The 72,089-nt window shown below is 37.6% G+C and overlaps 1 long non-coding RNA gene across 1 annotated transcript; it reads left to right on the top strand.

Annotated features, from left to right (window-relative positions):
- Positions 1-28,218: 28,218 nt before the first annotated feature.
- LOC134490326 (uncharacterized) lies at positions 28,219-70,039 on the top strand. Its single transcript, XR_010067203.1, has 3 exons — positions 28,219-28,291; positions 62,642-62,768; positions 69,837-70,039. It is a non-coding gene; the product is annotated as an uncharacterized LOC134490326 (long non-coding RNA).
- Positions 70,040-72,089: the final 2,050 nt, after the last annotated feature.

The following is a 72,089-nucleotide window of genomic DNA, read 5'->3' as shown; positions in this document are numbered from 1 at the left end:
CCTGCCTCTCTATGACTAAAACTCAGAAATACAGAGGCAGAGCACAGAGAGTTGAATAAATTACCAAAAGTACATCTACAATGGTGGAAGCAGCATGAGACTTACTAAATTGAGAATGGCAAATCTCTATGACAAGGGACGGTCACAAGGGATTTGGTCTATTCAGGGCCCAAAGCTTAATTATCATTCTTAATGTAAAGGGGAAAGTATAAGGTAAGGTTGGCAAATGTTTTATAGCTAGTGAAGCCATTAGTGGACAGCTAGGACCACTGAATGGAGCAGAGCTTAACACAGTGAAAGATGTGCACAGAAAAAGAATATTATCTAAAATAGCTTTAATGAGCATGTTAGAGAAATATAGGTTATTGATCTTACACACTTAGCCCACCCAAGCATAAAGAATTACACACTTAGACAAAGTAGGTTCAAAAGTAAGTAAAACGAGTCTTACTGATTTTATTCTTGGTCCAGTTACATTTCCGTTCAGAAAATATGAAATCTTTGTTCTTCTTTTGTCCCTAAATTGAATTTGCCTTCAGCCCTCATTGCTGCTGAAGGCTGCATGGAGAAAGGGGCAAAATCCTGACTCTAGGCCTATTGCATGGCCCAAGATGGAAGAGGGTCCGGCTCCATGCTCCCTCTTGGATGGTGGAAGAAGGAAGAAGAGAAGTGGGAGGGACAACAAACAGCTTCCTCAAGAAGCACGGAGAATTGCAATCCTAGCGCAGACTCATTCACATGCTAATGAGGCATGCTGATTTGCTGAGATCTCCAAAAGCTAGGAGCTATACCTTAAAAGAAATGTTGGCAGTTCAGGTCCACATGAGTCATGGGACTAATGTAATAACATCACCAGAGGTGGTAAGGCCAGATTTTTTTTCTTTTCTTTTAATGGGGTGGGTTAGGAGGGATTACGTTTAATATCAAAAAGTGCTTTGAGCTAGTTGGAGGATGAATATATCTATTTCCTTTTTTTCCCGCTGTCTAAATGAGCTTCAGTTACATGCTTCAAGAGTTTTCAGCCAAATTTCAGTAGACCAATTTTGAAGGACATATGAGGTGTAAAAATAGGCCTCGGGATTCATTGAAACCCACAGGATACCCACTCTGGCTATGGAACACATATACTCTTTGCTTCTAGAGTTATATACTGTATAAGAACACTGCTGGGTTTGAAAGATACAGTACACTTGTATGCAGGAAATGTCTTCCTCAGCACAAATATTGTCACTCTTTGTTATGGATGCTAGGCCTCAAGTTATGGTACAGGCATCACAGGGAAGGGGTTCCAATGTCCACTCACCTGGTGATGTAATGTATGATTATATGATTGTAAAACTTGATTAAAGCAATCAAGTTTGCTTTGCAATGGACCCTAGGATAGAATTCTCCATTATAACCACTTCCCTATTCTTGAAATCAGTAACAGAGTTTGATACCTGAAAAATGTTTGTATTTCTCTCCCATTCCCCCAGATCCCCCCCTTCAAAATAAAACACAATAAAAAAGTCCTTTATCTGAATTAGGAAAAATGCAATTTGGAAACTTAGATTGACCTGTCATGCTCTAAAAGGCAGAGATGACCCAAGGGACATAAATAATGCTGTACAACAGGACTGGTTTGTGAAGGGAAAAAAAAATCTTTTACAGAAGTTAATGAGGGATAAAAAGTATTTTAAATTATATTCTCCTGGCATTAAGACAGCAATGTCCCCCCTCCACTCCATCACACATATCCCTTTTCTCTTGTCATTTCTTTTTTTCTTGTTAAGAAAGAAGGGATCAATGCATTGACATGACACTTCCATAATGAATCCTTCAGCCATGTCTGCTTTCCAATTGAAAGGATAAAGTTATTGCATTAATCCAAACAGAACATTTAAACACTTGCATGTTTTGCCTTTTTAAAACTGGGATTACTTGTACTGAAGAACTTTCATTTCCCCAAAATCTCTAGGTTATCTAAAAGTATGTTCTGACTCTATAGAGCCATATGTCTGGCATAAATACCCTATTATCAAATATCTGAATGTCTGAACATAATATTTTGAAAGTCCTATAGTGTCTTCTTTGAACTGTATGTAAAATTTGTATGCAGAATTATTTCTGGTTTTCAAAGTTGGAACTTAAGGGTTCACTAGCTATTGTATTCACTCACAGTAGAACTACCACCAGACTGATGGGAGCTAAGAAACAAGCTAGGAATATTCAGTTCCTTGTTAGTTGTTGCTCAGAAATTTGGCCTGCTTGCTAGATATAAATTACAACTTTGCCCAGACTGATAAAATTTTAGGTGAAGTAAAATGAGTATATCCTTGAATCACACTAAAATCCATGGACTAAGTTTTGATGTTTGCTGTGACTATATTTAGAATTCCACAAAGTAAAGTTTACTAGGTTAAAGTTTGGGTCCCTGATATCTTCCCGTTTTGAATGCAGGGATATAAAGACTATAAATGTTATAAATATTATTTGTAAATAAAGGGTTTGTCCATGGTTCTGGTGCCCAGAAAACTGAGGTTTCTGGTAGGTGTCAAGATAAATATTGCTTTGTATTTTAAGAATCATGAGAACAGCTGGCTAGATAAGATAGTCACAGCTGCTGTGCAGTTGTGATAAAGCAATCCTATCTTTTATGTTTTTACACAGTATCCTTAGTTATTTAGAATATGAACTCATATAGTGCACCTCCTGCTGGCCCATTTAATGTGACTGTAAAAGCAAGTAATAGTTTATAATTAAACTGATACATGAAATATACTTACTGAATTTAAGACACCTTACAGAGGCTTGGGGATCCAAATCTTAAACTACTTCAGCCTTAGAGTCAATAGAGGTTGAAATAATACTTTAAGAAGTGGGCTGTTGTTAAGCTATTTTAAGGATGCTACAATACGCCCCTTCAGTTTGGGGAAGGCCTGTTGCCTAGACAACTGCAGGAGCAATCGTAATTTGGATGGTGTCTATTTTAAAGCATGATAGGTAAGAACAGCTTCCTGTGTTAGTCATTACATGTTCAATTTTGTTTTGTTTTGTTTTGTTTAAGCAAACTAATGGTATTAAGGAATATGGTTATAGTAAAGTTTAACTTTGGGACAAATCCTTATAGCATTGGGTGGCTATTGCTTCCAGGAACTAGCTGGATTCATCAAAATCATCCAATGTCTTTATTCTTGATAGGTTTGTTACTGTAGTAAATTGTTTTCAGAGTTGATCTAGCTTTTAGATCATAATAGTCTGCAATCCTCTTACATTTTTATTCAGCAACCTGCTCAAGTATATCAGTGGAAGTAACTGGTAGCCTGCAATTAATTGGTGTTTAATTTAAATACATGTTAATTTTCTTCCCTTACCCTATATTTCTTGCCTTTTCTTGTAATCCATTTTTTTGCCTTATGTTTCTTACTGCCATTCATTCTGAGTTGTTCTTCAGCTCTCTTTTCTTTACACTTTCTACTTTTTAGCCATCTTCCATCCACTTTGAACCTTCAGCACAGGGTTTGCTGTCTATGTAAATCTGTTCATCTAGAAAAATAACAACTTCACCTCCTTCACAGAAACTGGGCAGTCACCAGCATTGTTTGCTGAGACTTGGGATCTAAAACCGTCATTTATGCCATTGCACCAACACAAAGAATCTGAGCACAAACCTTTATGCCTCCTATTGCAATATGCTAAAGAGAGAAAACAGTTGAATGACTTTAAAAAACTTCATGTCCTAAGCTTCTGAAAGCATTTCTTACTCAGAGAAATCCTTTACATTTTTTTGTCCAGAGTCTTGAATTATGAGGGTCCCATTATCTAACAATGATCTTTTATCATTTCCTTTATTGCTTAATTGAAACAGTTTATTTGTGCTTTAGACACTGAAGATTTCTCATAAAAGGCCATGATTTCAGTTTTTATTAACTTCTTTCCTTTAAATTGCTTCATAGGTGATTGACAAGCTACTTGTTATTAATTTAGGTCTTTTCTAGCTGCATTTCAATGAAAACTTAATTGCATACTCCAACCTGCCATCTTCACTCTGACAGAAAATTATGTCCTGGACATGAAAACAAGAGGCCATTAGGAACTGACAGTTTTTCTCTCCATGAGGTTTGAACTGGACAGTAAAGAAGGAGAGGAGGTTGTAGGTGATGAAAAGAATTCTTGGTGTATGTGCTTTGACAGTCAATATTGTACTGCAGTGACAGCAGTAAATTATAGGAAAGCCTATTAAAATTCAAGTCATGCACAATGGTTACTGGATGCCAAGTATTTTACACAGTATAAGAGTAGCAGACTGATGGGGAATGAGAAATTTCTACTTTATGGGGCAATGTCGGTGCATAATTTAATTTTCATAGCTGATGTGGAAGGAAAAATCCATTCCTATCTCCTTTGTGGACAGTCATTTTCTATAATCTTGCAATTGCCATCTTTTTGTGCCCTCTGACTGAGCTCTGACCTTAAACATTCAGATGTCAACATCTGGTTATTCACAGTACTGGAAGAAAAAAGCCATGGTGATGTTCTCATTAGTGATCCTGCTGTAAGAAGTTTCTTACAGGCAAGTCAGATTAAAATGGTGTGACATGCCCAATTTAGGAATAATTTCTTGGTGCATTATATTATATTTAATGATGGGACACTTTAAATGGTTGAAATGCAGTATATCCTCAGTCCCTAGGTTGTACAGGATGTAAGACAGCCTACTGAAATCTAGTGTTCTCCAGAAAATATTGGAATTGAAAATTTCTGAATTTCCAGCCAACCTAGACAATTGTAGATGGCAGAGGGAATGGTCTTGAGGGACAGGAGGAAGAGCTGCTACCAAGACAACAGTCAGAGAAAACAGAACTGAGTCCAAGGCAGGAAGGTAACCCAAGTAGATGTCTCAGATAAGACCCTCCCTAGTTCTCACAAAGATAAAGGGAGGGAGGGAAGAAGTTCATTCAGATGTACAAGAATCTGTTATTGTAGCTTTAAAGTAAAAGTACTGATCTATATGAGATTAGATTCCTAGTTTGATCTACCTTGAAGGGCTGAAACCAATGCTATGGCTAATGATTTGAGATGTTGCAGTCCCATCACATCAGGAGGTTGCTAGAGAAAGTTGTGGGAGTCTGCAGGAGACAAAGGAAGACAAATTATGACACATGTATGATGATGTGATTATTCAAATTCTGTGACTTATGTTCCTCATGTCAGCTGACCTGATACAAGTATGTAATCATTTCCATGATTATCTTATTGCATCTGTGTCACCATTTTGGTGTCATTGTAGTTTACTATGGAACAGATTGGTATGGGATGTAGAAGGCAAATCTAAGATTTCTATCTGAATCGTCACTATCCACAGGAAGATCTACAACATGTGGTGCTAATACAATCATATTGAAAAAGGTGTGAATGAATTGTTTGAATGGGATGTAATATGTAGTCATATATCCTGAATTCATCTTCAGGTTTGGTGAAAAACCCCAGGATGATCTCCATGAGAAGTATAACCCTATATCACTACTAAGGGCCTGTATTGCTTCTAAGGAACACTTGCTTCAGTGAAACTGTTATGTAACAACCCCATTGAATCAAAATTTCAAATCAAAGCCTTCTCCATTCCACACTTCTAAGCAGTGGAGCAATCTTGAAACATATGGCAATCTTGACACTTTCTTTGAAGCAAAGCTGCCAGTTGAAGTGGATTGTTGTCATGCCAATGCTATGCAACTTGATGCACATTGATTCCACTGTATAAAGTGAAGCCTCCAGCACAAAAAGTCCAGCACTGAAGCAGAGTTCAACTACTTTGCAACCCCACAACTCCACTGACATTAAAACTAGGTACTCTGCAGGGAAGATTACCATAGGACCCTGAAAACTGGAAAATAAATCCCATACTATTCATTAGAAAAGATATGAAGTTATGTTTTGTTTCATGCCGCTTCTTCAAGCGTGATAAAATGTCTGTAAAAGGAGGGAAAGATCTGATATCAGAATTTATTTATTTATTTATTTCTCATATCCCTGCACCGCCCATCTCACAAATGACTCTGGGCAGTTTACAATTCAGTTAAAATAGCATGAGATTAAAATCATAGAAACAAGTACATCATAAAAATATAAATATATAATATGGAAAGTATTTAGAATTTATATAAAATATAAATTCCTCGGGGCCACATCACTGTGCCAACTACTCCCATAATTGGCTATCCCCCCTCCCACACAAGCAAGATGGCAAAGCCAAATTTTCACTCCCTTTTGGAAGGCTAGGAGAGTGGGGGCCTGCCTCACATCTGGGAGTAATGTGTTCCACAGGGTGGGGGCCACGGCAAAGAAGGCCCTCTTCCTGGACCCTGCCAATCGACAATCTCTCATGGACAGGGTCCATAACATGCCCTTTCTGCCTAACCATGTGGGAAGGGTTAATGCAATGGGGCTGAGGCAGTCCCTCAGGTAACCTGGATCCATGCCATTCTTCTCTTGATCCCTGCTGAAACCTTATTAGTTGGTTCTAATATGTAAACATGTCTCTTGGTGGGGGGCAGGAGGATCCATAAGTAAAACTGTCTCTTGGTGGGGGGCAGGAGGATCCAATTTTTTTTCTTTCCCCTACCATGGTTCCAAAATGATGGATCTATGTTAGCCTTGCAGCTGTCATAGATTAATCAGCTTCCATTTCAGTCAGTTGGAGGAAACCTAGAAAAGAGTTGAAAAATAAGTATATGTATAAAAAAGAAAAATCAGCACAATTCCTCCTTCTTTTTTATCTTGCTGGCATGAACAGCACTGCTGGACTTCCACTTCACCTTCCTGAGTACTCAGAGGCTGCATTCAACTTATGATGGTAACTGAAGGTGAACAGAAGTGAAGGAAGTAGTAAGATGAAGTGGAAAAAGCCTGCAACCTTTACAGAGCTGGGATATAGAATCAAGATTTTACAAAGAGCTAAAAGCAGCAAGAATGTATACCAGTGATAGCCAATAGTGGAAGAAATTAGTGTACAGCTGTGGTAGGGAGGGTACCCAGCAAGTCTGATTCATACTTGGAATATGAGAAGTAAAATCTTGAATGTTTAAATGCATTGCTCTAGAGCATAAGTATTCCAAAGGATCAGATAGCCAGGAAGAAATAGACATGGGATAATTGAGACTGGGAATAAATAATATTGATGTCAAATATAAGATGGGAATATAGAATGTTAAGTAAATATCTCAAGAAACAATTGATGCATGATTCCAGCAGAAAAGGAGAACATTCTGATTAGATGTTGTCTCTGGAATACCCTGAACATTTTTTGCAGAGTCTGTTTAAGTTACCAGCTTGCTAGATTTGTAAATAAACAAAATTACTTTTATTATAATTCAGCAGCATGTGACATTTATTTCAGCAGTAGATCTCAAATGAGCTCAAAGAACAGCTTTAGGACTGAGCAGCGATGGTATAAATATAAAACTGAGAGAAACAGGCAGATTTCCTCACTATATCACAGAGGCACACATTTGTGCCTTTGCCAACAAAGAAAGCTTTATATATGCCAGTGGAATGTCCTTTTAAAATTGTGACCTTATGAGCCACTGCCGTTCTCAGTTCATTTGATGAACAGATGATCTCGCTCTGCATAGTACGGAACTCTGGATGACTAATCCCTTGACACACCCATTCTTTCAAGATGTCATTTGGCACTACAGTACGAGGGAAATCAAGTGTCTCATTCTAATCTAGTTAGTTTTAATGGGATGAAAGAATGCCTGCATTTGTTTGAATCCCAAGCATAAGTAAGTTCAACTGGCTGCAAGCAGAACTTACTATCACATAATTGCTGTGATTCAGAAGGATCTTAGGAGCACTTTATATAATAATCTGAATTATGCAGTAAAGCTTTTGGCTTTTACTCTGCAGGTCTGTGAGGACAGGCTTCCATGTTTAAATGTTCTCTGTTGGAATGCATCACAATGAAAATTCCAGGTACATAAAAAAAACTAGCATATTGGGGGGAAAAGCTCCTAGCAGGGGGAAAAGGGCTTATGACTTGATTTTCCTGATTGTACCTACTACCTCCCAGTATGTGTGCATAAAAGGATGCTTTGAATTGTTTGTGCTTCAGCAACTAAAAAGCTATTCTATTTCTCCTTAAAAAAAAAAGGATCTTATAAGCATAAGATATAGTTCAGTGCCTAGTTGGGAAAATGCTAGCGAGAACTGATATTGTATGTTTGTGGCAGCATAAAATCTAATAAAAATAAACTAACTAACTAATAAATAATACACAATATATGTTCAGCTCTCAGGACTGAAGTTAGCAGCCACTATCAGGCATTAGAGAAATATATTTTCTAATATAAAGGGTGGGCTAGTTTTGTGCTGCGTTGCAATTCATGTGTCGAAAATAGTAATCTAGGAAAAATCAGCAACTGCAAGCCCCACTAAAAGCATTAGGATGTTAGCCGTAATTAAGGGCACGTCCTCACTGCACTTTCAAACTGTTCCTCTCTTGTGCTTTTGGTAGTTTAAGTTCACTCCAGCTTAAGAAAAAAATTATTCAGACTGAGACAGTCTGGCAACATGTGTAAAAAGATTCAGTCTGAATTGCAGGCTACTATATTTTCTTATTAGACGATTCTCTTGCTTCTGGGCCCTCCCAACATTCTCACACCTGCACACATTCCATATATGTGTGTGTATATGTTTAACACACCAACATAAAGTATATATGTGCAAGTATAATATGTATGCAAAGTTAATTTTTTCATGCAATTACATACAATATTAAAGCATCAAAATGCACGTATATGCAGGCCCAACCACCAGCCTTAAAATAAAATCCCTTTTTGCTTCTTCAAAGTGTTTCTTCAAGAGTATTTTGCTGTCTCTGTTATGAGGTTATTACAGTTAAATCAAGATGTGCTGCTTCTGGCTGGAGAGTGGAATGCCAAAGTTGGGAATATCAAGGAGGAAAATTTACTTGGACCGGGAAACTGCCAGTCCAATGATTTCATTGTTGCTATCACATCTTCCAACAATCAAAACGATGCCGATATACATGGACATAATCAGAAATCAAATTATTGTTAGAAGAAGGTGGAACTGCTCAGTTATAACAGCAAAGATATGGTCAGGGATTGGTTAACAGATCATGAATTGCTCTATTTCAAGTTAAGCTAAACCAGAAGAAGAAAGCTAGCATTTCCATAATATACTTTTGAGGATATATATTCCATTTTCAAGGAGAACATCAGGAATCACTTTGAAGGCCTGAACCTCATTGATAGGGAATCAGAGGATCTGTGGAATGAACTTAAAGAAGTCATTAAGCATCAATATGAAAAGAGCTGCCAAAATGAAGAAAGAGAAGAAAGCAAACTGAATGTCAGAACAAACCATAGAAATTGCCAGGAAGAGAAAAGAAGCCAAAAAAGACAAAAATCTCATGCAGGAACTTAACAAAGAGCTTCATACAGCCATTAGAAGAGACAAGAAGCAATATTACAACAACTAGTAAAGACACTGAAAATGGAAACAGACATGGGAAAAGCAAGGATCTAAAATATCCCTGAACTCAGAAAGAGGTTTCAGTCTCAAACTGGTATAGTAGAAGATGCCAATGGACACATAGCAACTGATTCAAGAAAATCAAACAAAAATGGAAGGCGTATATTGAACTTCTATATAGTAAAGATGTCGACATCCAAGATACCTTATAAGATATTCCCTAGTTACAAAAATTGCCAGTACTAGAAGAAGAAGTATGATCATTACCAAGTCAGAAGACTATGGGATCTGATGGAATATCTCCAACACAGATTAGAGCCCTACATGGAAAAAACAGATGCTAGATGTTTAAACTGGCTTTAGAAAAGGACATGATTGTTGATGCACATTGGATAGTTGAGAAAACCAAAGAATGCCAAACAGAGGTCAGCATTTGCTTCATTGCTTATAGAAAGTCCTTCAATTGTTTTGATCATGGGAATGTCAAAACATCTCAAGGTCATCATGAAAAACCTGTATGCAGGTCAGAAGGTCACAGTATGGACAGAACATGGCAAAACAGATTGGCTACAGGTTGGCCAAGAAGTGAGACCAGGCTGTATCCTCTCCCATTATTTATTCAATCTATATGCTGAATGTTTATTAAGAAAACCTGGATAGGAAGAAGATGAGCATGGTTTTAAAATTGGAGGAAAAAGCACCAATAACCCATCTTATACTGATGACACTATTCTAATAGTGAGTAGGGTAGTAATACTATATTCCTTTGTAATATGTTAAGATCCTTTTTGTTCCAGGTCAGAGTTGAGTCCAGGCTAATCAATCCACCTCTTGCGCCATTGTCTTCTCATAAATGAACTACACCATAGTGGCAACAATTTATGATATCCAAAAGGACTGAGGAGCAGAAAATGAATTATTTATATATTTCTAAAAACTAGTGTATAGCGACATTTATGCACATTTGCCACAGAAAACTGTACTTAAAGAAAAAATACATAATAACCACCAGAACCTGCAACTGTAGTGCTTGCTAGATTCATCTTTCTTGCACCTCTACTTCACCTATTGTTAAGACAAATATGCCTCATGCTCACATTATAAATAGCAGATAAAGCACTCTCCTATTTCATTCTGGCAAAATGCAGACATCATTGTATGGCTCAGGACTTTTAGAAAGAGCAAGACCCTCAATTGCATTAATAGAGATTTGCTTAAATACTGTATACAGGAAATCTTTTTAGACTTTAAGATGTGTACATGGAGCCCAGAGTGTCCCTTTCCATTAATTCTCCAGATTGTCATAAAATGGAGACGTTTTACACTGAAATTTTGTTCACAGTCATGGGGGGAAAAAAAACTATCTGAATGGAATTTTGAACTGAATGGTAACCTGTTCACGTTTTAATCCTGAAAATGTAATAAGGTAGAAATTTGTCCCTCTTGGTTTTTCTTTCCTTCCTTCTTTGGACCGCCCCCTAACAATTTAATCATTATTGGCTGAGACAACCTGAGAATTGTGACATTTTTTTAAATTATGCAATTAAATATTAATGTTTAAATAAATACCGGTTCATGCTGATTTTGTTTGTTGTTTAAGAATGACTAAATAAACTGCTTAGCTAATGGAGAAGTAGGATGGCTTAAATACACATGAGAAAAAGTTGTACAGCTTGGACTGACTTGTCCATGCCTGGCTTAAAGAAGGGTGATAACTCTGTAGCGATATCAGTTTAGTTTGAAAAGCCTTTCCCATTCAGGTTTGTTGGAACTTTCATGATTCAATACACCAACCTCTTTATCTTCAGTCAGAAGGTTTTAAATGTGACAACTGACCACTATAAAAATATAGATAGTATTGATGCTGCTGTGGATGGCCTGCACAGACCATAATATATCGTCAGGTAATCATGAAGTCCTTAACTGAAGCGGGTAACTTCAAAGAAGCTAAGGGTTCCAGCTTCCACAAACAGAGCTGGCACCCTTGACAATGATGTATTTGTTATTGAATGTCAAAAAGCAATGATGAACAACAAAACCAATAGTCTAGAGCAGTGTTTCTCAATCTTGGCAAGTTTAAGATGTGTGGACTTCAACTCCCAGAATTCCCCAGCCAGCCATGAGTTGGGAGTTGAAGTCCACACATCTTAAACTTGCCAAGATTGAGAAACACTGCTCTAGAGAAAGAATGTTCTTCATGCCCTACAGAGCCTGTCAGATCACTATGCTCATCCTGGCTGAAGGCTCTTGAATGTTGTGCAACTGTCCTAGAAGTGATAACTCTTGAAAAGAAAAGGAGGACAAGTTCCTGCAGAAGCCTTGTTCATTGCATAAGATATAAAGATATAAGTCATATATAAGTCATAAGTTAAACTCTTCCATGTGTGTGTATCTGCATGTGTGTGTGTTTGTGTGCATCTGTGTATGTGACTATAGTATTGGTCATGGGGTCATTGGTCATGGGCAAAGGAGTTTCTTTGCTAAGCGGTATCATTTGCTTCAGCCTCCCAGCATGGAAATGGAATTTCACATCTCACGCATGCACTTCACTCCTAATACTCAAAGGCAGGGAAGGCAGCATTTCAGCTTGGTCTTTGTGATGGTACTGTGCAACACACTTGTTTCTGGCTTTCACCATTGGCTAGATCACACAGCCATCAGTGCTGACTGTGGTTTCCAAGGCTTCAGACAAAGGTATTTCTCACCCTATTTAACTTAGATTCATTTCACTATGGAAGCCTGCATATGAATCATTTTGATGGTGGGCAAAAGCACATGCACAAACAATATGATGGAATGTTACAGGGAACATTCCATTGCATTAAACTCTTCTCTGTCCAGCATGCTATTGATACTTGGACCATAAATAACTTGCAAGGCACTGAGAAGAAAGTTCAATTATCTGCTTCTCAGAATACAGATCCACAAGGGAGAATGAATGGGGATATAATATAAATATACTCTGGACTCCTATCGCTCCGTTATGTTGCTTGCCTAGGGGAAGATGGAAAAAAAACTTTATTGCTTTGTTCAAATTCCTCCATGTGCAGCTTCTCATTCTCTACTCACCAGTCCCTGACTTCCATTTCAAAGAAGAAAGAAATCACTATCTCTCCTACCATCCCCCAAATGTGATGCTAGGGAAGTGGTTGAATGAACATTTTTTTTATAGAGATAACTTGTTGATCCTAATCCACTATTGAAATAAAAAGGGGGAGGAAAAATTCCTAAGATATATATACCAAAAAGCAGAGTTCATAGTGAAGAGAGTTTTCAGGAAAACAACAACAGACAAGGTAACCTTCACCCTAAAGTTCTGAAGACTTCTAAAATATTGCTACTTGCAATAATGCCATTTGTCAAGGAAGAATGTTGTTATATTGTTCCTTTTTGTATTAATGAGAGATTACTAACAGATTTTAATCTAGGAGAAATATAAATAGGCTTGGGACAAATTTGCACTCACTAGACAGTCATTTATTTATTTATTTGATTTATATCACTGCCCATCTCATGTATGTGACTCTGGGAGGTTTACAGTAAAAATAGATAAAAGCAAAATAAAACATATAGAGTACAGTATTAAAAAAAAAAACTATCTGGAATCATACAACAAAAACATTAAGACAACCAGTAGATGGGCTCCAACACACTCTTGGGGCCCCAAGCTTGGGCACAAAACCAAATTTTGGGGCCAATCTGACCTGGGAGGGATGATACTCTAAAGGTGGGTGCCACAGCAGAAAAGGTGCTCCTTCTGGGCCCCACCAGTTGACAGTCCTTAGCCAACAGGACCCAGACCATACCCAGATCAGATGGGATGAATAGAAACAACTGAGAAAGGACAATCCCATAAGTAACCCAGTCCCATGAAGGACTTTAAAGGGACTACCAGCACCTTGAATTGCACCTAGAAGCAAACTGATAGCCAATGCAGCTCTAGGAACAATGGTGTCACATGCGCCGAATAACAGGCACCATTAACTGCTCACACCACCACATTCTGCATCAGCTGAAGCTTCCAAATACTCTTCAAGAATATTCAGGACAATGTAGTCTTATTGCAACTTTCTCCAACCCAGCTGTCTTGTGTTGGACCATGACACCCATGACAGCTTCCAGTGATTTAAACTATGCCAGCAGGAGATAAATGGGAATTGTAGCCCAATACACCTGGGGGGTCCCAAGTTAGGAAACTTCAATTTACATTCGGAGAATCCATATCTGTATCTATATCTATATATTCAGGACCAGCAAGTAGAAAAAGAGGGGGATGTAATATGTGTGGTCCTGACTATGCCATTAATAATGTGTCATGGACCCTTTTAAGATGAATAACCTGCCTTGAGTTCCAGTATTCTGTTCTCTTACTATTTGTGGTAGAAAATAATGTCCTACAAGGCAACACTTGGGCTGTTGAAGTGAGCTGAATATAGAACTGAATGTAATTACTGCATCACACAAATGTTAGAAGTTTTCCAATGTTTAACACTTTGGAGCGCAGTTTTGAAATGGCCCAGTGAATAGCCTTCGGGCTTTGCTGTTCCCTGGAGCTATCTAATATGGGATAACTTGAGTGGATCAAATAGCTTTTAACTAAACATGATTCTGGCACTCTGTAACAAGAGCTAAGGTAAAGATTCCTGGAGAATTCCCCTGCTGATTACCAAGGAAGAAGGCCCTTATTTCTAGATTACAGCCTAAACTGTCATACATTTTTCTATATATCCACTAAGGTTGAAGAAAAAAAAAAGTATCATAGTTAACTCCACACTTTTTAATGTTTTCTTTTTATTAACATTTAATTTGTGTTTTCCAATAAAGAATAATAGTATATTCTGAAAGCTTGTAATATTGTTTAATGCTGCTATAAAATTTTATGGACACACTTTTTCTTATGCTATTTTTGTTACTTTTTTTATTGCTACATTGTTGTTTTAGATTTACCTGTTGCTATTATTTGTGAGTAATATTTCTTGTAAAAAAATATTCCAGAAATGAAGACCCATAATGAAGAGTGGGGCATACATTTCAGAAATAAAAAAGTGCACAATTTTAATACATGTGTACATAATACCTCTATATGTGTTTCTTCATCAGTATATCTTATTGAGTTCAATATAATTTATTATGAAGAAATTAAGTATAGATTCACAACATGAGTAATCTGTAAATTCTAAAACAAAGAATGCAGAATACAGCAAGAATACATCTCGACAAAATTATGATGTTTAGTTGAGTCAGACTCTCCTGTTCCACAGTGTTGGCCATATATCATCTATTACCTACAATATTTTTGAAGAAGAAAATCATGTTGGAAATTTTTATCATGGAACTCCATGATAAAATAGTATTGTTAATTTAGCTCTTTTTCTGGCTTGGGTTTGGGTTTGGGTGTATATGTATGTATGTGTATGTATATGTATGTGTGTGTGTGTGTTTGTATTTGTTCTATATTTGATACATTTCTTATCTGTTTATCAAAAATGCAGTCTTCTGAGGCAGCTGACAGTATAAAAAATCCCACAGCAGTTCCACAGCAATTAGAAAAAAAAATGATCAATAAGTACATAAATTATTTTAAATAATTAATTGCCAACTAAAAAAGTCTACACATGATGTAACATACATAACTGACCATCATTAGCTGATCTTATGCTAATTCCCTAAAACATTAATATTGCTATCCATGCATATTAAAGCAGTGAACGCAGCATGCGTATTAAAAGCATCCATGCATATTGAAGCATTTCCTTTATTAGACAAATATAGTTCTTTTGTTCCTTTATTAGACAAATATAGTTCTTCAGACATTAATGGTGGCATTGGGGGGGAGCAAGTGGAGGAAAATGACAAAAGTGTCATCATGCTGTCATGATGCAAGCTCTACCCCTTTTGTATGTGTGTCATGATATCGAACCACTATACAAATGAGGTGGAGCTTGCATTGCAGCAGTGCAATGCTGCTTTTTTCATTTTGACAAAAGCCTTCAAACAGATTAATGCCTCTGCTTCAGTGGATTACTGGTACTCCAAGGATCATTTAGTTCCAAAAAGTAAGTGTGAATATGAAAAACCTTGAAAGTTCGATCCAAGCTTAGGCATAGTATCGATGCTTTGAACATACAAATCTGACTTGTAGTGGAGCAGACTAAAAATGCTTATAATCAAGCATTCTGTTCCCAGTCAGTTGTCTATGGGAACTCTGTAATAATATAAACCTACAACTATCCATCTAAGAGCAACTGAAGGTTTAATGCAATTTTGAAATTGAAGATGCCATTGATGCTTTATCTGTCACAAATAAAACTCCCACTGAATCCAATGACTCTACTTTAAGTACAGCTAAGTTTTGACCTTAAGGAAAATATGGGGGCCTGATAGAGAGATATGACATGCCTCATAGCTTGAAAAATAAAGACAGTTCTTTTCTTTCTCCCTCAGTCAGACAAGCATACAAACCCATCGTACTATTCTCTTTTGGAGCAGAGTTATGTAGAGCACAGTAAAGGAGTAAAAATAATAAGATAAACATATTAAAGGCATGAGATGAGAAAAAAATGGAAATATAGCTAATCTAGATTACATGAACACCATTCATTGTGCCCTTCCATATCTTTTCTTGAAAACGATCCTCGCTTCCACAATTATATACCACTTCATACACTGCTTTTTGTTCATTCAACTTCTCCCTTCTCTCATTTTGAGTTTCTCATAAAAGTGATTCAGTCATTACTTTCTTGGTCTTCTTCTTAACCTATTCATTCTTCCTTTATATTTTTGTTCTGTGGTTTGATCCTCATTAATTCTATCTATATGACCAAGCCACCTCAATGTACTTCTTTCACACTGATAATTCACCTTATTCAGTTTTATTAAATCAATATCCATTTATTCTTGACTCTGTCTCTTTTGTTTTACCACACATGTCTTAAGTGACCCATTCCCAACTGCATTTCAATTCACTTCTATATCTCTCTTGAAGTATTGGTTTCCATACAACAAAATGGCAGAAGCACACTCTTGTACATAGCAATCAAGAATGCTCATTTGAAGAACATTCCCTGCAACAGACCACTATCCTTCTATTAGCATTTGCACTCCATCCATCCACATTCTTTATTTAGCAACTGTTCTATCAAGATAAACAGTTTTATCTATTTTTATTATTATTTATAACTTGCAATTTTTCATTCCATACAACTACTTGTTCCTTGATACATTAACTTTCAGATTCATACTCCTTGCTGCTTCATGCAAACTGTGTAACATTGGCTGCAAACTGTTTGTGTTTTTAGCCAAAAACCTGACATCATCTGCACATAAAAGTACACACACATTCATGTCCCCAGTTAGCACACCTCTGTCACTTCAAACATCACTTGTACTTTTATTGAGAAATACTTTATACAATCAAGGGAACAGCACATCCTTGTCTTATTCCTTATGCATTATTGAACCATTCATTCACTAGATATTCCATTTATTCCTATGCATGGTTTATCTACTGTACATCTTATATCACTCTTATCACATTCATCAACCACACTTCAATTGCATAGTCACAGAAAATGTCCTATCACTGATATCTATTTGCTTTATCATATATACTTCATCTATCATACACCACAAGTATACAATAAACTATGTTCATATATTTCTCAAGGACTTGCTGAAGAACAAGGGTCTGGTCTATACATCCCCTGCCTGGTATAAAGCTATACTGCATTTTCCATTCTTCTCTCATAATATTCTTATCCTTAGAATTTACGGTAACCCACCAAAATCAAATGTTTAAGGATTAAATATTGCTCAATTGATGGAATTCATTGTTACAGAATGTAAAAGCACCATTTTAATAGCTTTAAAAGAAAATGTCAAATTCATAGAGAATAGAGCTATCCCCGGCAGTATATCTTACATACCAGTTATTGAAGAATAAAAGGATGAATGGCTCTCCTGTTTCATTTTTGTACTTCCTGGATGTATGTAGCTGGTTGGTTCAGTGACATCCATGTATGTGTATATGTGTGAGTATGTTAGAGTGCAAGAGAGAGAGAAGTAGGCTGGATAACAGAAGTGGTACCATGGTGCAGGCCCCAACTGTTTTGTACGTATCAATGCACATAAAAAAGTTATAGACCTTATATAGCAACACCATCTTGCCTATCACAACATTGGGTTGGCTACTAGGTGACCCAGAATATTTGAATAGGTGAACCTTTGGCTTCATCCAGCAAGGGTCCCTTCATATTTTTTTAGCTAAAAGCATGAGAAAACAACAAACCTGAATTTAAAAGATTTACCCATCAGAATTTTAAATAATACATTTTTTAAACTGCACTATAAAGCTGAAGTATGTTTGCAGATTTCAGACTAGTGGGTGGGAAAAATGAAAGTGGAATCATACATTAGGAGTAAAATAAATAAACAAACAAACAAACAGTAAAATAAATACTGTTACAGGCTTTCATTCATACTAACTTTTTAGCATGACACAGTTTAAAAACAAAGCAAAGAATCAGTTGTGGCCTTTTTTTTTTAACCTTTTCCCTTCACCAATATACATTGCCTGCCCCTGTGTATTAAGGGATATGTAGACTGTAGGTATATATATCTTACTATACAGGGACAAGCAATGTATATTAGTGAGGGGAGGGGAGATGAAAAAAAATGATTTTTTTTTAAAAAAGGGATTTTTTTTAAAGGGATATTAAGGGATAAGTAGATTGTAGGTGAGAGCCAGTTTGGTGTAGTGGTCAAGGCACCAGGCTAGAAACTGGGAGACCATGAGTTCTAGTCCCACCTTAGGCATGTATCCAGCTCAGGGACCTTGGAACAGTCACTCTCACTCAGCCCTAGGAAGGAGGCAATGGCAAACCACTTCTGAAAATCTTGCGAAGAAAACTGCAGGGACTTGTCCAGGCAGTCACCAGGAGCCAACACTGACTCAAAGGTGCATGTGCACATGCACACACACACACAGAGAGAGACTGTAGGTAATCCATTCCAATGTCTTCTTCTAGTCTAGCCTACCACCCTGGTAGTAGGGCACCTCCGCTTTGTCTCAGGGAGGTGCACTGCTTTGCTCAGGGAAGTCAAGTTGGGCCTGTCTGTCTTGACTACAGATCTACCTTGTGAACAGCAGCTTCTGTTCATGTGAAGAAGCCTCTGCTTTAGCTGGTTATCTAACATGAAATGCCCTTTTAAAAATCACCATAGCCCTAATGTGTCCCACAACTGTTATATCAGAAAAAATGTGCAAGAGAGAAAGAGAGAGGTGGAAAATAACATGCAAATCAATCTGAAGTAATGGAAAATCACTTGCAAAAAATGTGCACATTGAGCAGAACTACATACAAAATTATATTGCCTCACTCCTGACCAGCAAACAAGGATTCACCAACCAGCAATATGTACAATTTCTGATTTCCCACCTTAATCCTGAAATGATACACAAGGCAGCCAGGTTTTGCATGGCAGCATGCAAAATCAGGCAAAGGATAATTAAGAGCAACTGAACCTGCCTGAGTATAGAACCAGCCAGAAATGGTTCAGGCTCAGCATTAACCCTTGGTTATTTCCTAATTCCTTGAAGGTGTTTATGTCTTGGCAGTTATACTATATTCTTCACATATTTGACAGGGGTCTGTAAGAGAAGCTTATAACCCTCAAATCCCTTCTGGTTATTTTTATTGCTATATTTATCAATATTTATTTGAATTTTATGATATCAGTTTAAACTTTATACTACCCAGATTGCTCATCTTAATCCATTTTTCTTTTGTCACACGTGCAGTAGCCTGAGCAAGCATCTTAGCATTCTTTCCTAATATTGTTTTTTGTCACAACTTTTTGTCTGTACTGTATTTCTCCTAACTACCTTGATATTGTTAATTCAACTTTGGACATTTGCATATCATTTGGGTTGGTTAATCACTACAATAATTTTTTTCAGATTTGAAAATTGTATATTAGCAGGTATGTGCACAATAATGCATATGATTTTAATACATATGTGTTTGTTTTTAATTAAAAAATAATGTAAATAGAATCTACCTGACCTTGGCTGAACTTGAGCAAGCTAAGCAGGATTTGGACAGGGTTACTATTTGATTGGGAAGCTAGCAGAAATTTCCAGGGTGGTAGGCTAGACTGGAAGAAGACAATGGCAAAATATTTCATAATGTTGACAAGAAAACATCATGAAAAGATAAGAAACTCCCTAGCTTTTATTATTTTTTTAAAATAACTTTTATTGAAGAAATTTTTAACAAAGTAAAAACCATAAAAGAAAACAATGATAAAAAAAATAGTAAATAGTGAAAAAAGAAAATAGAAAAAGAAAAGAAAAAGTATAAAGAAGTGGCTTCTGATCTTCTTGACAGCAGTTATAAATATAGCAGTTGCCCTCTCTTTCTGTCAAGTTACATCATAATTTATTTCTTACCCATAAGTTACCCTAATCTTCAAACCCATAAACCACAAGTTCCTTTTTCTCTTTTTTCAGCAAAAAGTCCATAAGGGGTTTCCAGTCTCTGATAAATGTACTTGATATTTTTTCTCTAATCAAGTTAATTTGGCCATCTCAAAAAACTCCCTAGTTTTTAGAACATTTTATAAAATAAATATATAAAACATGCAATAATAGAATTGTACTGAAATGTGCTCCAAACAAAGTGCAAAGCTTATAGGTAACAGGAGTTTTTCCTTTAAAAGGATTTAAACTCTCTAATTGAATATCTCTGGACTTATTTACATCAAGTAAGCAGCTTTAAGTGCTTTGTCTGAGTTCCTTTTTTCTGGCTAATTTATAAGTAAATTACATAATGTCCTCCAAAAATTAGTACTGCTTTAAGAGTATTAAACCAAATGATATAAAACTGATGGCTTTTAGGTGCTGTTTTTTTGCAGAATTACAAGGAGTCATGCTTTTTATTTATCCTGCAAATAATGGTGTTTGAAGTAAACTTAATATATGGCATAAACTAATATCTCAATTGCTTCAGTGTAGTAGCTCTTCCACTGTTGCTAAATTAATGAACCTCTTAGTTCAAGCATTCATGAGTTCTTCTTTCTCACTGAGAATAATCAAGAAAGAAATATATAAAGGGGTTATTTATGCATAGGTGAAATAAATGAGATATATACCTTCCCCTTAAATAAACCAATTTGCATAAATATCATAGATTCTGTTTTTTATGGGTGGTTGCTAATTTGGGCATAGTTACGATAATTTAAATAGAAATTCCCTGCATTTTTAAAAGAAAGACTGATAACTGATGTAGAAAATATGCATCAATGTACTGCCACATCATGGTTGGATACAGAAGACATCCTGAAAGGTTAGAGTAACATGTCAAATGTCCAGTTCAGCATTTTGAAAGTTTCCCACACAAATCAATAAATATACTGCATATAGAAAACTAGTACACCAGAGGGAAAGAGTCCAGCTCAGCCATTATATTCTACTATACTTTGCTTTATTGAGATTGATTAAAAAGAAAAAAAAAAAAAAACATTGGGGAAATTAAGTTTTTCCCTCTACCTCTTTTGCCTGATTTTGCTAGATGTGCAGAACCAGCCTAAGAGAGTTACTAAATAGATAATACTAAGGGGGAAGATTTATCAGTGTGTATATAAAGTGTATCAGGAGATACACTGGAAAATCATTAAACTGCCTAGCATTGCATATTACAGATCATTAGACCTAAAGAATCTTTTTCTATGTAAGCCTTTTTGATAAAGCAGAAGTGTTGGGACGATTGGGGGTGGGGAGAACAGTCTGAGTTTAGTCTAGTTTTCCTATCAAAAATAGTCTGAAGGTTACCATAAAAATCTTGTTCATCAGCTATGTTTACCTTTCCTTCCTCACTCCATTCCTTCCTTGCATCCATTATTCCTCCTCCTCCTCCTCCTCCTCCTCCTCCTCCTCCTCCTCTTTCTTTAGTTCTTATCTAAATGGTCTTGTTTTGGGTATTAAAAACATATGGAATTTTCCTATTTCCAATTTGTGTCTGGTGTGTCATATTGTCCTGACTTGCATTAGATGGCCTAATAAGTAGATGCTGCATGTACTGGGTGGTAATGAGTTCATGTCATTTTACCCTGAAATTTTAATTGGTAGATAATTTTGAAATTAATCATCCTTAACAGTCCTTCATATTTTTCCAGTGAGTATGCCAGAATAAATATCACTCCAGGCTCATAGTGAAGGCCATTGCAAGTGAAGGTGTCTATAGGAAAGTTTCATAAAGTGTAGGATGATAATGTTGATGATGATTAGCCATATTCTACCTTCAATTTTCTATGTTAGACAAGTGTCATGTAGATTTCATCCATTTTTGCATTTTTTTTAAATTGCATGTTTCAACTGCCTTTCAAGATCTCATACCATATTGCTATAACAAGTGCATAACATCTAAAATCAATAATATTTTAAGAACACACCCATTAATATAAAAATCATCCATCGAATGGAGACATACTGTCCTAACAGCCAGGAACCACGCTGAGACAAGGAGCAGGTCTCTAGTGTTTTATTACTGCTACATAACAGAGAATCCTAACAAACTGAAGAAGCGTGGGAAAAACCCAGCCATATAAACCCCAAAGGCTAAGGCGGGGCCGATCTGTGTCTCTTGGAATGACTACCTAATTCCTCAGTGCTACACATGCGCTTTACAGCCTGGATGGGAGCCCCCTGCTCGCCATCCTTACTCATGACACATACCAATCATAGAATGAAATTTGGTAAGGCAAAACCACTGAGAATACTTGATCTTTACTATTTCCAGCTGTGTAGATCCATATGGTAGACCAGAGACTAAGGTTTCCAAACAAGTACCTTGACACAGAGATTAACTTCATAAATGAATAGATGGTAGTTCTCAGCTGGGGGCCATATGGCCCCCTGGGGACCCTAGGATATTTCAAGGTGGCCACAGATAAAAAACATGTAACAGAGGAGCCATGGCACATGCCGGGGGGGGGGGACTGAAAAGTAAAGTGTATTACACCACAAATACTGTCTTGTTGATGCCATAAAATGCACCAGTTCGTGTCCTGTGTCCGTATCCAGTAATAGGACTTGTACAGGGGGCGACAGGAGAAAAACAAGGTTGGAAGGCAGTCACAGGTGAAAAATATCATGCTGTCAGGGTCAACCAGTCCCCCTTTCTGCCTCTTAGAAGGCAGGCTCCTCTAACTCCTGGCCCAACACCAGGGAGAAGAGAAAATTTTCAGAAGACTAATATTGCTGGGGCCATTGGAATAGTTCCAATAAGGGTATAAACAGCTAGATTCTGCACTAAGATGATTTTCTGAATCATCTTGAAAGGCAGCTACAATAATCATTCTGGATGTAACAAATTCATGCATATCTGCAGAATTTCCTAGATGGAGTCAGAGGTGATGGACCATCCAAAGCTGATTAAAAAAAAAAGAGTAACTAACAAATATCCTGGCTGCTGCAACCATATATGCTTCTATGGGAATGTTAAAACCACCCCTAACCAGAAACTTGTTCTTTTCAGAGACAGTGCAATCTCATTGAAGAATGGCTCTGAGTTATTATCTAGATCAGCATTCTTTCTCCAACCACAATTCCTTAGTCTTACTTTGCATTATTTTTTAACTTGCTCCACTTCTAACCCATTATTTTCTCCAAATTCAGAGAAGTTTAATCAGAAGTTATTTCTTAAAAAAAAAAAAAAAAGTAATAAAACAATAATAGTAATAAAAAAGGAGAATATTCACATTTTGGGGACACCAATTCAAACCTTCCAGAAGCAGTCTATACTGATATTCAATAGTATGAGGGCAAAATGAAATTTTGCACAGGCCAAAAGATCAGAGGCAAACTAATTTTTTTTTTTTTCACTACCTGCAAGGTAAGATTGGAACTTCTTACCCTGTCCTTTCAACTCAGTCTGCTTAGTCTGAGTTGAAAGGGCAGGGTAAGCAGACCATCAAATTAAAAACTGATAAAATGTCTGCTAAAACAAACAGGGTTATATGTATGTGTCTCAGTCTTATTCATCTTCAGTTTTCATCACTTCCCTGTAGCCATTAGTTGAACAATATACCAAAAGTTACTGAAAAGTTCTGATAGTTAATTAGGTTTTGATTAATAATTAGGTACATACTATCTATATAATTGTTGACAATTAAGTAGATTTTTTCACCATTATTTTGTTTCCAGTTTCAGAATGGTAACATTTGTTGAATTTTTCCTCCCATTATGCTATGTGAAATATGTCTGTTTGATATCTAAATATAAAATATACAGTGTTTTCATTTTGTTGTTTATTCGTTCAGTCGCTTCTGACTCTTCGTGACTTCATGGACCAACCCATGCCAGAGCTTCTTGTCGGTCGTCAACACCCCCAGCTCCCCCAGGGATGAGTCCGTCACCTCTAGAATATCATCCATCCACCTTGCCCTTGGTCGGCCCCTCTTCCTTTTGCCTCCCACTCTCCCTAGCATCAGCATCTTTTCCAGGGTGTCCTGTCTTCTCATGATGTGGCCACAGTATTTCAGTTTTGCCTTTAATATCATTCCCTCAAGTGAGCAGTCTGGCTTTATTTCCTGGAGGATGGACTGGTTTGATCTTCTTGCAGTCCAAGGCACTCTCAGAATTTTCCTCCAACACCACAGTTCAAAAGCATCAATCTTCCTTCACTCAGCCTTCCTTATGGTCCAGCTCTCGCAGCCATATGTTACTATGGGGAACACCATTGCTTTAACTATGCGGACCTTTGTTGTCAGTGTGATGTCTCTGCTCTTAACTATTTTATCGAGATTGGTCATTGCTCTTCTCCCAAGGATTAAGCGTCTTCTGATTTCCTGACTGCAGTCAGCATCTGCAGTAATCTTCGCACCTAGAAATACAAAGTCTTTCACTGCTTCTACATTTTCTCCCTCTATTTGCTAGTTATCAATCAATCTGGTTGCCATAATCTTGGTTTTTTTTTTGAGGTTTAGCTGCAAGCCAGCTTTTGCACTTTCTTCTTTCACCTTCATCATAAGGCTCCTCAGTTCCTCTTCGCTTTCAGCCATCAAAGTGGTATCATCTGCATATCTGAGATTGTTAATGTTTCTTCCAGCGATTTTAACTCCAGCCTTGGATTCCTCAAGCCCAGCATGTCGCATGATGTGTTCTGCATACAAGTTGAATAGGTAGGGTGAGAGTATACAGCCCTGCCATACTCCTTTCCCAATCTTAAACCAGTCCGTTGTTCCGTGGTCTGTTCTTACTGTTGCTGCTTGGTCATTATACAGATTCTTCAGGAGGCAGACAAGATGACTTGGTAAGTGTTTTCATTAGTACTGGCTATTCCAATGTCTGGGGAGAAATTCCAAAGCCAAAATTCTATTTATTTCAGCATATATCTATAGGCAGTAACAACAAGCCAATGGATTTATAGGAAGCATAGAAAGCTGCCTTATAATAAATCAGACTGTTGATTCATCTAGATCAGGATGACTGGCAGGGGCTCTACACAGATCTTTCAGATCTTGGGAGCTTCTACATGTGCTAAATCACTGCTTCATAGCTGGGTTTCTTTCTTTTTCTTTCTTTTTTTTAGGCAGCCTTCCTGGCATCTTTGGCTGACTTGGCTAGGAATTCTGGGAGCTGGAAATATAACACAATGGGAAGATGTCAGCTTGCAGTAGTCTACCTTATGCAACTGTTAAGGAATTAAGCTTTAACTTTGCTGATTATAAGCCATCATACACTGCACTGGGTTACAAGACCTATATTCTGCACCCTTCATTCCAGTGTATTTAATAACACATAGTTCCACCATGCTCTTTTGGTTTCATATTCAATGATTCAGAGTAGAGACAATTTACAAGGGTTCATTAAAAATGTCATCAGGAATGACAGTAATGAGGAGCAGCAGCAGCTTTTGAAAAGCAAAGGCTGGTAAAAGTCATTATGTGGCTGAAAGTGGGAATGTGATGAAATATGGGGGGAAATCAGAGTACTTCTTACTCTTTGGAGTCATTTTAAATATGACTGGCAACTGGTTGATAGATTCATAGCATAATTCTAGATATCTATATAAGCACCTTTTTAACTGCATCTGATCTGGAAAAACAGTGCAGGATCAGATCTGGTTAGTACTCTGATGGAAACTGTCAGGGAATACAAGGGCTGTGGGAATTAGTGGGAAGTGAAATCAAATAGATAAATACTGTAACTCCTGAAAGGAGGCAACAGCAAACTATTGTTGTGCTATTGATAAGAAAATGACATAACATGTCCCTGAAGTCATGAGGAATTGAGCTGCACACAGAGAATATTTTAGCTTTAACTTACTTTGTTCCTCTCTAGTCAGATGTAAATCCATTTGAATACAGTAATTTTATTCCAGGTAAGTCAGTAAGATCATGCCCCCAAAACAGTATAATGTGGGACAGTATAATATGGCAAAAGTAATTCCTAAATGTTTTCCTTGGTGTATTCTTTCTAAGGCTTTTGTAACTGTTGAATGACTGTAAGTCCTGAATTCTATATGACTTCACAACCTTATTTAGCATTCTACTTCCAGTTTAAACAAAGGTAATTTCTGCCTGTAACGTAGTACATGTGATATATTCCTTCATCCTTCTGTGCATATAACACAAAAAGGTCTAAAAAGAGGGAGTTATGGAAAAAAAGAAGGGTTGCATAATTACACAATGATCAAAAGTTTTCCCATGAAACCCAAGCTTCCTGTTTTATGTTGATTAAAAATAGAATACCTATGATTGCTGCGAAAAACAAATGAGAGACAATGGCCCTTCAGAATTGTGAGAACCATTTTTAGTTGAAATCAGCCTTTTAAAATCAAGAATATAAATAAAACACATAAAAACAAGAATAGGCTTGATCGTCCATGGATGAGAAAAATAACTAAATAGCCATAATAAAGCAATACCTATTATGACCATACAAAATGGCACCAAAGTTCAATTTTCCAAAATCCTCTATCAGGCCACATGGGTTACAAGAAATCATTTTATACACAGAAATCAAGGACAAAGGAAAATGGCTGATTCTGCCCAGATGCAGCTTCACCAATGGCTAAAGAAAGTTTTGAGATTAGCAGCTCTTAGTTTTCAGAACCTGGGGAAGAATCCTTCCCCCCTCCCCCAATTTTTAGATGGAAACATAATCCTCAACTATCAGAGACGAATGCTTTCAGCCTAAAATTTGGGATTGACTTTTAACTGTGGTGTCATGGCTGAAAGATCTAACTTTGGGGTTTTCTAGCTTCACTTTCTCAATGTGCTGGAGAGCTGCAATGAACCATGGATTACCCACCACATAATAACAAGGTTGCCGTAAACTTGATGCTAGGTATTTTTCAAATGAAAAGAGTTTCACTGCCCCTTTCAACTGATTTAAAAATGATCATTGTGCAAATAATTAACAGATTTAAGGGACAACAGTAGAATGAGATTCTTTTCTTCAGAAGCTAAAATAATGCGACAAGGAAGCAGCTGAAAGCTAACAAAGGCTTGCACAGTGGGAGGTTTGTACCAGCAAACAGCAATTCACACCTGTTAATTACTGCAAACAGGCTTGCAGACTGAATTTCTCATGGCATTTATCTATTGTTTATAGGCAATCATGATCACCTAAGTTCTTCCCATAATGATCAGACCATCACAGGACTTCAGGAAAATTAGTTGTCTTGTACAAGTCAATAAATTCTGAATGGCATTTATGAGAAAAACAACTTTCATGGAACATCTCCTGCTTAGTGAAACAAGCTTTTGAGCACCCAATACCATAAATGCATGAGAGATGTGAACAGAGCCAATTGGCTGGCAGATAAATATTCTGCATCAGCACACACAAACTTGCAATGTCGTACAGCAAACAGTTATGTGAGAATGACAAGGAGGGAAGGAAATATTCCTCTGCTATTGCTGTTAGTGGTGTGCCACTAACAGCAATATTTGAACACCACTATTTTATTTATGTATTTATTTTTTTTCCCACAGAGATGAGAAAGATTTTGCTTTCAGGATAATTAAGTGGTCATTAAGACAGTCTTAGGAGTTTTTTTGTTTTTTTTTGTAAATAATCCATATTTACATAGCAAGACACTCCCTAGAAGCAACAGGGAATGAATATCATGTTTGCTTGTCTGAGCTATATCAAATTCTGAACCTGACACAAAGGATATTTCTTAAGGGGTGGAGAGAAAAAGCTCAGCACAGATACACATACATTTATTTTCTGCCTTAGTCCATTAAAAAAATGTACCTCTATTTTTAAAAGTTACACATTGTATAATGCAGTAACCTCCATTTTATAATGCTAAATGGTACTGGAAATCTAATGCTCAATAATCTGTATGAGGCCATGTGAATGTTAAATGAATCTCACTTGAATTTTCTTCAAAGTGATTAATTATGTCCCAGATAGTTTCCCCAGCTGCTACAAGTGGATTATATTTACCAGGGTTCTAAAGTGATATATGCAAACTGTTAACATAGATTTCATATCCCATGAATTATACCTTATCCATAGGCCTTTCTTAAGAAACATCCTCAAAGCAAAGTCCATTTGCTATTTCTTCCCCACACACACAAAAAAAAACCAAACTGGACTTTGGTTTTGTTTGTGGCATACTGGGCAAAAAGTGACAAAACTATATAGTATTACCCTTTCTGGTAGCAGGGAACACTACACATGACACAGTTATGACAAACACTGATAACCTAGTCTACACCTCATTAACTAAAAAAAAAAAATAAAAATATGAAAGACTCAATTGACCAAAGCCATGATAGGAAGCTGAGGACAACATCTGTAAGTATATCTGGTGATGATCATGGCATATGAAAGATTATGACTTGGAATGTAAAAGGGTTAAATGGTAAACAGTATAAAATAATGAAAGAAAAATAGATACAGTTTGTTGTTTATTTGTGAAATGAAATGAAAGGAGAAGAATATAACATAAGGATTCTGAATGAAGATGGTCTGGTCTTGTGATGTAGAGTCATTTCACTTTGCTGTTAAAAGAGAGGTTAGCAACTTTAAGGGGGTACTTGACTTCTTGAGTTCTCATCCAAACCAAAACACTTCTCTAAAGATTTGCCTGGCCCTTTTACTTGTCTGTGCAAGAAAAGTCAACAAAGTTTTCTACTGGTATTATAAAACTATTCAGTGGATTGTGGACAAACTTGGATTTCTTGGTACAATTGGATTGTGAAGTAGACTAGCAGAAGGGCGAAGCATCAAAAGAAGGATGAAATGAGGGAGTGCCCCCAATCTCTGCTTTACCCAGTAATGGTAGACAGGAATAAAGTGTTTTTTTACAACAAACACCCCCTCCCCCCAAATCTGCAAATGCACAGGAATAATGTTTTGAATTATGTATATTTACAAACATAAAATTGGACTAAACAAGCAGAAACCTGTGATTAATTAATAAAAAAAGGAAGTCCTTTTAGTATCTACTTCTGTTACTTGGTTTTGCCACATGCTTTTATTCTACCTACTGCAGATATGGTGGCATACTGTATGATGCACTCACTAAGCAGCAACTTCACGTTGAAAAACTACCAATATATGGCTCATGCATTTAAGGAGTTCCAGTATATATCCTGCCCTAGTTTGTTGGTGTACATACACTTACAACCCAGTTGGATCAAGGCAGTTAATAAGAGTCAAAACACATATTTGATTCTCTGATCCCTGATTAATTGTCATCTTTTGTTATTAGCTGGTATTGCTTATCTTGTTTCTGTATTTTGGTCCATGGATTATTGTACACTGCTCAGAGTTGTATTGTTTGAGTTGGGTAGCCATATAAATATTTTACATATATAAAAATAAACCAGTTAAATAAAACTGTCATGAAGCATTGTCCTTTCAAACCCCCTACCACCACCACAATTAATATATTTTTAAAAAAAATCTGCACATAAAACAATTTCCAAAAATAGAAAAGACAAAACCCAGAGTGACCAGACACCATTACTGTAGCAGCACCCTACCACTTCTTCAAAGAGAACTCTTTTTAGCATCTGAAAAGCCAAAAAGGTGGAGGCCACCAAACCTCAGAGGGGAAGTCCTTCTGTAACGTTAGAGCAATCAAAAAATCGCTTTGGTTCCTGGCAAACAATCCATGTAGAGTTGCTTACAAGCTCCCTCATAAGGTGTGGCCCTAAAGAGCCTGTCTCAGGAAGACCTCATAGGATGGGCTAATCCAGTTGGGAGACACTGACCTGCAGGTATGAGGGGGACTAAGCTCTTCAGTCTTTATAGGTACTATAGGTACCAGCAGTTTAAACTGGGTTTGGTAGCCAGTGCACTGTCCCTACCTCAGTGTTACACTGCTGAATTGTTTAGTACAGTAAGCAGCTCAACTGATGCATTCCAGACAAACTGTACTTTCTGAACTATCTGAAAAGGCAGTCCTATGTAGAGTGCATTGTGGTGGTCTAGACTTAGGGTGATAAGGTCATGAGTCACTGTTGTAAGGATTCCCAGTTAAAGAAGACCTGCAACTGGTCACCATCATTCAGAGCTGAAGTTGGAATTGAGAAAGAACCAGACTGATCAGCTACAAACAACATATCTAGAGCTCAGTTTGAGCTGCCTTTTCCTATCCAGTCCCTTGGTTCCAAACACTGCACTTCTAACCTCATTTGAAATAAGGATATATAATTGAGAATCATAAGTTTACTGATGATACCTCACCCATACCTCACCCATATTGATGAATGGCCTCTTCCAGAAGGGGAGAATACTGTAAATGTTTCAAGCAGTAGATGTTGAGTAACTGGAGGGGAGTGCCAAATTCTGCAGCATCCCACGCTGGAGCAACCACAGGTCATCTGTTACTTCCCTGTGACTGCCAAATGGAACCACCCAGTCAGGAAGGAGTGGGACAATGCTTAGCACTTCCAATCTTTGAAGGAGATACAGAAGGCGATCATAGTCAAGAGTATGACTATGCTGAGTGATCTAATAAGACCAGGAGGAGTATACTCCATCCATCCAGAGCAAAAGTCATCCACTAGAGTGACCAGTACAACTTAGATTCCATGCCTGGGTCTGAATCCTAACTACAAGGAATGCAGATAATCCCATTTCCTCTAGGATATGAATCCCAGCCACCTTTTTAAAAATCTTCCACAGAAGGGGAAACTTGGTAGATGATGTACACCACCACCTTCAAGCAAATAACACCACTCCCTCAACCAATGAGGCATTTATATCACACATACACACACACACACACATCTAAATTGAGTTGTAAGTACTTCCACTGCCATCTCAAAGGAACCATGCTGATTCCATCCCAAAGGTGATGGATCTTGTGGTACCAAGTACTCTATCCACTTGCTAGAATCCCATATGACCTCACAGGATGTCACCCAGTCATTTGCAAGACTGTTCATGTAGCATCACTTGATTTGTGAGACACCAACAGCCACTGAAATGAAAGCTGAGTAATATTTCTACTTAAATCAATTCCTGTTAAAACTGCTTCTCATGGTATATTTCTTCATTATACATGTAGACATTTCTCTTGTTTGGTCCCATGCAATTCTCCCCTATTTTATCTAGAGTTCTATTTCCATTAATTGTAAAAGTTACGCAAGGACAAAATTAATTAAAAAATATTTAAGGGGATTTTATTTATTTATTTATTTATTTTATTTATTGAATTTGTCCCTGCCCATCTCCTCCCACCAGAAGGACTCTGGGTGGATTAATAGCCTTTATGTTAGCTTAAAAAAAAATACTGCAGAAATCATCTTATTATTACTTTCAGTTAAAAAGTGTCCAGATTTGGTTTAGCTATACCTGTCCTTATGCTAGCAATGGATACTGTTCCCAAGCTAGAGAAGCTTTAAGTAGATTTCCCCTCCAACATCCTATTGACAAATCAAGATTGAAATATTTGTGTCACTTACACAAAGCAAACATACCAGAACAGCCCAGTGGAATATTGAATAACATGACGTGCCTCTGGCACAGATGCTTGAAAGAAATGCAAATCCCCCATGTACCTTGTGCTTCAATTCCCCAGCAAGGGGCAGAAAAGAGAAGCACCTTCCTGATCCAAATTGATGACCAGTTTCTGCCTTATAGTATGAAGACAGATGACTTGTCATTTTATCCAAGATGCTGTCAAATTCCTTCTCATTTAAATGTCAAATTCCAATTTCACATCTTCATTTTCTACCTGGCACTAATTTCCATCTATCTAAGAAAATCTATGTCATTTGACTTATATGCATGAAATCATGATGCCAGACGCTGCTTATTAACTTTTCTGACCATGCATTTTGAACTCAGCTGTGGAAGGCAACTTTTCTAATAACCTCCTCAGTTCCATGCACTCAAATTCAACTTTGTAGGCTGGCATTCACCCATGTGTCTATTTATAAACATGTACTGCATCAAAGTACTATATTAGCTTTGTTGACCACTAATGCAGTGTAGTGCAATAAGTTTCAGTTTTTACTTTGTGATCCTAAAGTATATCATGCTTTAACCTAAGACCAATACTGTGTCATTATTTAGGGATAAGGAAGGAAGGAAGGAAGGAAGGAAGGAAGGAAGGAAGGAAGGAAGGAAGGAAGGAAGGAAGGAAGGAAGGAAGGAAGGAAGGCAGGCAGGCAGGCAGGCAGGCAGGCAGGCAGGCAGGCAGGCAGGCAGGCAGTAGGAGGACTCAAAGGGATCAAACATTACAAAAGTAAACTCATGCACACTTGCCTGGGAATAAATCCCATTTTACACAGTGGAATCTTCTTCCACATAAATATTTATAGGAAAAAAAATCACAAATGCACTCTGTGTTTGGAGCAGGCTTGCAGATCTGAGTAGTATACTGAATAGAATGCTAGATCTGGACCAGAAAGATCTGGTTCAGGACCTTCTTTACAGTGGTGCCTGCCCTGTGGCTTTTGGAAAGCATTTAAGACCTATCTCTTCTACCAGGCATTAGGCCAGGATGGAAGCTGAACCCAGCACATGTATACCTGGGATAGGAATGTCATGGCACCTTGATTGTGTGAAATGGTTTAATTTTTTGTGTTATTTTTGTATGTTGTTGTGAGCTGCCCAGGTTATGTTGTATAAGATGAGCAGCCATTTATTTATTTGTTTGTTTGTTTATTTGTTTATGTATGTATTTATTGAACTTCTATGGCTGCCTATCTCACAGTGATTCTAGGCAGCTCACAGAAACCAGTAAAAACAATAGCATAAAACACATCATACCCTCCCCACCAAGGTGGCATAACAGCCTATATGACTCAACCCCATCCTAGTGCAATGCTTGGGGAAACAGCCAGATTTTCATGGCTTTCTGGAAGTCTAAAATGGCCCCAAGTCTCAGGTGGGAGGCTATTCCAAAGGGCCAGATCAGCTATGGAGAATACACACCTCTGAAGTCTCAGTAGATGACCAAATTTCAGGGAAGTTACCTGGAGCACACCCACCCTACCTAACCCTACCTCATGGAGAAGCAGTCCCACCAATAACCTGGCACTGTGCCATTCAGGGCTTTAAAGGTGATAACCTGTACAGGAAATGTGCAGGAAAGCAATTGGAAGCCAGTGCAGCTTGCACAACAGCAGTGCAACATGAGCAAATCACAGGTGCCCAGAATTGCATGCACTGCTGCGTTCTGAACCAGTTGCAGATTCTGGGTGATCTTCAAGGGCAGCCCCATTGCAGTAATCCAATCAGGAAGTGACTAAGGCATGAGTGACATCGAGCAAGGCCTCTTGGTCCAGGAATGGGTGCAACTGGAGCAACAGATGAATTTGTGCAAAGCATCCCCTGGCCATGACTGCCCCCTGATCTTCCAGCAGGAGCCACGAGTCAAGGAAGATTCACAAATTCCACAGCAGCTCCATCTGGGGGAGTTCTATCCCATCTAGAGTTAAAGATGTCATCTCTCCTGACCCCAGGAGGCCAAAACCTCACAACCACTCCATCTTTCTAGGGTTGAATCACAGCCAGTTTCTCCCCATGCAGGCCCTTACAGTCTCCAGGCACTGGATAAGCACCTGAACAGCATCACCTGTCTGTTGGATGGGGGGTATAATTGGACATCATCAGCATAATCTTCATTCATAGCACATTGTGTTAAGTTTTGCTTAGAATTATTTTGTGAACAAATGCAAGTCTTGAGGGGAAAACTGGCAGATTGCAAAAGGCTTTGCTATGTTATACTTGCTTAGAGAGAGACAGTAAGCCAGAGTGGTTCAGAGAAGAATACAAAGCAATTAGAGCAGGCTGAAGTCGGTAAAGTAAAAGTGCTTGTTTGCTCTGATAAGGCTTGACTTATACCAAATCAGCTTCTGTTTCTGAAAAAAGAGAGCAAAATAAAATAAATTGGAAGCTCTGTGGATCCTACCTACTTTATTCAGAACTTGGAATCCAAGTCCATGAAACCCGAGCAACCAGGGGTATGTAAATATTGGATTCAAAGCATCAGGTCAAATATCTGAGGCAATCTGAAGATTTGCATAAGTCCTATAAATCAATCTGGAAAAATTAAACTTTGGTTCAGAAATTCTACAGGATTTTTGAATTGCAGAAAAGCTGATACTTTCCTATGAATCTGCAAACCTTGGGGGTAGACTTTGCCTTCCTTCACTTCCAGGCTTCAAGCTAGCCCTTAATCTCTTGTCTACTCCACTGCAGAATTTCAGTGCCCAATTTCTAGAGCTTTACTTCCTTTATTTTGTATATGCAGTGGTTAGAACTTATTTCTCTCCCCCAACCCCCTGCCAAACAGCTTAAGAAAGGCACCTGTTATTCTTTAAAACATGCACACACACACACACACATCCTATCATTTCACCTTCTCAAATCCCAGGACTTTTAAATGCAGCAAAGAAATTATAGTGAGAAATGAGACAGCTGGAAGATTCCCATATTTTTCTTTCCATTTTTTTCCAGTTGGTTTTCTCTTGCATCCTGGTAACTTCCCAGATTAAAAATTAGATAGATGAACACACATGTGATTTGTTTTACTTCATTTTTGTGTAAAGTGGGTATTAAATGTTATGAAAGAGAAAAGGGTAACTTTAATAGGAGCCCAAGGCCCAACTGTATTGAAATCAAACTGATTTATTGACTGATTTGGTACCAAAGGTAAAGAAACAGAAGCCTAAAAATTGGTCAGGCTACAATTCCTCTTATAGACTTAGGCCAACTGTTACTTTCATTTAACTGGTTTCATTACAATCAGAGTTAATGAGTAGCAGTGCCATTGGATATTATTGTCGATGTGATTGATGAGATGAACCTTACTGATTGGATTAATTCATATGCATATTAAATATATAATGTGGGGCAGATAGATTGAGGTCACACCTCCCCTATATAATGGAGCCTTTGGTTTAAACAAAAGGCCTAAGAATTTGTCACTAAATTGTTATTTTACCTGAACCGTTACCTAAAACCCCTTGGCTCCCAGAGTTTAGCATTAAGGGTTCCCAGGTGCTTATTGTAATGCTTTGCAGCTGGCTTATATTCTTGTGTTTAGCACCTTCACTTACCTTGTTAGTGCCTTGTTACCTTTGGCATAGCTGAGAATTCCAAGCTCCTGGTAGCTTTTAGCTGAGTTACAGTACTGCTTATTAAAATCAATCTATATGAGTTAGACTCTAAAATTAAACCTCTCAGATTTTCTCCTACAGATTCAACTAGTGGTAACACAAGGAATGGAATATTAACTAGATTTATACTTTGTATTGCCCTATTAGTCAGGTGGGAAGACAGTGAGCATTGATTGGCTCATTGTGTTCTTTGTTCAAAGGAAGCAGACATAAACACAATGGAAGTCTATTTCAAGTACTTTGGTTGACTGGTATGAAAACACTGGTGGTGTGAAAATTCTTTTGATCTAACCTATCACACTGAAGGGTTAATATGAAAGAAATCTACATTGCTCACATGGTTAATATGGATTTATTGGAGGGGGGAGGAAAAGTATAGAAACATGAAATTAAAAACCATCCATCATATATGACCCTGGGAAACTTACAATAAAAATAGATAAAAACTAAATAAAACACATACAATATAAAAAAATAAAATAAAATACACAGCAGCTGGAATCATAAAAGAACCATTAACACAGTGGGCTCCCACACACACCTGGGGCCCCACTCTTGGGCACAAAACCAAATTTTCAAGGACTTGTGGAAGGCAAGCAAGGCTGAAGCCAATCTGACCTCTAGAGGGATGATATTCCAGAGGGCTGCCTGGGCCTTACCAGCCAACAGGCCCCAAAACATGCCCCTCCTGCCGGATTGGGTAGGATGGGTAGAAACAACTGGGAGAAGATGGTCTTGTACATAACCTGATCCCAAGCCATAAGTGGCTTTAAAGGTGACCACCAGCATCTTGAATTGTACCCAGAAGGAAACTGGTAACCAATTCAATTTATGGAGCAATGGTGTTAGATGTGCCAAATAAATGGTGCCATTAATTGCCCATGCCACCACATTCTGCACAAGCTTAAGCTTCCAAATACTCCTCAAGGGTAGACTCAGGTAGACTGCATTGCTATAGTTTGGAGATCACAAGGTCATGTGGAACTGTGAGCAGGGTCCACTTGTCCAGGAATGGGTACAACTGATGCACAACCCAAAGTTGTGCAAAAGCCCTCAAGCAGGAACTGCAAGTCCAGGAGGACTGCCAGATTGTGCACTGGCTCTGTCTGAGGCAGTGCCAACCCACCCAGGACCAAAGATGGAAGGTCCCTAGAACCAGGAGGTCCAAAAACCCAAAGCCATTTAGTTTTGCTTGGGTTGAGATAAAGCCTGTGCAGCCCATCCAGGCCCCCGCAGCCTTCAGGCCCTGAGACAGAACTTCCACAGCATCACTCAAGTGATCTGATGTCAGCCCTTCAAGGTAGATCACATTAGGAAACCGAAGTCATGAATGCTAATACTACTTTTATTATGAGGTTACAGTAACAGAATTTTGCAAGTCTGAATGTGCTTCCCCCTCCCTCTCTTTATATTTGTGAGAATTAGGAATGGCCTTGTCTGAGACACTTACTTGGATTACAGTTCTGCCCCAGACTCAGGTTTCTTTTATCTGATCATTGTCTTGGTAGCAGCTCTTCCTCCTTCCTTCTCCCCATTACAACTGGGGTGGAGTTATAAAGCTGAGTATCATCAGCATTCTGATGATACATCACCCCAAACTATTGGATGACCTAACCCAGTGGCTTCCTGTAGCTGTTAAACAGGAGGGGGGAAAGTATTGATCACTGTGGTACCCCACAAAGCTGTAGGCTAATCATCTCCCCCTCCATCAACATGAACTGGAACTGACTCTGATGGAATGTGTTCCTGAAGGAGAGCGTGATGTGGTGGATTCCGGTGCTGCCGCTGCTTCCCAGGGAGAGAACACATTCCAGACAGATAAGAGGCTTTGCAGCCTGGGCTCTGTTGTTGGGAAGGTTAAGAGGTTCAGGGTAGCTCTGCCCTAGAGCCCTTCTAGGTTATTTCCCCTTAGGTTAGTTGAGTAGCTTCTGTCTATATGGCAAGAACAATAAAGAACTAGAGTTGGAGATATTGGCTCAGCATGGTTCTTAGCCTAGTTCCTGACACTGACCCTGGAGAAAGGAGGAGAACCAGCACAACACAGGGCCGCCCACCCCCAACTCCCTGAGCTGACCCAGAAGGATATTACGATCAACAATACTGAAGACCACTGAGAGGTCAAGAAGAGCCAGGATGGATGCATTACCCCATTCCACTCCTGCCTGAGGTCAACCAAGAGTGTGACCAATGCTGTCTCAGTTAGTTTAGAACTAATTCTTAATTCTCAATTAGTTCTCATTTTAAGAGTCTTTATAGTTCAATGGTAAATTATGTAAATTGTGTATAGAAAATCCAACTTTCATACTCTAACAAGTGTCTCTCTTTAAAGTCCTAGTGACAATAAGAGAAAAGGGGTTTTGATAAACTGCAGTGGAGTTATCCCTATTACTATTGCCAACTGTTTCACTTCCATTATTGTAGTTACCTTATCACCACTTAACAAATGAATGTATTAAATGAAAAAAAAAATGTAGAGACCTGTTATAGATTGCTGTTCTTCAGTGTTAGCTATCCTAAATAGAGCTGAGTCAGCTGTTTATAGCTTGCATTAAATACTATCAAAGATAACTAGCATTCCTACTCCCAACTTAAGAAAGGGAAAATTGCTTGGCTTGTTTTTCAGCCTTTAAGCTCCCAATGCTTAAAAACCTCAGTCTGGACAGATGAACTTGTCAGTTTCATTTCTCCCATACCTGTCTAACATGTATCTCAAATTTATATTATATTATATATTTATTTCCCATTCCACTTCTTTAAGAATGCAAAAATTAATAATAATAAATCATAATACAAGAAGATTGAATGAATGTTTACTCCAATACTACACAAGTCAGACAAAACACCAGTTCTGTGAATGCTTCTGTCTAGGCTGACATTTGCACAGTAGGAGATCTTATGATTCAATGTCACTGGAGCTTAGACTTTTCCCAGTTTTTTAACAGATCATTATTTGGGGATAGAGAGAGACAGAGAACTAAAACAAAACAAAACAAAACAAAACAACTGTTGTCTTACTAGTAGTGAAATCTGATTCTAATCCTATATATGGGACAGAAATGTATTAGGAATAAGCACATTTATCCAAGTACTTTGCTGGATTGTACTGAAGGTGTTAAAAGACTGTAACTGGACTGAGACTGATAAGAAGTAACTATTTGCAGTTCCATGTTATGTCCTTGTTCCCCTTGACTTTTCATGTCATCAGTGGCTCTTGTTGAGTGATCATTCCCCACTCTCATTCTACCCTTTCAATGATAACAAGTGAAATTGAAAAATCCTTAGTCTTCTCATTTTACAAGACAGCTGCTTCATTGTGCTTTGTACTCAAGGAGAACTTCTATTTTATTTCCTTCTAGGTGGCAGAATGCATTTCTTTACAAAGAAAAACACACTTTTAAAAAAGGAATCAAAATAAATATAACCCAAGACAGAAGTTAGTCCAGTAAAGATATGGAGGAGAGATCATGAAACTCAAATCTTCCCTGGCAAAGTAGTGGACTAAAATAATTAAAAAAATAATACATGGATCTGATTTATTCACTTCTTTATTTGTTATATTTTTAATCCACCCACAGCACAAGTATTTTTGAAAGATTATTAAGCAATTAAAGAGAAAAAGGGACGCGGTGGCGCTGCGGGTTAAACCGCTGAGCTGTCGATCGGAAGGTTGGCGGTTCGAAACCGCGCGGCAGGGTGAGCTCCCGTTGTTAATCCCAGCTCCTGCTCACCTAGCAGTTCAAAAACAAGCAAATGTGAGTAGATCAATAGGTACCGCTTCGGCGGGAAGGTAACGGCGTTCCGTGTCGTCATGCTGGCCACATGACCCGGAAGTGTCTATGACAACGCCGGCTCCAAGGCTTAGAAACGGAGATGAGCACCGCCCCCTCATCTCCGTTTCTAAGCCTTGGAGTCGGATTCGACTGGACTTTACGTCAAGGGAAACCTTTACCTTTACTAAAGAGAAAATATATTAGAAATAGCATGAAAGAGAATAAAATAAAATAAAATGAATATATCAGCATCCCACATCTAAAAAAACTAATTATGATCAGCAATTCTGCCCCAGAGGTGAGATAGTTAAATAAAAGTAGTGTTTTACCATATATGAAAACCTCAGAATAAGTCTCCATTATATGCACTATTCCCTAAACAGACTAACTAGAAGGTGGCAGTTAAATTTCAATTTCAGTTGGACATTTTTTATTAACTCTTGGGAGTTACATTCTCAATTTATTATGATGCTCCACAATAAGATTTTGTCAAATCATTATGGGACGGTGACCATTGTATTTTTGTATATTACATTTCTGCAATAAAGTGTATTTTATTACAGAAGTTGGCTAGGGCCTGCCTGAGTCAGTACATCTCAGAATCTGTATTATTAACTACAAAACAGTTTCTAAGATATAACTGAAAATTTCATAATTACTAATTGGAAAAATTATGCTGATATGTTACATATGAAATTAATGGATTTGACTTGTACTCCATATAGATTCTAGAAGAAAATTAAATACACATCTCTTAATGCCTATTTTTCTCTACATAGGTACTGATATATGTAAATGTCATTTATCTGCTTTGTATAATATTCATATTTTATCCATTCATAAGTAAGAGTGCCAAAACTGGCAAAATGATACACACAGTCATGCACACACCAATAGATATTTTTGTTAATTTACCAAATGAATTTATAAGCTGCACAACTCGAGTCCAACTCCAGGCAGTGTACAACAAGAGACAATTACAAAATATGGAATAATGCAGAGACCATAGAAAGTGAAGGACCAGAAAAAGAATGCCAACACCACCAAAACAAATATTCCACAAGAAATCCACTGACCATTCTAGCCCAAGGCCAAGTTTTAAGAGCTTATTTAAAGAGGATTAGGGTGGAGGCCATACAAATTTATGGAGATACCTCATTCAGGAGGGCAGGAGCTGTGATAAGGAAGACCAACTTAGTTTCCATCAAGTTGACACTGTCTAATCCAGGGTTTCTCAGCCAGGGTTCTTTGGAACCCTAGGGTTCTACAAGAGGTCACTAGGGGTTCCCTGGGAGATCACAATTTCTTTAAAAAAATATTTCAAATTTGGGCAACTTCATATTAAAGAGGTAAGTTTCATTCTTTATTTTTAGTTTAAGAACACTGTTAATGCATATATACAGGCCCACACATGAAACAAATATAATAATTTGGTAACTTCTGACCTATATTTGAGCTTGAATGTGCAGGAGTTCCCCAAGGTCTGAAAAATATTTCAAAGGTTCCTCCAGGGTCAAAAGATTGAGAAAGGCTGGATCAATGGGACCTGAAACATGCTTACTCTTCTCAGCTGCATAGGATGGTTGGAAGCTATGGAAGATAGCCAGTTCCTCAAATAACCTAAGTATCTTTACATCCATTGCAGACTAATTAGAGCTAGCACTATTTTCATTTTAAATATGTTTAATCATCTTAATCTGTGTGCTGCTTATATCATACAAATAGTATAAAATTCATTTAAATGGTCAGCTTTTATATCTTGTGCAATTTATAAATACCCATGATCACATATTTGCTCAAAAACACGTTTGCCTGATGCACAATAGAACCTGATTGAAGTCCTGTGAGTGGCAGGAACAACTGACTGTTAACAAACACATGAATAGGTGTTGAGAGGCAGTTTTAGGATGAACGAGAGCAAGCAAACTCAGCTTTCATCCAAATAAAGCAAAAATGCTACGGTTGGGAAAACCTCCCAATCTGAATTGAGTTATGGGACTATAGTTGTCCTGAAGGATCAAGTATATAGCTTGGAGACATTTTAGAACTTGGCATTATCTATAATAGTCCAGGAGTCATCAATTTATAGAAATATCTTCTATCAGATTTAGCTTTTATCAGTTTCAGTTGATTTATTGGAGAAACAGGAATTTGTAAAAGTAATTCATTCCTGAAGACATTTAGAGTATTCTACTGCTAATGCATTCCACACAGAACTCTTTTGGTAACAGATTTGGAATGTTCCAATAGTTGAGAATGCAGCTGCATGTGAAAAAGATGTTCTGATCACCTTGCACCTAAAATGGACATAAACAAGATTTAAACATGTTAGAAAACTGCCACCACTCTCCCCTTCCCAATTTTAGAGGGAAGAATTTCAGAATTCTGAAATTCACTAAACAGATTTCACAAGGTACAAACATACTTTCCCTTCAAACTTACAACGGTTGTTTTCTCTAAGATTACTAATCTTGGGATTTGATGATATGGGAGTACTTTCATTAGATCTATTTCTGAGGAAGTAATATGCAGCGGCAGTCTGTAGAATGTTCACATCATCAACTGTGGGGATGTTCTGTCTAGTTAGCAGCGGCCACTCAATGATCCTGCAAAATCAGTGGAGTATGAGGGAAATGTCTCTTTTTGTAAGCTATCAGTCACATAGGTCTATGCCTCACCAAGACTCAGAAAGACAGATATCCTCCCCAAACTTCTTTTTCATTTTCTTCATTTGTTTGGGGAAGGTAGAACTGCTGGTACAAATAGTCCAAGTAAAGATGGAAGTATACCGAAGAATGGGCGGGGGGGAGGAAGAAGAGGAGGAGAGAGAGAGAGAGAGAGAGAGAAGGAAAGGCATGAACATTGTCTGATTTTTAAATAACTCTACTGTGAATTGAAGTAAATCTGCATGATGACAGAAGTCATTATGCAGGCTGTACTGTATCAGAATTTGCAATATATCATAGTTCAGGAAAGATGGTTCTTGAAAAAGAAATCTATTCCTCTCACTCACCTCAGAACTGAGAGCCAGTTTGGTTTAGTGGCTAAGGTTCTGGGGTAGAAACCAGGAGTCTGTGAGTTCTAGTCCTGCCTTAGGCATGAAAGCTGGCTGGGTGACCTTGGGCCAGTCACTTTCTCTCAGCCCAATTTGGTGCTATATAGACTAGCCTCCTTGTGGTGTACCCCGGGCAACGTGACTTGTCATGGCTAAATAGTCTACACATCTGGCTGCTGGACCTTACAAGGATTTCCCAGTAAGAAAAAGCAGCATGAACACCGAACTGCTATGCCATAAGATTTAAAAAAACAAACAAACTCAGAAGTGCTTTTTTCCTGACTAAACTACTGGATTTGGAAGGTTTCTCACTTGATTTATTATGGGTCTAAAATCAAGAAGACAGAAATTCTCCCTGCTCCTCTGAGACAAAGAAGCCAGTTGAGCTGGCAGAAGATCAGTCAGCTTTGGTTAACTCTAATCTGGACCCAAAAGAAAAAGAAAACCAAGCTGAGCTGCTTAATACTTTTAAAGCTCTACACAATTTGACAATAACTGAACTCATGTGGATACAGGCCTTAATAGATAATTTGGATCAGAAGTCTTAGGATTTGAATCAGAGATCTGATGCTTTAGATATAGATAGAGATAGAGATATAAATAAATATGGACTTGAAAAGCCTGGTGATTGAATTACTGTATATGAAAATTCTGAAAAGCAACATGCTACTGATATGGAAACAGCTTTGATAGTAAATAAAGGGCTTCATGATGAACTGACCCATTTACAGTGTCTCTCTCACAGAAATAATTTACAATTATTCTATATAATATTGAGCAGCTTGGGGCTCCAAGGGGGGCAAATGGCAACAAGAGTTTCATGATTGATTGATTAGGTGCCATCAAGTCATTGCTGACTCCTAGTGACCACACAGATAAGTTTTCTCCATGATGATCAGTCCCCAATCTGATCCTTCAGGTCTTCCAATGGTGCACTCATTGCCATTCAATGTGCTGCTGGTCATCCCCTTCTTCTCTTTCCTTCTACCTTTCCCAGCATTAGAGCCTTTTTCGGAGAGCTAGGTCTCTGCATAATGTGTCTAAAACAGGATAATCTGAGCCTGGTCATTTGTACCTCAAGTGAAAACTCTGGGTTGATTTGTTTGATGATCCATAGGTTTGTTTTCTTGGCTGAGAGTATCATAATATAAGCATGCAAATGCCATGAGTTATCAGCTAACACCAGACACCTTGACACAAGTACATACACTGTTTGTGCCATTTGCATGATTATGTACTTGTGCATGCATCATCATTTTGGTGTCACTGTGGCTTGCTGTGGACATTATTTCCTTTAACGTTTACTTTTCTGCCCCCTTTTTGAGGTTGATAGGCTATTTTGGCTTGGTGTGTGGGGGGAGTGTTCCTATACTATATTTTCAGTATATTCATCCAAAATTTCCAGCCCTAGAAAATATTTGGCTTTTAAGATTTTTTTAAAAAAATACATTTCTGTTTTCTACTTTTTCTTTCTACCCCCTTCCCCCTGTTCTAGTTATTATCTTTGTGGTTCTTTTAATTTATATCTGCCAATTTTTGTTTTGTTTCCTTGAACTACAGGGCAAACGACTGCCAAAAATCTTGCCAAGATAACTGCAGGAACTAGTCCAGGCAGTCACCAGGAATTAACACAGAATCAAAGGAATATATTTATATATACACATGTACACAAATACACTATTTCAATAAATGTTTTCCATTTATCAATTATTATGGTTCTGCTAGGGAATACTCAAACATATTGCTTAGGTGCTTCGACCATCTTTTTAGCTGTGAGTTAATGAGGGCTACAGATTTTAATCAAATTTTAGATCCATTATTAAATCACAATACTAAACCATCTAAATTTAATTCTCATAGATGAAAAATATTGCCAGCTGATGATCAGAGTTTAATTTGGGAATTATATGACAACTTCTAGATCTTTTACAACAAGAGGAAAGTTAATGAACGGTTGAGTTCGCAAGGAAGATGATCTACACCAAAATCATATAAAGTTTTTAAGGGTGCTAAACAGAAACTTACTTCCCAGTTTGCACTTAATACAGAAAATTTATTGAATTATATAAAGCAAAAATATTGAGACCAGGGGAAAATCTGGTAAACTGTTGGTCTCCTGATTGAAACAATAAAATAATAATATTTCTATTATTGAGGACATTTTGGGTACAGTATACAATGACTCTGATTCAATAAATCATCTTTCCACTTTTTTTCTAGATTCCATAATGCTGAGTCAAATGTAACTGGAAAGGAAATTAATTATTTTTAAACAATATAATTTTCCTAGATTATGCTCAAGTTGTTCACCTAGCTGCACTTTTATCTTCCCATTAAATCTGTGAAAATAAGAAAAGATCCTGATAGCTAACCCATTAAGTGGTATGAGACATATATTGATTTTTTTTGACCAGTACTATTGAAGGCTTTTTTAAAAGCTAAAATAAAATAAAATAAAATAAAATAAAATAAAATAAAATATCTTTTCGTGATGCTTATGTAACTGTGATTTTGAAAGGCTAGTAGAAATCATGCTGACTATGCTTAATTTCATTGAGAGATATGAATGCCAAAATATTGATAGTATGTAGATTATAGATAACACTACCGACAAACCAGCCATCCTATACAATCTGATTTTATAAAGTTATCAAGCTTCTGATAATATTACATAATTAATCAATATTGTGGAGATGAATTCAGAAAAGTTAAAATCAGCAGTGATGGTCTTATTAGCTGCAGAAAAGGCTTTCAATATAGCACAGTGGAAATTTAGGTAAGATGTCTTAACCAAATCTGGATTTTGTCCTCTTTTTCAATCAGTTGGATTTAATATGTGATACTCTGATTTTTCATTCTAGGGTTATTACAGATGGAATTACTTCTTCATCTAACAGAAGTCTCATAAATTGATTAAATATGTTCTTTAACTCCTATTATATTTAATTTGATACTGTATAGCCTGCCTTATCAGACAAATAGAAAAGAGTTTGTGTTGGGTCTTTCTTGAGGACAAGCCAAAATACTGCAGGAATTTACTTCTAGGACATGACGTCTCAGATAAATAGATCTGCTGTAGCAAAACTATGACACCATTATGAAAGAATTCCTGTGACTGTTGTGTATCAAACACAAATTATATTTGTACTACAATTAACATTCAGTTTCTTGTGCCTCTTTTCTCCTATCCACTCTTCATAAAGGGCTAGAGCAATTTTCTTTTGGGCAAGAGTCACAGTTTCCATCTCTTCTTGTTTTTGTAATGACCTGATCTTGCATCAAGTTATTTATTTCTGACCAGGTCAGAACTTCGCACTTTGCATATAATAACACCTGGGACTGAACATACCATTATTATACATGGGTTATATATTATGTCTTACTGATAACAATACCAACATTCTATATCAAAGCTTACTGTTATTGTGCAATAGTTTTATCAGGTCATTCAATTAACTGGAATAAGTCTCATATACTTCTTATAGATACTAATGTTTCTATAGCAATTTGTAAAAAATAGGATTTTTACTTGTTATAAGAATTTCTTTAAATATCTTAAAGTAATCATTCCAATTATATGTGGATTTAAATACACCAGATTGCTTAGTTTATAATTTATATAAATAGTTAGTTAAAAATCCCCTGAGTTTATGATGAAAGATAATTGTGGTAAAAATGAATATGATAAAGATAATATAGATAAAGAAAATCTAAGGGCTGGCCCTTCCTATAAAATATTACTTAAGTAAAGGTAAAGGTTTCCCTTGACATTAAGTCCAGTCGTGTCCGACTCTAGGGGGTGGTGCTCATCTCCGTTTCAAAGCTGAAGAGCCGGCGTTTGTCCATAGATACTTCCATGGTCATGTGGCCAGCATGACTACATGGAATGCCGTTACCCGCCCGCCGAAGTGATACCTATTAATCTACTCACATTTGCATGTTTTTGAACTGCTAGGTTGGCAGGAGCTGGGACTAGCAACGGGAGCTCAGTCCATCATACAGATTCGAACCGCTGACCTTCTGATCAGCAAGCTCAGCAGCTCAGCAATTTAACCCGCTGCTTGAAATACTTTAAAGGTATTTTAAATGCTTCTAATTCGAACCGCCGACCTTCTGATCGGCAAGCTCAGCAGCTCAGCGGTTTAACCCGCTGCTTGAAATACTTTAAAGGTATTTTAAATGCTTCTAATTAAACATATTGATCTTGAAGTAATATTCATTTTACTCACAGAGTTTTGGGCTTTGTTTTGTTTTTAATCTGGCCACTTTAATTCCATGAAGAAATTGAAGTAAAGGTATATGCCCAATGACAAAGTTGAAAATCAGGGAAGTTAAAAAAAACTCCAAAATTATATGACTTTCTGATACCATAGTTGAGGCCTGGCTCTAATTTTAACAATAGTTTTATTATATTTCCAACATTAAAGGCAGCAAGGAATATTTAGAAGAGTTAGGATGGAAGAATAATCTCTCTCTCTCTCTCTCTCTCTCTCTCTCTCTCTCTCCTTCTCTTCCCTCTATACTCCCCTCTATTCATATCTTTAGCTGTTGAGGGATATCTTAAGGCCAGCTTAAGGCAATGCAGGTTTTGTTGTTGCTGTGCCTTCAATTCTCTGTTGACTCCTGGCAACTGCCTGGACAAGTCCCTGCAGTTTTCTTGGCAAAATTTCAAAGTGGTTTGCCATTGCCTGCTTCCTAGGGCTGAGAGGGTGTGACTGGTGCAAAATCACCCAGTTGGCTTTGTGCCTAAGGTGGGACTACAACTCATGGTCTCCCAGTTTCTAGCCTAGGGCATTAACCACTACATCAAACTGGCTCTCACATCAGTAGAAGTATAGTCTCCAAAACACGGAAAGAAATAGGCTTTCTGTGTTGGTCAGATCTCTTCTTGAGTACTACACTCAGTTCTAAACACAACTAACTGGAAGAAGTGCAAAGGGCAACAAGGAATATCAAGGGGGTATTAACTATAAGAATCAGAGTCTGATGGATTCAACCTTGATAAAAGATGGTTGAGGAAAGATGTAACTGAACTCCTTAAATACACACCAAAGGCCATATTCTGTTCTCTATCATCCTATCAGAGTGAAAGGCATGAAATAATGGATTTCAATTACAGGAAGGTAGATTCCAGCGGAATGTTAGGAAATACTTTCTAATGGTATCAATGGTTTGAAAATAGGAGCAATTACATCTGAGAGCTGGTGATCTCCCCCTCATTGAATGTCAGGAAACAAGGCCAAGAATCACACTGATCCAGTATTCCAACTAGTTCTTTATTGCTCTCACCTTATAGACAGAATCTTGCCAGACTAAGGCTAATCACTAACCTAAGGGAATATAACTCAGAAGGGCTCTAGGGTGGAGCTACCTTAAACCTCTTAACCTTCCCATCAACAGAGTCTGGGCTGTGAAGTCTCTTATCAGTCTGGAATACGATCTCTCCCTGGGAACCAGCGGCAGCACTGGAATCCACCACATTGAATTTGTTTGAGCTGAGACCTTTGCTGGGCTGTTTTTATTTAATTCTTCTACTGAGCAGGGATTTGGACCTGATGGCCTAAATGTCTGCTTCTAAGTCTGCAACTCACTGATTTTATCCAATTATAGTATTTTAAAGGGGTGGGGAAATAAAGTGCAAAAAATGTTTCAAAATAGATGTAACTATTCTAAACATTTAAAGAAATTCTCTGGAACTTAAAATTGAATTAAACTTCTTAAAAATAACTTTTAAAGAATCCGAGTCCTTTTTAAGTCCTTTCCAGTCTTGAAATTGTACATTGAGGAATGTGACAGTCAAATGGATCTAAACTAATTTAAATTTCTAGTATTCTGTGGAGTCTGCAAATTTGCAGAAGAATAAGCATAAAACAGGCTCACCAGAGGTAAGATCTTCTCTTTGAGCAAATCTGTGGTGATTAAGGTGCCAATTTACTTTAGTGGGCATCATTCAAATTCAAATTTGCAATCTGAAAATGGATGAATTAAGTTCAATGACACAAATCATTTTAATTTCACTTTGTTTAGTTCTATTTTAAATCACTTTTTCCCAGAATCAAATTATAACTTAAGTTAATCAAAGTGTGAATCATCCTAAATAGGAATAAATACTTTGTCTCTCTAACATTTGAAAAGAAATACCAATTTTAAAATATATTTAACAATCCTATCTTAAACTTATATCCAGATGTAAGTCCCATCAAATTACTTACCTGGTGTAATTTTACTGACTATAATAGGACTTATTTCTGAAAAAAAAAAAGTAATGTGTCTAGAGATTCTTTGCATTCTTACAAAGAGATGACAGCTATTGTCTTCAAATACTTTTTAAATTTTGTATGTTATAATAATATTATCATCAGGATTAGTGTTTAATTTTATATATTATTATAACACTTTTTAGATAACAGAAAATGCTCACAAGTTGGTTCAAAATAAAGTTACTTTACAGCTGAATTTATAAAAAACCTGCTGACAGGCATTCAGCCTGCATACATGAGAGATACAAGTGTCAAGAATCTCACGAGTGTGATTAAAGACTGTGATTTGACAAGGTTCTAGGTCACACAGAGATGTCTAAGTGTGCTCATTCAGTGTGTTTACAATCCATCTTGTTCATACTATAAAGTTTTGTTCAACAGTCTATGTACCTAGAGAACCCAGAAGGAGCATTCATGCATATCCCTGAATCACTTATATTTTTAACCGTTGTATATAGCAAGATACAGTTGCGCATTCCTCCACAGAGGCGGAGTATGTGTCAGCAGCAGATGCATGCAAAGAGGTTTAATGGCTCAAGCTACTGCCTGAAGACATGGGAATAGAGGGAACTACCCCTCTTCAGGTCTATGAAGACAACCAAAGTTGTATTAGACTCTCACAGTCAGAAAAGATTAATGGGAGAACTAAACGCACATAGCGAAGGGCTTGCAAGAGCAAGGAATAGCCAGACTAGACTATTGTCCCACAAGGAACATGACTGAGGACATTCTCACGAAGCCATTGCTGAGGAGCAGTTACCAAGAACTGCGGAAGAAGCTGGACCTTGTGGACTCTGAGACATGCTAACTTGAGAAGGGGTGTTGGAATTATCAGGGGTCAACTCAGCATTGTCTCACAAGCATAAGAGGGTTTGTCTGGTAGGCATGTCTCTATTGTGCTTGTGGGAAGTCACATGGGTCACCTGATTTCCTCTTCCTCCTTCTTCTTGGTCTGAAAGATTCACAGTCTCCATCTTTACCTCATGGGCAGACATGCAGGCAGGAGGACTGCATAATGCAGGCCTTGTCCTCTAACATCTCACTTGCACACAGACTTTCTATTCCACATAGAAAGTGTCTACAAAGAATCAGTGATGAAGTGCCTGTTCTACTATGAACCTACCTGTATCCAGATCTTCTGAATAAAGTAAGCTACCTCTACTTTTCTTTATCTAACTGCTATGTGAAGACTGAATTTATTTCTGAACATAATTAAGCTTGATGTGCAAATTCTCCCTCTCTCTCTCTCTCTTTTGGTCCATGCTTCTACTCTGCAAGATTGCTGTTAGCTGCATGGAGTTCTTTTATTAACATTTAAAAACCCCATCAGTATACACAAGCTCAGTATCTGCAGTTTGCTGAAATGACTGGTTTGATAAAGTCCATGTATAGTTCTTCCATCTAGTATCAAGGTAGCTGGGACAAATCAAGGTTCCTTCTGCTTTCATATTAAACAGTGAAAGGCCACAGATAAAGAAAAAGAACTATCTGAACCATTTCTGATACCCTCCTCTGTAAACAACATTGCTTTCCTCCATAAAATAAACACCTGGAGAAGTCAGCAGGATAGCTATCCTGCAGTGGAAAAATCATGCCATGATATTTATCCTTCTCTTAATAAACCACTGCTACTCTTTCAGCTGTTCTTCCCATCTCCTATCTTTACTGGCTTTTCTGCCACTTGCTTATTCTCTCGTAGAAGCTTTCTATGCACTTCCTTGCAGGCAGCTTGCAAACCCTGGCTCTACTATGGAGTAAATTATATGGCTATTCATCTTGTTATCTTTAATAAATGACAACTTTGCAGAGTGCAAAGCATCTGTTTCAGCACTGACATAAGGTTAGTGCACTAGATCACTACTAATCATTTATATTCAGTGTGCTGCTTTGCACAGGCTACTCTCTGGCGGTAATAGAAAGACACTTTAAGTCTTGATTATGATGGAGAAGTAGCTTTGCTCCTTCTCACACATTAAATGAAAGTGTGGATTTTGCAACTCAACTCATGCCCCATGTGTTCATTTGCCTCCACTGAAGTTTTCACTATACATACTGTATATACAAGCTTGTACAGGCATATACCAGTTTCCCATTTAGTGGAATTTTTTGTGACAATACTAGCATGTGGGATGAGAAGGTGATATGGATGTTTGTATGTCATTCAGCAGTCCAGAACAAGGAATTGCAACTAAATTAAAGATTAAGAGTAGCCCAGGCCAACAATCAACATTTTAGCATATAGTTGGGGATAGGAGATGGGTTTGACTCTGGTTATGGAGGGAAGAATTCTCTCCCTCCTACAAATGTTAAAGTGCAGTGGATTATAGAATCTGCCCAAAGAAATCCAAGGAGGGATGAATGTTAGCTACAAGTGAAATCTGGCAAGCATTCCTTTAAATAATATAATTTAAAATTATATTTTATATAAAAATATAAAATTATATTTTATATAAAATATAATTAAAATCAATTATTGTCTATTATTATTATTATTATTGACAAAATCACCATCAATCAGTTGCAAAAGGTGGCTTTACTTGGAACAGCTCACATCCTGTGACAATAACTTTAATAGTATTAAACAACAACATCTGCCTATCCCAGGTCCTTGGGAAGGATTTGAGAGGTGGACAAAAATGCCAATCTAGTCTAAACATCTGGCTAACTGTGCAACCAACCATAATAATAATATTCCATAAGGGAATATCATTCGGAAATGCTGTAGCTAGGCAAATAAGTTGAAAAGAACATCCCAGATGATGGCAATGACAAGTCACCTTCATGTTATTTCCAAGAAAACCTCATGGATACAGTATGTTCATGTTTTTTTGGCTGAATGCATGAAAAACTTCAAAACTGAGTACATTGGAAGCCTTGTTAACACTATCTTTATCATTTATACTATTAATGTCACTATGACTTCTTTGAGTTCATAATATTTTCTATATAAAGTTGTTATTGTTTCAACCCTTTATTTCTGTTAAAACCCTTGAGTTTGTCCTCTTTCAAATGATGATTTGTTATGCTTTTATTCACTGCAACTTTGCAGATAATATCATGAAATCAACATCAATGTTCTCCCTAATTTTAGCATTGTTGCCCAGCTGCAGGAAAGCACTACATTATCATCCATGTCATGGTAGTCCCCCTCCCCACCCCAAATTACCATTTCTGGCACTGAGAACATATAGGGCACAGCATTAGTAAGCAGCTAGATTGAACATCTGTGTGCTATTCATGCCAAATTTTTAAATCAATGACTGGTAAGAATTCTGGCAATTGATAACTCTCTGCTGATAATATGTGTTTTCTCCTGGGCGTGAATATGTCCTTATTCAAGTCTTTTCAACATGATTATGAATTCTACAACATGGAGGATCCTTAACTGTATATCCATATCTAAGTGAGATCTATGTTTAGCTCACAGAGTGATTACCCCCTTATATACTACAATACTGACAGATACATACAGCCCTTTTGAACTATGAAACTGCTTCTGTGACTCTTTAATCCATTGCTCTTAGCGTGTTCCACAGCCTTCCCACCTCCTCTCAAGTCCATTAACTGAACTTAATGGTGAACAATTTATTAATTGTCCCAGGATACCATTTCTAGAGCTTGGATGAAGGTTTAATTATTGAATTGGTCTTATGCCCTCCCAATTTTTTTTTCAGCAACCTTATGCTATATATTTACAGAGACATGCAAAGAAGAAAAAAATAAGCCAGTAACGGAAGGCTGCCCCCTTGTGTTAAAATAGACTTGGACAATTATAAGAGGCCACAAAGGGGTAATTGGCAATGAATTGTCATTAATTCTCCAGCAATATTCATCAAGTAAAATTGCTTACCAACATATATCAAGAAGCAATACAATTTATTGACTTTACCAGGAAGGAACAATTATTTAACAGTGTTAGAAAGTTGTATGGAGAAGAGAAAAAGGGCACTGGTATCTAATGTGGTAATATACAGAATGTTTTTGTGAAACCTTTTAATAGTATTTTCAGCTAACTGGAGGAAATAATTCCTCTGCATTTGTTCCAGAATCCTAGCATACTGATATGCCAAACATATGGTTGCTTAATGGCAAAATATTACTAGGCCTATTTGTTTCCACATTGCACTGTATGAGCTGAGAGCACACTCAAGAACCCACAATGTTTGCCTATCATTGAATAATATATGATTCAGTTAGCTATTTTAGGGTTCTATTTTTCTTACCATTAGTATTCTTCAAGTTACTCTCCTAAGTTTTTGAGGAACTGCAGAGTTCCATGGAAGACATACTGAGATCTATTGCTGTAAAAGTTTGTCAATTATCCTACAAAAAGAAAAGATCGTCACAAGAAATATATTATCTGGGCTGCAAAAATCCAGAGGATCTCAAGAATTATAGCTTCTGTTTCTCTCTGATGCCATTCAGTGATTTTCTGAATTTTTGCAACCCAAATATGACTACTGTAAATATACAGCAGAGAACTTAGTGGTTTTCAAGCTAACACATTTTGTAGTCATTCTTTGTATATATTTTTGGAGTTTGTGAAAACTGAGTTTGTGCTTAAAATAAAGATATTTGAGAATGCTGCCAGAGTCACAGTGTGGCTTCCGCAGAGGATGTGGGACTACTGACATGATTGTTGTCATGTGCCAACTTCAGGTGAAGTGTTAGGAGCAGAATTGTGAACTCTATACAACCTTTGTTGTCCTCATGAAAGCTTTTGATATTGTCAGCCGACAAGGCCTGTGGAGGATCATGTCAAAGTTCAGCTGCCCCGCCAGATTCATTCAGATGGCATGCCAGTTCCATGATGGCCAGAGTGCTGGGCAGTGGACAATCCTCAAAGGCATTCCCAGTCACCAATGGTGTTAAACAGGGCTGTGTGTATGCACCCACATTGTTCACCATGATATTTACCGCCATGCTGAATGATGCTTTTCAGGACAGTGATGCTGGAATCAGCCTCAAGTACAGAGTGCATGGGAAGCTCTTCAACCTGAGGAGACTTCAAGCTATTACCAAAATGAAGGAAACTGTTCTGAGGTACTTCCTCTTTGCTGATGACTGTGCCCTGAATGCTGGCTCAAAGCCAAAGATGCAAGTTGATATGGGCAAATTTTGTATGGCTTGGGACAACTTTGGACTCACCATTAATATTCAAAAGACCAAAGTCATGCACCAGCCTGCTCCTCATGCACTGTACACAGAAGCCAAAATCACAATCAAAAGGTAGAAACTACAGGCAGTATATCCTACTGTGTGGGAACATTGAGGAATTAGTCCAACAACAGAATTAAAAGTCTACCGAGCCGTGTTACTCACTACCCTTCTGTATGCCTGAGAAACGAAGGCATGCAAGACAGCTCAACTATTTCCACATGACTTGTCTTCATAAAATATTAGGCATCAGATGGCTAGATAAAGTACCAGACCCTGAAGTTCTCTCTAGAGCAAGTCTACCATCAGTCCACACACTGCTGATGAGAGCACAGACCCGAACGAGCGCATACCCAAGCAGCTCCTTTCGGGGAACTCTCTGCTGGAAAACACTTGCACAGAGGGCAGAAGAAACATTACAAAGATACATTAAAGCCCTCCCTGAAGTTGCTTGACATAGACACAACCACTTGGGAAACACTGGCACAAAACTGCTCTACCTGAGGTGGCCTCATCCATAAAGGGCTGTCAGGCTTATGAAGTAAGGTGCACTGCAGAAGCACAACTTAAGCGCGAGCTGTGCAAGTCTAGAGCCATCAGTGCAACAACTGCAGGGTCTACACATGTTTGCCCAGCATGTGCCAGGACATTCTGTGCCCAAATTGGCCTGACCAGTCATCTTTGAATACACCACATTTAGTTTTAACGTGACTAATGGTGTTGATGTCACCATTTCATAGACGACAATGGACGAACAACAACATTCAGTGGCAGTATAATTTCTATTGGGGCAGCTTTTCGTTCTCATTTATCTTGTAATTACATATTCTCTTCACTCATAAGTTTGCTTACATGTTTCTGCTTTTGGCTAGTGAGCACTCAAGGCAGCTAAGAAATTAAAAACCAGGCTTGTCTTCCTTGCATGAGTGTCTAGCTGCTGCTTATGTGCAGGTAGGATTAAGTTTCTTGCTTAGATAAAGATGTGGAATCCATGTCTGTGGATAAGCTGTCCATTGTGATGCTGAAATGAACCAAGTTAGTGAAAAGATAGGGTAGGGCCTGCACCTTCACTACATAAATAATACAAAAGAGAGCCAGTTTGGTCTAGTGGTACCAGGCTAGAAAGCAGGAGGCTGAGCATTCTAGTCCCACCTTAGGCATGAAAGTTGGCTGGGTGACCTTGGGCCAGTCACTCTGTCTCAGGCCAACTCACCTCACAGGGTTGTTGTGGGGAAAAGAGGAGGAGGAAGGAGTATTAGGTATGTTCGCCATCTTGAGTTATTTATAAAAAATAATAAAGGTGGGATAAAAAATCTAAAAAAATTATGTCAGAGATTCCCACTGTTTAGGATTGTTTAGGAATATCAGAGATTCATGCTGATATGTTATATTAAAAGGAGCTTGAAGTACAGAAAAAAAGTTCAGTTTAGTTAAAACCAAATTAAACAATTCTACATTAGCCACGTCCCTAAGCCAGGTTAGTACCCAGGGTAGTGAGTTCAATTATTTTCAGTATGAAGTGTAGCACAGTAAAGCTAATTTCAGTGCTGTGCTTCCAAGTCTTGGTTCTGTATTTTTGCTATGTCTGCTCATAGCTGGGATCTGCACTTAGCATTTTCAGCACTGCAAGAAGGAAGTGATAACATGCAGATGGAGCCATGTAACGCACAGGGGTAGGGCCAAGATTTTCTTTTTCTTCCTTTTTTTTCTGAAGGGAGTCTTTTCTGCTTCAAAATGCCTGGAAACCAGATGATGCATTTTACTGGAAAAACATGTGTGATAGAAATCTCTGACCCTGTGAATGAAAATGGATGTTTTAAAAATGTTGTAGTGAAAGATAGATGGACATTTTTCTAGTGTCAGATAGGCAGTTATCATCTTCCCCTTTCACTAAGGTTTCACCTTAAGTGCTCACTAATAAATGAGCACTTAATGTGCACACAGATAAGTTTCCAAGATTCTGTAACCTGTTCATTGCAGTGTAACTTGCTCATTGAAATAAACTTGCATATTCTGACTCAGAGAGAATCTTTCATGATAGCTCCTGAGCTGCCTTAAAGAGCTTTGCAACCTGGTTGGAGGTTTGGGGAATGTAATGTGGCTTTACAAATATACAGTGACTTTATTTATTTATTAATATGTGGTTTTGTTTTTGTTTTATTTTATTGAATGTATTACAGGTAGTCCTCACTTAACAACTATTCATTTAATGATGGTTCAGACTTACAATGGTGCTGAAAAAAAACAACTTGGGACTGGTCCTCATGACCATCCCAGCATCCCCCCAGTCACATGATCACGACTTGAGCACTTGGTGACTGGTTTGCATTTATGACCATCGCAGTATCCTGTGGTCATGTGAACTCCATTTTCTACCTTCCCGGCCAGCTTCTGGCAAGCAAAATCAGTGGGGAATGATTTGCTTAATGACCATGTGGTTCGCTTAACACCTGCAATGATTTGCTTAACAACCACCACAAAAATGGTCATAAAATCAGGTTGGATTCGCTTGATGACTGCTTCGCTTAGCAACCAAAAATCCAGTGCAATTGTGGTCATTAAGCAAGGACTACCTGTACGTATAACTTAGTTTGCATGTTAAAAAAATAGAAAAATATAGTTCATTCAAACAATAATTATACATATCTCTTCATTTCACGTAAATATAGTAACTCTTCATTTTTAAGAGAAGCAAATAGCACAAAGGTGACATTGGGAACAGAAGAAATCGACATTGTATTAAAAACAGTCATGCATTCTGGATGCATACTGAAAACACTAATTTTCAGGAAAGCATAAAGCTCAGAAAGTACAGATGAAACTTGGTATAAATCAGTTTCATTTCTTTCTGAGCCTTTACTTCTAATGTCATGGACTTCTGAAAGCTAAAATGTACCTGTATTGAGACAACTTTTCTACCTTTTATATATTTCTTTTAATATCATCATTGTCTGTATTTCTAAAAATATACCAATTTCTTTCCTATATTAGTATGTTATACATACTGTAATTTTTAAAAATGTCCTCAAGGGGACAAAAAAAAACAACCCTATTTTTTTCCAGAAAATTTCCATTTTTTCCCCCATCAGCCCACACATTTCTAATCACAAATAGCATTTTAGAGTTTTCTAAGCTGTTCCATTAAATCACCTGAAATATTTGACTAACTGATCCTTACCACACTTAAATTATATCTGTGTCGTATCTAAAAGAAACTTGGCATTTTTTGACACTAATGACCACAGTGACACAAACTGATTCAAACAATAATTGTTCTGTGAAAATAGGCTGTATCATTAGGTTTCTCTAATGCTCTGAACTCTCATTTTCAAAAATATTATAATGCTTCTTGAGAAATTGGGATGACTACAGTCTCAACATAGACCAAGAGTAGGTCTGTTGGTTTATTGTAACTTGGGGAGGTTTGAGGCTAAATCCTATGTAATCTAAGTTTCATCATAATCAAACACTGGGAGGTAGGGGGTGGGAGAGGGGAACATCCTATAATAGACCCACAGTGGCTGCAAGCATTTGGCTATCTAGTTCTAGGATAGGTGATGTAAACATGTCACATGTAGTATTAATGGCTTTCGTTTATCATAATCAAATGAGGACCAATCTGTTCCTACTGCTGAATTCTGTGAAGATATAAAATCAATCTTCCAAGGCTTATTCATCGCATTAGTTTCTAGTTAGCATATGTCTTCTAACTCTTCACTCTGCAAAAAATCCTCTTTAATATGAACATGAAAAATAAAGTCTGTTCATTCTTACTTTGATTTGTGCATTGGCATGTTCCTTTATTCAATTTTTCAATTACAATTAATTAAATTCTAATCAGTCATGCCTAGAGTACATGAACGGAGAACTCAGTGCAATTTCACTGGCCAGAATAAATATTTGGAATAATGTGTACAGATAAATCAATCTATTGATATTTTAAAAGCAATGACTGCTGGGATTATTAGGGACAGAGTAGTAGGTTATTGTTACAAGTAATATGCAACTTAGCAATTTTGAAAAATTAGAAGCCAGAATTGGCACTAGGGAAGATTTCAAAATAAAAGAGAAGGTCACATTTCCCCCTGCTGTTACTAGCCATGTGAAGAGCAATTCTTCTGGAATGGTCCAGTAATGAAAACGTTAAAGAAATGAATTATCAGCTGTTTAGGATATATTTCACACTTCACTCTACCATGGACCCCATCAAGTTTATGATAAAATGGAGATGATCCCAACACTATCTTCTGCTCATAGCATGCTCATGGGGCCGTTGTACTAATGGTAGCTCAAGCTTTGATAGTCTTTGACAGAACTGTTCATAACATGAAGCTTATATACAAAAATAAAGAGTAAGATGAGCTAGGGTAGAAATTTGAAGGGGGGTAGGGCAGAAAAGAATACTTGCATTGGATTTGCAATATAATTCCTAATTTGCAGTCCTGTAATGCTAAATAATAAATAATAAAGTGTTGAAGCGCATAAAATTGGTCATGTCACTAGAAAGAAAAATAACAAAACTTAGACTTAGTTATTTCGGTCATGTCATAGATCAACATCGTCGGAGAAAGACGTTATGCTTGGAACTGTTAGTGGCAAAAGACAATGAGGATGCCAGAGAACGTGCTGGTTGGATGTAATCAAAGCAGACACAGGCCAAAATATAAACCAACAGAAAGAAGCTGTACAAGACTGGAAATCATGGAGAAAGCTGGCTTTTGGAATTGCCAAGGATCGGATATGACTGAATGGATAATTCAATTTGAATGCTGAACGATTTGAAAGTATTCATCTTTGCAAAGAAGACTGATGCTGTGCAATCATCAGTAAATGTATCATTCCATTGCTTCACTTTTTTAAGGTTACTTTTAGAATTCATGGGGTGGGAGGGCAGGATTATAAACAGAATTTCATTTCAGGTTCATACAGGACATACTTGCCATACTCTCTTGAATCTTGAAGTTGGATCAAACTAAATATCTAAAGTCCTTAAGAGGAATACTGTACCTGAGCTGCAAAACCTCACACAGCCACTAGATGGCTGCAAAGAGACCAGAAGCCCTTAAGTATTACATGTATCCAATAGCCCTCTTCCACTGTAAATCCCAAGCAATGGGCATGATCCAGGAATTAGTATGTAGTGGTCATTTATAGCCATTGTATGTGACTAATAGTCATTAGTATCTTCAGCTACCAATTATCCAATCTCCTTTTAAATCCGTCCATGGTAGTTGCCATCATTACATTTAAAAGCAAAAGTCAGAAGTGTAGACCTGCCTGTTTTATTGCCCTCTTCAAATAATATTTGAAAAAAGCTTTTCAGTATTATTTGCTTAAACATGTGTTGAACAATATTTAATTTGTTTTCTTTCCTATTTTGTCTCCCTATATTGTGGAAGCTTCAGCAAAGGATCATTACCTTGTCGTGGTGCTGGAGCTTGAGCACCTCAATGATGCCATGAGCTAAACCGTGAAGGGCCACCCAAGACGGGAAGGTCATGACAGAGAGGTCAGACTAAATGCGATCCCTGGGGAAGGTAATGGCAACCCACCCCAGTATTCTTGCCATGAAAACTAAATGGATCAGTACAACCAGAGATATGTCAGTATACCATCGGAAGATGAGACCCCCAGGACGGAAGATGGTCAAAATGCTACTGGGGAGGAACAGAGGATGAGCTCAACTAGCCCCAGACGTGATGACGCAGCTAGCTCAAAGCCGAAAGGACGGCTAGCGGCCGACGGTGCTGGTGGTGAACGGCGAATCCGATGTTCTAAGGATCAACACACCATTGAAACCTGGAATGTAAGATCTATGAGCCAGGGCAAATTGGATGTGGTTATTGGTGAGATGCCAAGATTAAAGATAGACATTTTGGGCGTCAGTGAACTGAAATGGACTGGAATGGGCCACTTCACATCAGATGACCACCGGATCTACTACTGTGGACAAGAGGACCACAGAAGAAATGGAGTAGCCTTCATAATTAATAGTAAAGTGGCTAAAGCAGTGCTTGGATACAATCCAAAAAATGACACAATGATCTCAATTCGAATTCAGGGCAAGCCATCTAACGTCACAGTGATCCAAATATACGCCCCAACCACAGATGCTGAAGAAGCTGAAGTAGAGCAGTTCTATGAGGATCTGCAGCACCTACTGGACAACATGCCTAAAAGAGATGTTATTTTCATCACAGGAGACTGGAATGCTAAGGTGGGCAGTCAAATGACACCTCGAATTACAGGTAAGTATGGCCTGGGAGAACAAAACGAAGCAGGACACAGGCTGATAGAATTTTGCCAAGACAACTCACTCTGCATAACAAACACTCTCTTCCAACAACCTAAGAGATGCCTTTATACATGGACTTCCCCAGATGGACAACACCGAAATCAGACTGACTACATCCTTTGCAGCCAAAGGTGGCGGACATCTATACAGTCGGTAAAAACAAGACCTGGAGCTGACTGTAGTTCCGATCACGAACTTCTTCTTGCACAATTTAGGATCAGACTAAAGAGCTTAGGGAAGACCCACAGATCAGATAGATATGAGCTCACTAATATTCCTAAGGAATATGCAGTGGAGGTGAAGAATAGATTTAAGGGACTGGACTTAGTAGATAGGGTCCGGGAAGAACTATGGACAGAAGTTCACAACATTGTTCAGGGGGTGGCAACAAAATACATCCCAAAGAAAGAGAAAACCAAGAAGGCAAAATGGCTGTCTGCTGAGACACTAGAAGTAGCCCAAGAAAGAAGGAAAGCAAAAGGCAACAGTGATAGGGGGAGATATGCCCAATTAAATGCAAAATCCCAGAGGTTAGCCAGAAGAGATAAGGAATTATTTCTAAACAAGCAATGCATGGAAGTGGAAGAAGACAATAGAATAGGAAGGACAAGAGACCTCTTCCAGAAAATTAGAAACATTGGAGGTAAATTCCAGGCAAAAATGGGTATGATCAAAAACAAAGATGGCAAGGACCTAACAGAAGAAGAAGAGATCAAGAAAAGGTGGCAAGAATATACAGAAGACCTGTATAGGAAGGATAACAATATCGGGGATAGCTTTGACGGTGTGGTCAGTGAGCTAGAGCCAGGCATCCTGAAGAGTGAGGTTGAATGGGCCTTAAGAAGCATTGCTAATAACAAGGCAGCAGGAGACGATGGCATCCCAGCTGAACTGTTCAAAATCTTGCAAGATGATGCTGTCAAGGTAATGCATGTTATATGCCAGCAAATTTGGAAAACACAAGAATGGCCATCAGACTGGAAAAAATCAACTTATATCCCCATACCAAAAAAGGGAAACACTAAAGAATGTTCAAACTATCGAACAGTGGCACTCATTGCACATGCCAGTAAGGTAATGCTCAAGATCCTGCAAGGTAGGCTTCAGCAATTCATGGAGTGAGAATTGCCAGATGTACAAGCTGGGTTTAGAAAAGGCAGAGGAACTAGGGACCAAATTGCCAATATCCGCTGGATAATGGAAAAAGCCAGGGTGTTCCAGAAAAACATCTATTTCTCTTTCATTGACTATTCTAAAGCCTTTGACTGTGTGGACCATAACAAATTGTGGTATGTTCTTTGTGGTATGGGGATACCCAGTCATCTTGTATGCCTCCTGAAGAATCTGTATAACAACCAAGTAGCAACGGTAAGAACAGACCACGGAACAATGGACTGGTTTAAGATTGGGAAAGGAGTACAGCAGGGTTGTATACTCTCACCCTACCTATTCAACTTGTACGCAGAACACATCATGCGATGTGCTGGGCTTGAGGAATGCAAGGCTGGAGTTTAAATCCCTGGAAGAAACATTAACAATCTCAGATATGCAGATGATACCACTTTGATGGCTGAAAGCGAAGAGGAACTGAGGAGCCTTATGATGAAGGTGAAAGAAGCAAGTGCAAAAGCTGGCCTGCAGCTAAACCTGAAAAAAACCAAGATTATGCAACCAGCTTGATTGATAACTGGCAAATAGAGGGAGAAAATGTAGAAGCAGTGAAAGACTTTGTATTTCTAGGTGCGAAGATTACTGCAGATGCTGACTGTAGTCAGGAAATCAGAAGACGCTTAATCCTTGGGAGAAGAGCAATGACAAATCTCGATAAAATAGTTAAGAGCAGAGACATCACACTGACAACAAAGGTCCGCATAGTTAAAGCAATGGTGTTCCCCGTAGTGACATATGGCTGCGAGAGCTGGACCATAAGGAAGGCTGAGAGAAGGAAGATCGATGCTTTTGAACTGTGGTGTTGGAGGAAAATTCTGAGAGTGCCTTGGACTGCAAGAAGATCCATCCAGTCCATCCTCCAGGAAATAAAGCCAGACTGCTCACTTGAGGGAATGATATTAAAGGCAAAACTGAAATACTTTGGCCACATAATGAGAAGACAGGACACCCTGGAGAAGATGCTGATGCTAGGGAGAGTGGGAGGCAAAAGGAAGAGGGGCCGACCAAGGGCAAGGTGGATGGATGATATTCTAGAGGTGACGGACTCGTCCCTGGGGGAGCTGGGGGTTTTGACGACCGACAGGAAGCTCTGGCGTGGGCTCGTCCATGAAGTCACAAAGAGTCGGAAGCGACTAAACGAATGAACAACAATATTGTGGAAGATCTTATGAATGTGTTAATCACAACATCCATTCTGACAGGCAGATGGTACAAAATTGTGGATATGCTGGTTCAATTTTGTAATACAGTTCTCTAAATTGGCTGACAAAACAGATGCAATGGAATCATCAAAATCTCATTCCTAGTATATTGGGGAGTCATTCTTTATACTATAGCAGTAGATAATCTCCATGGTAAAAGGTTAGAGGCAGATTAAGGATAAAGTAACACTTGGAAGATAAATTAAGAAGAGAGAAATCCCATTTTTACAGTTAATACTATGCAGATTGCCATGTCAGGTGGGTTGAATAAATTAAAATAGTTGGAACTTACTAAAACTTCAGCAACCAATTATTAGAAGCAGAAATCTGGAAACATTACTACTGGTCCTAACCCTAAAGGCTAGTAACTTTTTTCTTTGTATTTAAATTCTGAAAATACACAAATGTGTATGTTGATGGATACTAAGAGGAAAATAATTTACATAATATATATTTCACATCACAAAAGCATCAGCAAATTATTTTACTGTGTTGAATAAAATAAACCCTTGTATCGCTTACATATATTTTTTTTAATTTCATTTACAAATGGGTCTTTGCTCCAGTTTCCTTCCATTCCTCTCTAATATGAAAAGTCAGACTCAATTTCAGATGTCCTTATATGAAAGTAATTTGTCATTTCCTTCTTTCAGGATGTTCCATTCAACTTCATAATCTAGCATCAAGCCTGGAATTTAAAAAGCCAGTTTTCCTAAGAGTCTTATGCAGATGATGGAAGAAGTGCTTGATGGGAATATGTGCAATGATCATGTTCTTAAGGTATGGAAAGGGTTATCTCATCCATTTTATTAATAACTTAACATTTATCACAAGATGATAAATGTAAGGTCTTGACATTAACCTTAGATTTTAACACTTCTGCTTGAATGAACATGAAAAAAAAATACAGATATTAAAGATAAAATGCTTCTAACTCCTTTTCACTGATGTATTTTATCTTCCTTGTTTCAGTGTCTGCATCTTGTAATTATATCTTTTTTTTATTTTGTTTGAGAATCTTTTGCCTTCTTATGGAACAAGTTAAACAAAACAGTTAACTAATGAGTTATTTTGTTATATTTGTACTTTATTGTTCTTGGCTACCATTAATATTAATTGTAAGATATGCAAGATTTAAATTTAACTAATAAATATATTTATTGAGGGGAGGCCTGTCTGTATATAGAAGTCTGTATATGTTAGGAAGACATCTAATTCAAACTTTGAAAAAGGTCAATTGATAAGTTTTAATACACACACAAAAAGAGGGAGGCCATTCAAATCAGCAATCTACCACCTGTCAAATGAAGTGATCCAGTAGCCATCCTATACATACTTAACTATGGATATATTTATATATGTTGGTGTTTGTGCAGAGTGCTGGAAGAGAGATTTGGCCTGAGATATCAGAAAGAAAACATCAGGCATTTCTACTGTACAAAAATAAGTGTATTTAAACAAAGCATAGAACACAAACAGTTTCCTTATCCAGAGCCCTGGATAGGCAAAGTCCTTAAATACAAAGAGGCATATTTACAAGCTCATACATGCGCACACACACACGCTGAGCAAAAGAGCTGCTGCTGAGCTGGGCTGAACAGAAACAGAAACTGAAACTTCTGGTGGCAAGTTCCCCCAAGCATGCAGCAGCTTTTCTTATTTGGTCATCCTTTTCCACACCCCAACTTGGGAACAATTAAGCCTGACCTGTTCACCCTGCCTAAGTGATTTGTTACCCTGGTAATCAGGGCATCTTTGAGTCTTACTCCAAGGAAACAAAACAAATACCAACAATATAATCATACTCTATACTAAATTATCTGATTTGTAGCTTCCCAAACAATATGCCAACTTTTCTCGGCTTGGTATCATACGGATGCATAGGGATGGGGTGGGGGTGGATAACTCCTATAATATGCTCAAAATAATTAAGTTGCAGTCTCCTTTCATGCAGCAACTGTCCGGAGCACTTGTGGGCGATCTCAAGTCCTCTCCTTGTCCAGAGAGGAATTATGAAGAGCCGGTCTACTCGCCAGCTCTTCATTCCAGCATGGTTGTTGGCTCTTTTAGCGGAGCCATCTTCAGTTTGCCATTTCTTCCCCAGAGGTCCTGCTTGATTTATTTCCTGTATAGTTTGAATAATGGAGTGCACCTGAGCTTTCTTTTGTTTTGTTTTGGTGTTTTTATTTTGTTTTTTTTTTTACTCCAAAGCTGAAGCATTGCATAAATGCTTAATTACATTATTTAGGGAAGAATGACTTGTAAGGAATAGTACAGCAGAGTGATTATTAAAAGGCATAAGTACAGTGGTGTTACAGTAATTGCAACAACCTGGCTAAATGTCATCAGAGATTAATTATACTCTGGGATACTTATAACCTTCTATAGTTTCTAGCTAAGCAATTGTGTTTTCTGGGTCATGATATAGTTCAATAAGATATCTAGTTCCACACTAGAGTAAACTGCAACCATATAATCATATATTCTATACAACATGAGCATTTTCTTTCAATATTTATTTTCTGTTATAAGCATAAAAACTGTGATGTACTGAATATGTACTGTGAACAAATTTTCTGCAATATTCTATGGATTTTTTTCAAGAACCTCTAGAAATAACATCTAAATCAAAATATCACATGACAAGATTTTAACAATCTGCAATATTTGAATCAAATATATGAAAAAGTTGTATTATAGTCAGCACTGAATAACCAAAGGCATTTTCCAGAGCAGAATACAAACATATGGGGTAATTTGACTTATTGTTTACTAAAGATACCAAAAGAGATGAATAGTTGGGTTATACTTCATTTAATCAATGAGTTTTGTTTGATGTAGCATCTTGCATTTTAATCTGACAAACAGTAAGGGCTTAATAGTATAGACTTGATTAATGGTATGCTTTGATTTTCAGATAAAATGGAACATATTCTGGTAATGGGGCTATATGTGGTATAAGAGAATTTGCAGTACTACTTGATTTTCTGTTTGTATTTCTCTTTTAGTTTTTTGACAGTGACTTTTATCTTTAGGTCAACACTGTTCTGCCAACTACTACAGAAGATTCTAAATGGCTTTCTTAATGTTGAACAGGGTTGATGCCAGTCTAATCTTGAAAGGAATGATGTTCCAAGAAGTTGGATTGGGTGGAATTTGCTAGTATATTTTATTCTGTGCTCCAACAGTTACCCAAAATAACATTTATTTTGCATTAACAAAAATTGATAGGAAAAGCATGCAGAACATTATTTCTGGAATGCTTTCCAACCCTTAATAATAGCTCTGTTCTGGCTCATGTGACCAGGAGGAAGGGGTGAATTAGAATGGAACAGTTGACCACATTCAGAACCACTGCCCAACGGCTTGTCACAAAGGGAGGCCATGGAGATTTTTTTTTAAAAAAAAATAATTATCTCCTCATTCCCTTACCTGATTTAGCCCATTTTCCATCTCAATCTTCCTTTCCCCAGCTTCTCCCCCAACAACAAGTTTAATCTTGTTCTGTTCAATTTTCAGAGTTATTCTGCTAATGGGTAGATGGATGGACAGAGCTCATAGCTTGCTACTTAACTTATTTCCTATATTCCACTGAGTTGGAAAAAAAAAAGAGAGAGAGAGACAGGGGAAAAAACATTTAAATTTTATACAAGAAAAAATGTATCCCATGGAAAGCTGCTTAGAATAATACATGCAAATATACAGAAAGTTTCACAGAGAAAAATCATATATAAATATCTGTAACCAGAATTAGAATGATCTGCATTTCCCTAAGGATAACATAATCTTACAGTATTAAGCCTTGTTTATATTCAAACATCCATTCATGCCTTCCCCGGAAATGTTTCACAATGGGATGAGGATCAGTCTTAAGACTCAAATCCTCAGGATATCAGCTGAAGTGCCACCCAGCTCTTGGAATTGCATGTAATTGATAGTCTAAGCCTGAATGCATAATGCTCTATTAAGAAAAAATTACTGAGAAATACGGTTTCACTTATGAGAAGAGAATCTTTTCCAACCAAGGCAGCTTCCAAAGATGTGAACTTTTTGGAGTTGAAATGTGCCCAACTGGAATTTGTCAAGATTTGGAAATACCATTCTACAGTAGATGGTCTGAGGGCTGCCAGGTGGGGCTTAGGTAGGGCCAAGAGCTCTGAATTCTCAAGTGTTAAGTTTTTAGTAGCTGGAACATTACTGTAAAAATGTAAGTACACTTACTGTGGCTCTTACTATAATTTCTGGTTTATCGTTGCATGATTGACCCTCTGCTTATTGACCCCAGGAATGCTTTTGAAATGAACCTAAGATGCTGGCTCAAGTTCATTTTTACCTTTGGCTTAATTTGCTCCAAAATAACAATATTTTGGGATATTATGTAGGTTTGTTACCAAATGTCCTAATTGGGAGTCTGCTACTCCTTGACACCCCTAAAGTGAAACAGTTCAGTTAAAATGGATTTAATGGGTTTGACTTTTATCAAATATTTTGTATTCTTTATAAATGGCTTTATAAATTCTTTACACACACACACACACACATACATCATTTGTACTTTTCCAAAATTAAATTCTTATAGATATATTTGTCCTGTTTCACAGTGTTGGCAACAGAGTCTGGAATCATAATATGCAAAGTCAAATAAAATCCATGCCACTCTCATTTTTCTGAGAATAGGATCATTGTTCATATATAGAAAGCATAGCATTTAATGGAGAAGAATCCAAGTTCAACATTGGATATTATACAGGAAGGTTGGGATAAGCCTGCTGCCAATCAGAGTGGACAGTACTGGTCTGGAATGGCTAATTACTTTATAAATGTGTACACTGTATATGAACAAATTGACCATAGAATGTCATTATATCTTGGAGAGAAAAGTAAAATAATTGTTTTTTAGAATTTTTTCAAAGGCTTCATTCATTCATTTCTTCCTTCCCTGGTTCATTTGCCTTTGCCCATGAAAAAATGGAATGACAAGCAGGGAACATTTTATTATTGTAAGTTGCAAAACATTGGAGAGTAAGAATCCATCTGTTACTATTATGTAAACAGGCCAAAAGTGCTAAAGGAAGGTTGGCGCTCTGACTGCCTCAGCTGGACAAGGTCTCTGCCAACCCTTTGCCCCAGAGTTCCTGCTCACTGTGGAGAACTGGCTGCTGCCAGCTCATTTCATACCCACTCAAAAAAAAAAAAAAAAAAATCTGCTGAATGAACAGATGTAGAGAACAAGGGTGGTAAAACAGGTTGCACAATGAGTGATAGACTGATGAAAGTGTCATTAGATCTTTCTGATAAATGGACTGCAAATTAATTGGCAGTCTTACTAATTAAATAATTAATTTATGTGGCTGGAAAAATCATGCCTTCCCATTTTTATTAGGGGAATAGACTAATGGCTGGATGCTAAAAATGGAAATGAAATAAGCAGCAATAACCCACTAAGTCTTTGAGCTTAATTGCCATGCTTCAGGACTTCCAGCTTTCACTGAAATAGTTGATTGTGACTTACATAGTTTTTCCTAAGGGGAATTGTGCAGAAATAGCAGATTGGATACAAGGGAAAACAAAGCCACATTCAGAGTAGAACAGATTTGAAAGCTCACTGACATTACATGGTGAATACATGCTTGTGTGTGAGATAAGGAGTCACTGCAGATGAAAATGGTTATTGTTATAATCCCACCTATTCTTGTCAAGTATTTTAGCAAGTATTGGCTACTGACACAACTTGTATTGCCCAGCATTATTATAAGGGGGGAATATGGTGAGATGGCAACCAGTAGACCCCAGGCTAAAAAAGAACTGGTATCTAAACAAGTATGAGCCATGCATGACCAACAGGTGAACTCTATCCAATAGAAAGGCAAGACAAAAAAACCCTGAAATTTGCAGTCTTGAGCACAGGCCTATAAAATGCTTTGACTTCTTTGCATGGCAGAGAATATATTATATTTTGGCAAAAAAAATGTCTAATGTACTTGTTTTGTATCTAAGAATCATATGCCATATTATTATTATTATTATTATTATTATTATTATTATTATGGTTGATTGCACAGTCAGCCAAACATTTAGACTGGGTTTGGCATATTTCCAGTATTAATCCGGGTCTGGTTGGGTACTGAAGGAAGACTGAAGGAATTATGACAGAATATGGGTAGGAAAGGAAGATGCCATTTTTCTCTTTCTTTCCACCTTCCTCCTGTATATCTAGACTTTGGAGGCTGAATCCATGCAGCTGGGAGCTAGCAGACATCTTCTATCTGCCCCCCACCCGCACTCCACAAAGGGTCCTGATGCAGACAAAGACTATGCCTATATTGTGGAGAACTGGGCACTTTGCATGTGAATGCCTTGTTAACACCATCTTTCCAAAGCATTGGCTAAATTTCATACTTACAGGAAAGGGGAATTTTGCAAGAAGATACCCTAAATGCTCTAAAGCTGATTTATCAGGAAACAGCTGGTCCCTGTCCCCAAGGGAGAGAGGCTGGGTCATCAGAAATTTTAAAAAGCCAAATTACATCACTATTTAGTCAGTACTGTTATCCTAAGGAGCAGAACTATCCTGAAATACAACTATTAAATGATAGTAAAGTCTGGTGCTACATGCCATTTCATGGAATCTTCTATTGCACCCACATATGATCTATAACTCAGCCATTCCTATCTCATGTTTCAGTGGAGACTACTGATTCCTTTGCTTAAGACTGAACCTCTACAACTCACCATTGTCAATCATCAGGAATTCCTGAAAAATTATTTAACATCCCCATTACCTTTTCCAATACTTTTGGATGGCTACAGATTTACAATGTGCATGTTCATTAGACCAGGATAACATAATTTTGATTCCCCAGCATACAATATTAAGGTAGAATCTATTCTGTCTTGAGTGTCCTCCACAATACTATGCCTAAAATAGTAGCTCTTTGCCAGTTTTTACAGTGAATTAATTTCCAGTTTTGTTGTACTGAGTACACTGTTGATTCATATTACCAACAAATGTATTCTAATGCCAAGTAAGCCTTTTCTTTCAATTCAAATAAGCATTTTCTTCTCAAACCATCTTCTCTCATCCAGATCCACCTACCCCTTTGTTAGACTAGGTAATGCTTCTGATTTCACCTTGGGAGTTATGTATTTATAACTGATTCCAGAATTTGAGGACAATCTCCTCCCTTCTGCATTTCTTTTCAAGAAGCTCTTTCCAGCTGAAAAAGAATTATGATATTGTTAACAAATGAACTTTTCTCATCAAGGAAGTTTTTCAACATTGGTTCCATATCCTTAAAGGTGTGGAGCACCTGTCACCCCCAATAGGTAGACCAGATCAAGAAATCAACTCCATGGGAAGGCCAAAGCTACTTTTACTGAGATTGACTATAATAACAGAGTCTTTCAAGTCTGATTGTTTTGTACCCCCTCCCCTTCATATACTCCTGTGAATTAGGGAGATGTCTGTCTGAGTCACCTATGATCACTATCTATCTGTTGTGGAGTTAAGATATGTTTTACCCTTCATTGATGTAGAGAGAAAAGAGGATTGCCTTGAGAAAAATAGGCAAGAACTGTTACCAAAGAGATAAGAAGGAAAACATAGATTAAGTCCAGGAAGTGTACAAATGTCTCAGACACCTCTCTAATTCACATGGTTATAAAAGAGAGAGGAGGGGGAGCTCAGTCAAAACTTGCAAGATTATGTTACAATAGCCAATCTAAATATAACTATTCTTTAGTCTTCCACTGAGTTTCTTCCTTGGTCTGGTCTCCCTTGTAGGACTGACAATAATTTTGGTAATATTGCTTGCATGTCTCTGTAAGGGTCATCTTTTCTCTCTACAGCACCCTACAGAGATCCAACTAACCACAAGCATTTGGTTCTATCACACACTTCTCATAAGCAGCAAGTCAGGTAGACACAACTTTTTCTTATTTTAACTTCTATATCTCTGACATCATCTTGAACAGTGTTATGAATACATTATATCTTGACGTTAAATAATAGAACAATCTTATTCTACTGAGCTTTTTAAGCTTAGCTGATTGTTCAGTGATATTCACCAGGGGGAAGGAAGTATGTTTGATAAACGTATATGCTGTTTTAATGTGTTTATTTTGCCATATATCACACTGAATTTTTAGATTGGAGTCGTAAATTAATACAAATACAATGTAACACAAATAACATAATGCAACATATTTTTTCTCTGCATCGGACCTGGATTGCCCACTGATTGACATTAAAAATATAGAATATATATATTTAAGTGGTCTATTCTTTGTCTTTCTAAAAAGCTAGTGTGGGCAAGGCTTCATTTGACTCTGTCTGAATCTATATAATTTGATTAATTATTGATGATTGATCTCATTTTACACGTTGCTTATCTTCTACAATTTAAAGACATTTATGACACTATAAATCTCAACCACAATGAATAAACAATAGGCAGGTCGCATAGATAGACACTCAAGAGATAATAGAATAACAATAATGTGACACCTTGCAAGAGTCTTCCTGCAACCCTGCCATGCATCAAATCTAAACAAACACACTGTCTTTGTGATAAGTAGAATCTGAAAGCAGGTGAGGGAACTTAGTTTTTTATAGGAAGATTTTTCTTGTAGGAGAAAGTGAGATGTGACTGCTGAGGTAGCAAAAGAAGGTGGAGACTTAAAACATTAAAAAAAAAAAGTCTTCTGGGAAGGTAAATATTTATGGGGGAATTGGGGAAGTGTGATTGTGGGCAACCCAAGATGAATTTCGATAGCATTGCCTTTAGTAAAGAACAGTGATGGATGGTGATCCTCAGTTGGCCTAGACAGTGTTGCACTGCTGAATAGTTGATGGTCTAAAGAGAATATGGGGCAAGACCCTTGAAGCATTTGTGAACAGGAAAATCTAAGGACCCACTGAAGAATAAGGGATCACCATGGGACAAAACTACCAGCAAGAGGGCTCTGGGAAACCAGAAGAGAAAGAGGAAGACCATGTTTTTTTTATCCTGCCTTTATTATTTTTATAAATAACTCCAGGCAGTGAAAATACCTAACATATCTTCCTTGTCCTATTTTCTCCACAACAATAACCCTGTGAGGTGAGTTGGGCTAAGAGAGAGTGCCTGGCCCAAAGTCACTCAGCCAGCTTTCATACCTAAGGCAAGACTAAAACTCTTAGTCTCCTGGTTTCTAGCCCAGCACCTTAACCACTAGACCAAACTGGCTCTAAGAAGTGCTGCTGCCAGCCTGAGAGAGACAGAATGCCAGCCATTATATTTAGCTCCTTCCTTACCTCTAAATAGAAAATAAGTAAAGTACTTAGTAATAAAGTAGTACACAGTACATACTCTATATGTTAAAGCAACATTATATAATGTATGCTATTTAATACAAATAATTTTAAAAATCCACTTTTCAAGGCATTTTCAAACCATGATAGGTTATCACTCAAACAGAATGGAATGTGGTTATCTAATTATAAATATAATTTTTGCCAAGAAAGACTATGAGAAATGAAAGTAAATGTTGTTTGAAGTTTTTATTTAAAAAAGGAGGATGCGTAAAAGGTGTTCTCCATAGTGTTTTGTATGAGATCCTGTGAGTTCACAAAAACCCTTGACAAGCAAAAACTAGAATATATCCATGTAACCTTTGCAAAACTATTCCATGGCAGTCATTGAAGAACATAGTCTTTGCTTATATTTCATAACATAGCCAAAGAACTGTTAGGCAAGACTACAAAAATCTAAACCAAGTTATTGGCCCCATCAACTAAAAATTGAAAAACTAAAATCACCACCGTCATCATCCAACTGGAAAAAAAATCAGTGGGAATAAGGAAACAAACAAACAAATTATATTCACATTGAGATGGTTTCAATAGTTATTATATAGCCACAAAATTAAATTCAGATTAATAAATTCTTAGCACTTTCTATAAGTTGGAACTCAATTTAGTTGAAATTGTGGTAAGCTGTGCAAAATCCAAAACTTGACTAAAATCCCCAGCTATGAATATCTAATCAAAAGCCAAAGTAAAGAATGACACAAAAATCTATGTAGAAGACCTGGATGATCTCAAGTATGACCATAACTGTT

The sequence above is a fragment of the Candoia aspera genome, chromosome 1 (assembly GCF_035149785.1).
Source record: "Candoia aspera isolate rCanAsp1 chromosome 1, rCanAsp1.hap2, whole genome shotgun sequence".
Taxonomy (NCBI): Eukaryota; Metazoa; Chordata; class Lepidosauria; order Squamata; family Boidae; genus Candoia; species Candoia aspera.
The sequence above is the reverse complement of the archived record's forward strand: the minus strand, read 5'-3'. Positions and strand labels throughout refer to the sequence as shown.